The following is a 72,089-nucleotide window of genomic DNA, read 5'->3' on the forward strand; positions in this document are numbered from 1 at the left end:
TAAAAGTGCATGAACACTTTGTGAGGAGAACTACACCATTTGCATGAGTAAAGAAGCAAACAGACCTACAATATCACTAAGCATTTTATGGTGCAATGTATCTTTCTTCCAAAACTTTTTGCTTCTTATCATTCTAATTCCATCATGTATCTACTCATCTTCTACGCCCATCATTTCACTTTCTTAAGAAAACCTATCATTTTAAACAGAATATGCACATCTTTCACCCATAAGGAAATTTATTCATTATACCTATTATTGTTGTTGTTGCTAGAAGAGTCTTGTTGTCGCTGGAAAAATGTTGTTGCTATTAGTGGTTGTTAAGGCTAGATGGAGCCGTAAAAAAATGAAAAGTGAATTTTTTTTACGAGATTAACAAGTGAAAGTGAAAATGTGAATTCATTTTAGGATATGTTAAAAGACATTTTTAAGTCTCTTACAAAAGATACAAATATAGAAATATTAAATTAAGTTTGTTAAAAAAGTAAGAGATGTAAAAATAACACATTTTTAAGTCTATTAGAAAAGTAGTAAATGTAAAAATACTAATTTAAGTATGTTAGAAAAGTAAGCGATGTAAAAATACTAATTTAAGTTTATTAGAAAAGTAACATATGTAAAAATATCATTTTTATTTATAAAACTGTCACCACGTATCTTTGAAGTCTGTTTTTTCTAAACACTTGATAAGTCTATTTTGCACTAATTGCTTTTTCTTCCCCAATCATTTATTATTGTTGCATATATAACAAAAGATATGGAAATAACAAACTATCATCGCATCCACTAAAATACTGTCAGCTTATAATAAAATACTCTCTCATCAAAACACTCCACTCTTCACATCTTATAATCAACAAAATATTTTGATAATCTACAGGGTCTTGTTGGCATACTTGGGTTAGGCTTCTCATTGTGCTTGATAATAATAGGCTTAATACCTCTTTTGGTCCCTCTTTAGGGGGACAATGTTCAAGTCCGTCCTACCTTTTTTAAAAAGTTCAATGTGGTCCCAACTTGTGAAAAAAGTGTACAATTAAATCCTTTCTGGTCACGGCGTTAAATATTTAACGATCCAGCTGACAGCGTGGAGTGATCTGTGCAACGTGGTTGTTTAGGTTCATAACGTGGTTGCATAAGGGGTAAACATGTGATCTCCAGTAAATGGACCAAAATCTATTACTTTCAAAAAGGATGTCTTTGAAAAAGTTAATTAACTTGAACAATGGTTTAACTCAACCTCTTGATTTTCCTCTTCATTTTGTTCTTCGGTTGATTCTTGATTTTGTGGAGGGGGCAGAAGAGAAGGAGGTTGATTTTGTTGATCTGGTGGGCTCTCAGTAACAACTGACCAGGGCAGAATGACCAATTCTACCTGTATCAGAGAATGTATGATAAACAATTTACTGGGTATAAATGCATACATAAAGAGAGCATGAGTATGATCAAGTTAGGATATAAAAATCAGTTTTCGTAAAACTTCTCTCTCACACACAAAGCATTAAAGCTAAATTCTAAAGCTAGGATAAAACACTAACCCTCAACATCTCCTTCCAAAATAATGAAAAACTACTGAAATTATGTTAGAGAATATTGAATAACTTTCCTTAATCCTTTTCATGGGGAATTGCAGATCATATTGTTAGATTACACCATTTTTTGAAATCAGACAATTTGGGGAACAATCAATCTGTTTTCAGACAATTTAGATTACACCATGCTTAACCCCAAATCGCGATTTCTGCATCCCAAACCCTAACTCAGAATTTTTTAATCAAAACATATCGAAAACCTCAACTTCTTAAAATTATCAAATGTAAACCCTAACCTGATTTGCGGAATTCAATTTGCTCTGCATATTTCAGCTTCAAGATCACCCAATTTAGAAGATAGCTCCTCCAAAATGCTTAACCCCAAATCGCGACTTCTGCAACCCAAACCCTAACTCAGAATTTTTTAATCACTGCCACGTCAACTTTAATGAAAATCACATGTTTACCCCTTATGCAGCCACGTTATGAACCTAAACAGCCATGTTGCATAGATCACTCCACGTTGTCTACTGGATCGTTAACGCCGTGATAAAAAACGATTTAATTGTACACTTTTTTCACAAGTTGGAACCACATTGAACTTTTTAAAAAAGATAAGACGGACTTGAACATTGTCCCCTAAAAAGGGACCAAAAGAAGTATTAAGCCATGATAATATTGTGGTCTTCCTATGGGCTTGAATTGCTATAAGTTGATTTCGAGAAAAGACTTCAATGATGGGTTGGAGAACTAATGCAGATTGAAAATGAAACCGAAGGGACAGCTGTCTGTAAAATCCTGTAATATAACATTAGTTGTTTTACAAATTTTGGCTCTGTACGAACGATTATGAAGGTTACTAATTACTTATTATTAGTGTAATATAAATCCTGGATAATTCAGACCAAATTTTATTTATAGACGAATTAATTAGAACACTGTTAATCTTCTTTATAAAACTTTTGTATTGTTGATAAAAAAAATACACCAAATAGTACTTTATAATACAATGATACTAGACACCATCTTTAATGAGGTAGTCTTCAAATATTTTAAATAAAACAAAAAACTCCACTGAAAATAACTACGTAAATTTTTCCACGAGAGAATAATCATCAAAAGAGTTTAATACATATATCATAGTAATATAATTTTGAAAGAAATAAACTTCTTTGCAGCAAAATATGTTGTATTTTTCTTGTAAGAAAGCTAAATTTTGAGTCACGTAATGCATGATTTGGAACCATTACATTTATCGCCAACTGTATAAAAGAAAAGTCTTTACATGATTTTCATCAATTCTCTTTTCCTCGCCACCCATATAAAAGAAACACAGTATTATTGAGTCATGGGTAGTTGCTTGAATTGAAGACAATAATTAATAAAAGTGGTTGATACAAGTATTCGATACCACATTTTCTTCATAAACAATTCACTATATATACAAAAATTGCAAGCCACTTTGTTTCTCAATTCTCCAAATACCAAGATGGAATTTCACATTCTTCCTATCATTATTACTTTTCTCATGGTGAGCTCCAACTCCTCCTCCATTCACTTTTCTTTATCAAATAGTTTAAATAGAGTCTTATTTAAATTATCTTTAACTTTTCACTTCTAAACTATATGAAAATGATACCAAAACAATTCCAAACATCAAGTAGTTAAAATTTGAGTTAAATGGTAATGTACTTATTATATGTAATTGGTATCACATCAATATAAAATTTAGTTGTATAACGATTTGTAAACTGAATAATAATATGAATTTATTTTAAATTGTGGTGGCGTAATTTATTTTTCTTAATTTTGAATTATTTCAGTGTAGTGGTGATTAAAGTGCATTTTTCTTGCTGACACTGAACTAATTAAGAGGATAAACCATTTTTATTTCATGTAAAGCTTCCGTTACTTTATTTACTTTTACTAATTTAAAAATGTCTCAACTTGAAGTTTTCTTTAGAATTAGGTTTAAAAATGCGTTGGATTCAACCTAAATTTATTTTATACGTAAATCTCTATTTGCATGTGAAAATGGTTGTCAACTAATAAGATTGTGTTAAGGAATGCAGCTTACTGTGGCAACTAATGCTGCATTATCTCCAGAATTTTACTGGAAGTCCATGCTTCCCACCACATCAATGCCCAAAGCCATCACTGATTTGCTACATCCTGGTCAGTACAATTCCTACAAAACAACACAAAAAATGAAGAATAGTTCACAATTATTTTAGTTAATTCAATTTTTTTTCAGGCTATGCTTTTCAACAGTCTCTTTGTTTTAAGATTAAGGAACACTCTTTCTTCCTCCACTCCATTGTTTCTTCATGCACTGTTAGAAAAATAAAAATTGCCCGTGGTTCGCACTTTTAGATTGTGCAATTTTTATATCATGTTTTGGATTTTCCAATTCAAAATATATTTTCTTATCTAAAATTGCATTTTGGATTTCTAATATGAAAATGCATTACAGGTTTCTAAAACGAATCTGAAAACGAATTCTAAATTTATTGATTATATAATTGGAAATACATTTTTAAATCTGAAAATGTATTCTGAATTTTTGTAATTCGAAAATATATTTTAGACTGCACAATGACGCATTTTTAAATTATACAATTCAAAAACATATTTTAGAATATACAATTCATAATGTTTGGGATTACACAATTTATAATGTATTTTCAATTTAAATTTTTTTTAACTTAAAGATAATTTGAATTTTCTCCTGCAGAGATGAATATGTAAAATGAAAGCATACTCAAAGAGCTTAAAAAAAAAATACTTCAGTAACACTTACCTAGTAGGGCAACAGCTAGTCTTGGTTGTGTAATATATGATTATGCAAATACGTCAATAAGGGAAATATGAGTTTTAACTATTTTTTATAAATACCTTTAAGAGGAAAACATAGTAAAACTTAAATGATTTTTTTATAATATAAATTAGTCTACATAAATTATTATGTAAAAAACTAAATCAATTTTTTTTAAAAAAAAAATTGTTAACTTGTATTTTAACATATAAAATAACAGCTTGAAGTTTACGTAATAAACATGTCCAACCATTGTTTAAGAAATCCAACGTTATCGCTGAGGCGGACTTTATAATCAGAAGAAATCCGTGTGAAATTTTATTAAAAATATGTGAGACTTATGTCTTACAAGAATTAATTTTTATTAAAAGAATTATTAAATGGTGTGAAAGAATTTTTTTTTCAAAAACAAAGTTGCACGTCTTAAATTATAGTCGGTGGCTTTTTTCATATCAATACTTGACAGTTACTTTTTTTTTTCTTTATTCCTATTTTCACAAGTTTTCATACAATTCCCAGCGAATTATAATTGTAAGAATCTATAAGAACGATACATACATAATTACATATTAAAAATAAATAAAAACTTTTGGAGTGCATTAATTTAAAACGTAGAAAAATGTTATTCTTTGATGAGGGTTAATTAGGTGAGTTGTCTTTTTCTCATTCAGATTATTACAGTTTTCTTAAGTTAAACCTGAAAAGTATGCAGATTGGAAGGAAGAGAAAGAGAGCGCGGTAGATGTAGGGAATGGTGGTGTAAATGTTGGTGTAGAAAAGGGAAACCAAGGACAAGGAGGTGGCACTGATGTTAATGTTGGTGGAGGAAACGGTGGAGTGATTGTACACACTGAACCAAAGGGAAAGCCGGTGCATGTTGAAGTGGGACCACACTCTCCATTTGATTACAATTATGCAGCCAGCGAAACCCAATTACATGATGACCCCAATGTGGTACTCTTCTTCTTGGAAAAGAACTTGCATCATGGAACCAAATTGGACTTGCACTTCTCTCAAACATCTAATTTAGAGGCCACATTCTTGCCTCGTCCTGTGGCTGATTCCATACCCTTTTCTTCAATCAAGGTCAATGACATATTGCACAGGTTCTCCATCAAGGCAGGATCAGATGAGGCTCAAGTGGTGAAAAACACCATCAGTGAGTGTGAAGGGCCTATCACCATAGGAGAGGAAAAGCGTTGCGTGACTTCCCTTGAGTCCATGGTTGATTTCGCCACTTCCAAGCTTGGGAATAATATTGATGCTATCTCCACAAGAGTGGGAAAAGAGAGCGAATGGCAACAATACAAAATAGCACCAGGAGTTAAGAAGTTGGCTGAGAAGTGTGTTGTGTGCCACAAGGAGAAATACCCATATGCAGTGTTTTATTGTCACAAATCAGATAGCACTAATGCCTACTCTGTCCCATTGGAGGGTGCTGACGGAAGCAGGGCCAAAGCAGTTGCAGTGTGTCACACTGACACGTCAAATTGGAATCCCAAGCATTTGGCCTTCCAACTGCTCAAAGTTCAACCAGGAACTGTGCCTGTCTGTCACTTCCTCCCTCAGGATCATGTTGTCTTTATTCCTAAGTAAAAAAGGTCCTATTTATGATGTTGAATAATTAAGCAGTCTTAATTGCGTAAAATGAACTATAAAACTGAATAATCGCGGTATTATTAGTATTGTTAGCCCACGTTGTCGCAACTTTGCTTTTACAGATTCACGAATGCAATATGTAATAGTGATGTACTACATTTGTGATATAAATGAAGCTTTTTTCATTCATGTAAAAATCTGTCTTATGCATTTCGGTGCAGGTGTTGTGAATTGCACGTCAATATGTTTACACAAATTTTAGAGATAATGTGTATTGGACTGTCCACCTTGTGTATTCTTTTATTTAAAATTAAAAAAAGAATTAAGATTTGTAAAATAGTTTAGCTTTACATTTGCATGGGGAAGAGATGATTACGGCTCAAACTCAGCCCCAGCTCTAGATACTTAAATAAATAGAAAATCCCTAAAATTTGGATTCCTATCCTTAAAATTATTTGGAGAATGACAGCCTTGTCATTACTTGTATTCATGGAAGCACAGACACCTCAAAATATTACACTCACGTTTCACCCTATCTTTTCTTCTCACCATATTACCTGTTTACTACCTTCTAGTTAATTCTCTTCGAGTGTGGATGGATATTAGTCTCCACGAAACATTACCGTTTTGCCTTTTACTCAGAGGACTCCAGATTACACCGTAGGCCTCGTCGTCAAAATTGTTTCCTAGGGCAATCGAATTCCTCGAAATACCAAATCTTCGACAAGTGTGTCATCCTTGATATTTATCAGACGTAAATGGCTCCAAAGATCCCCATGTTCTTCCAACCTTAAGTTTAACACGCAAAGGAACTGCAGAAGCATAAATGTAAACAGTAAATGTCATCATATACCCAGTGCTTCAATTCAAAAGAATTTAGTTTATGTAAAACAAACCAAGAAGTGAAACTGCATTCTCCATGCTTGTCTGCAATAATAGGGCTGCTTCTTTTATCACAGAAGGATCAACTTCCAACACTAATTCATCGTGTACCTATTAACAATCAATAAAAGAAGTGAAACACATAAACAAACAAAAGAGATGACGAATTATATAAATTTTACCTGTAACAGAATCCGACAACGATCTTTAAGCATCTGAAACTTGGTTGTAACAGAAGAACTGGAATCCAGACTATCAAATCCAATGGCAATTTCAGAGTAAATTCTTATCATTGCAATCTTAATTATGTCAGCCGCAGATCCCTGAGAGGGGTGGAGGAAAAGGAAATCACGCAAGCAAGAATACTGTGAGTTGTTCTGAAGCAATCGTCCTCACCAGGAAGAAAAGGAAATTACACTCACCTGACAAATGGAGTTTACAGCTTGCCTTTGAGCTTTTGATTTTTCTATTCTGCTGCCAAATTTTATTTTTGACAAAAACCGTTTTCTTCCCTTTAGAGTCTCCACATATCTGGATCACGCATATAGAAATGTAATCCACAATTCCCAAACGTAAGTCAAGTTTAACAATAAGTTTTAAATCATAATGTTGTAATAAATCACCTCTCTCATTGACAAGAGTTCAACATAGTGAAAAATAGGTTTGAGATTTATCTCTCGTGTAAAAGATATACATGGGTACTCCATCTATAATAAATGAAATATGGACTAAGTTCAAAATACAAAATAAAGAATAATAACAAAATAGTTAAAGATAAAAGATAGAAATAAAATATCTAAGATATCTAATAATCTAATGATAGGATATAAGGTAAGATAATAGAAGGAAGAGGAAATGAGAGGGCAGTTAGGAGGGAAGAGGCGTTTGACAGTTAGTTAGTTAGTGGGAAGGGGAAGAGAAACTTTATAAATAGGGTGTGTGTTCTGAGTGGGTTGTCTAAGTTAGGTTTCAAACCCATGAACCTAACAAATTGGTCCGACCTGCCGGATAGACGTCAAGAAGGGATCAAGAAGTGATCAAGAAAGGGTTGAAGCATGGAAGGAAGAGACAATTCCTTAGAGAGAAGGGCAACAGAAAATAGGCAGGACAAAGCTAAAAATGAGCATGGCAGAATGGAGAAGAAATATGTAAGAAATACGGCAGGAAACCAGAGAACTTGGAGGAAGGGTGTGGATCCCGGAAAAAGGATTGGAAGACAGTCCAGGGTCTGGAGATGAAGATCAACATTTTGTTAACGAGAATCAGAGAAGGGGAAGGGAGAGCTCGGAGGAGGAAAGGGATGAAGACCGAGGAGACGACCAACCTAATTGGGTAAAAAGGGTAGAACTACCCACTTTCGAAGGGTTTGATCCGTTGGGGTGGATCTCTAAGGCAGAGAAGTTCTTCGAGTGGCAAGGTGTGACAGAGGAGGAAAAGGTGCGCCTAGCCGACATCAATATGGTGGGGAGCGTTGGCTACTGGTTCAGAGCCTGGAAGGAGAAAGCCAAGAATCGTTCTTGGGAAGGTCTAAAGGAGGCAGTGGTGGTGCGATTTGGAAAACGGAACAGGGGTACCATCTTTGAAAGGGTGGCGGCCAGTAAGCAATCGGGGACTGCAGAAGAATACGACCAAGACTCAAATGGGAGAGGACTGCCGGATCCGAATAAGAGAGGACTACCGAAATCGAACGGTAGAGGACTTCCCGAGCCGAACGGGAGAGGACAGCCGGAACCGAACGTTAGAAAACTGTCGGAACCGAACGGTAGAGGATTGCTGGATCCGAACGTGAGAGGACAGCCGGAACCTAAGAGGAGAGGACTGGTCGAACCGGACGTGAGAGGACGGCCGAAACCGAACGTGAGAGAACGGTCGGAACCGAACGTGAGAGAACTGCCAGAACCGAACGGGCAAGGACTGATGGATGCGAACATGAGAGGACTATTGGAACCAAACGGTAGAGGACTGCTGGATCCGAACTTGAGAGGATGGCCGGAACCTAACAGGAGAGGACTTCCCGAGCCGAACGGGAGAGGACGGCCGAAACCGAACGTGAGAAAACTACCGGAACCGAACAGGCAAGTACGGCCGAATCCAAACAAGAGAGGACTACCGGATATCCTTAGGAAAGAAGTGTTGGATTGTGGGGAGAGAAGCGTGAGGGAAGGAAGAATGAAGGCTTTGGAAGGAAGGGCAGATGGAAGAACCAATACCCTAGAGAGAACAATGGTTTCTGTGAGGAGGTGGGCCAACAAACAGAACAGGGGGCTTGCAGTTTTTGATACACCGACAGAAGGGAGAGAGCGGCATGAAGCATTGAAAGACATCGAAGACCGTTTTCTTAAGGCTTACGATTCTGGAAAAGAGGTGACCAGAATGTGAGAAGCTAATAAAATCCAGGAAGAATGAAAGTCATTGGAGGAGGAATTGCCACCACCCAAGCCTTCAGACCTGAATTGTAGGGCAGTAGCCCATGGGGTCGCTTCCTATGATGAAGATGAGCCATGGGAACAAGCATTATTGTACCAACCTTGAGGACAAGGTTGTTTTGCAATAGGGTGTAATGATAGGATATAAGGTAAGAGGATAGAAGGAAGAGGAAATGAGAGGGCAGTGAGGAGGGAAGAGGCGTTTGACAGTTAGTTAATTAGTGGGAAGGGGAAGAGAAACTTTATAAATAGGGTGTCTGTTCTGTACAGGGGTATGATTGATTTTTGTATTCTTTGTGTAAAGACAAGACTTGGGCCTGTGGAGGGAGGTTAGGCTCTCGATTACTGATCGTACCATACATTTGTTGATGTGAATATGTATATTCATTCTTTTACAATTGATTTCGTTGCTGAGAGTATGTGAGTGGGTTGTCTACGTTAGGTTTCAAACCCAGGAACCTAACATCTAACAAGCACATTTTCAACAAAATACACAGCTTAAAATAGTTGAAATACCAATAAAAATATCAATTTGAATCAAGAAAATATTTTAAATCCTACAAAAAAATATCCCCATATAAATAAAGACAACACTGGCACTAAATAATCAAAACGACTAGAGTATCTTAGTTACTGTATCACTGTAAAAGTAGAACAAGGTCTCCTTACCCTTTACTACGACAAGAAGCAACAGCTTCACGAAGCCAGGAAGCAACACCAGGAAAAGAGCTTTTGAAATTAGCAATCTTTTCAGCAGCTTCATCAGCAGTGCAATCCAGTTGTTCTGCAAGGCTATTGACACCCATACCATAAAGAATACCATACAACATCCTTTTGGTATGCTCTCGCTCCTGAGAATCCACAGAGACCTCTGAACGCCCAGTCCATCTTGCTGCCATCATTGTAAAGACATCACCATCAGGTTTACTGAGAAGCTCAACAAGAGAAGAGTCTTTAGAGAAGTGTGCCATCAATCTCAATTCTATCTGAGAATAATCCGCTGTTAACAGTAACCAGTTCTCCTGCAAGGAAACAATAAATGAGGAGGACCACAGGTATACCAAATATTTAACACACAAGATAAATTTATAATGAAAATTAAAGAGAAAATAGAGGGAGTAACGGATTATAAAATGAAGGAAACGTGATGGGAATGTAGAATATCTGTTTTAGAAAACAGTTCTGTATTAGAAATTCCAGAATGACAGTAACGCATACAAACTGCAAGGTGGCCGTTATGTGTAGAAAATAACTACTAGTAGTTTTATGCAATATATACGGATAGTAATTTCAGTAATTAGGAGTGGGGAGATACTTGCAGTTTTGGGACTGTGAATACTGTCTCTGCGATAGCGTAATATTGTCAGGGAGGAAAAGAAAAGGAAGGGTTGCCTTCCTATGGTTCAAAATCTTTAAGGGAAATTTTCTTCACCTTCTTAGAAAGGTAGGATGGATAGAAAAAAGGGAAATTTTCTTCACCTTCTTAGAAAGGTAGGATGGATAGAAAAGAGGGAAATTTCCTTCACCTTCTTAGAGAGGTAGGATGAAAATAAAACGAGATAACTGCCAAAGACAATCGGCAGTATTCTACTTACACTATAAGACTTATTATTGATGTAATTGTAGGATACAAAGAAGAGGCAAAGCACTTACCTATAATCCCCTAAAGCGGGGTACACAGGAAAAATAATAAAAATAAAAATAACATTACATTTCAACAGAAACGTTTTTAAGGCTTAATACCTCTTTTGGTCCCTAAAAAGAGGGGAAATGTTCAAAGTGGTCCTACCTTTTTAAAAAAGTTCGAAACGGTCCCAAGTTGTGAAAAAACGGGTCAAGTTAATCTTTTTTGCTTACGGCGTCAAAAATGTAACGGTGCAGGTGTCCCCTGGACAAAACATAATGAGTTGTCCAGTTGTTGTCATTGTGTGGCATTGTGAGGTTAACTGACGTGTAAAATTTAAATTTTAAGAAAAAATATTTTGACAGAGGGTTAAAAGGAAAGGGGTTGCTTGCTCTGCGTTGAAGAAGATGCAAATGTTGATGGCGCGATGAAGACTGGCGATGAAGGGTTTGCTAGCAGGTTCGAAGAGTTTGATGCGCTGGCAAATCTTGGTTGGGTGATTTTCGCGAGAGGGTTGGGCATTTTTTTATTCGTGATGAACTCGCAATTTGGGTTCCTAATTTGGGGTGAAGGAGGAGATTTGTGGTGAAGGAGATCGCGATTTGCTCGTAGATTTGGGATTACAGATTTCACTGTGGTTGAATCGCAAGGAAGGAGATGAAAATTGGCCATGGTGGCTGGCCATGATTGCTCGCGGTTGTTGATGGAGTTCATGTGATTGTTTCTGAGTTTTCTCGAAAGTCTGGCGAGAAGATGGTGGTGGTTTTTTGGTTTCGTTGCAGTGGCACATGGAGGAGGAAAATGTGATCTGGTTATTAGGAAAAAGCTGGTAGCCTTAGCGGTGGTCTGAGGTGTTGACGACGACGATTTGTGGCTATAATGTTTCTGGAGGTGGAAGACGAAGCTCATGTGACAAGCAACTTTCTTTTTTTAAAATTCAAAATTGACACGTCATATTACCTTTGTGCCACGTATGAGAAAAAATGGACAGCTATTTAAGTTTTGGCCAAGGAGGTAGCTGCACCGTTAGATTTTTGACGCCCTAAGCAAAAAGAATTAACTTGACCCGTTTATTCTCCCTCTCTCGAGAGACCAAAAGATGTATTAAGCCCGTTTTTAATTATTCCCGTATCATATTTTCATATATTGTGGAATGCTTTTCAGTTATTGACTTGTTTTTTTCACCGCACACATGACCTGTGATGTTGTATAAACTTAGTCACTTGATAATACTAAGCAGCAAAAAGCTAACGAGAGAATAAGGATGAAACAAAGAGAACATTGCATGAGTTGCATAATAGAAAAAGATAAGCTTTGGAATTAGAGGAAAAAGCTTAGCTTTAAATTTTAAAGAGAAACCACTGAAACAAACGTCTTTTTCCCAATAGGAGAGGCTTGCATGAATGAATCACATTGTAAAAAGACCCCTCATCAAGGTCCTTAATATTTTTCTTGACTTTTCTTATTCTTCCTATGCCAATGTAGAATGCAAAATTACTAATGAAGATGTAGAAGTGATGCAGTATGTAAGAATTCAAAATTAAAAAGAGCAAGTTAATAATAGAAAATAATGAATGGTATATTCAAAATCGATTCTTAGTTACCTCGAACAAAGAAAGCCATAGAAGAACATCAGTTACTATCAAAAGTACAATTTGTTTCCTAAAGCTACTAGACCAAAACAAAGAATTATCAATTATCGTATCAAAGAGATCCTGGGTATGAGGAGCAATTTTAATCAGGCTAGTGTCTTCTAAAACCAGGGCCAGAGATCCAGCAACAGAGAGTGTTTTTGCTTTGCTTTAAATGTGACTTCAATCTCAGAAGGTATCAAGCAATAAACAACCATAAAATTCTATTTAAAGATATACACCAATACTTATTTCTTAGTCTGAGATTGGAAATACTGTTCTACAGAAAGAAACACAGAAGTACAAACGAAACAAATAGGTAAAATTAAAAGCCAATCACCTGAGTGGGAACAAAGAAATCACGAGCATTAATACTACAATGACTCTCGTCAGCATCACCTTCATTTTCCTCCTCTTTTATTTTGAAATGTACCGTATGCTCAACACACTGCAGCATCAACAAGACAGTATACAACATTAAATTGGTTGAACAAATTTTCAAAAGCTTAAGCTATCAGGTGCAGACAAACAAATAATTTTTATTCAATTTATAGCATCCCTCCTCATTCTAGAGCTCTTTGGGATTTAAGCATGGCTTCGGAATTTAAGTGTGGACAATGCACAAAGCAACATGCATCAAAGTCTCTTGCTCATATAGAGGTCTTCATAACATGCAATGACTCATGATCCAATAATCCCAAATTCCTAAGCTATTAGGTGAAGAACACATAAATCTTTGTATGTTGCATTTCTAACATAATATATAGCAGTTAACTGAAGAAAATGGCAGGACACATGTTAAGGAAAGAACCCAAACCTGAAGATTAGGTTCCTCCATTGAAAGCCGACCAGTTGCTGTAGATGTCTGGCACCAATGACCATGTATTGTATACTTTTGTGTGCTTATAGATAGCCTAGCCAGAGAACAAATTGATCCTAGCGTAGAATTCAACAGCTTTGCCATTGTTCGATGTTCTTTAATGACTGGAACAATGGGATGTTCATGCCTGAAAAAAATGAAATTTCCTAGAACACAGTTTGTTCATAAAGAATATGTGAAATTCTACGGATGCCATTGTTCGATGTTTGTTTAATGGCTGGAACAATGTTCATGCCTGAAAAAAAACAAAAAACTAAAATTTCCTAGAACACTTTTTGCTTATAAAGAATATGAGAATTTCTAAGGAAGAGAGAAATATTGCACTGAAACACGTTTCTGAAGCAGCATGAGGGCTTTATTTATAATGAGAAAAATGAATCAATTCACCAAATACAGAATATTTGTTATCTTCTAATGACAAAGACATGATGTAGGAAGAATTCAACAAATTTGCTACCTAATTGTGACATACAAGATGCATTTGAAACTTTCTTCAAATTTAAGCTCCTTGAGTGTTTTAGCCATATGTTTACTTCTATACATGACCTTGCCACAACATTTTGTCTCTTGATTTTCCATGAATTGATACTAAATTAACTCCAAAAAGAACATAACACCCAGAAGAGGATCATCTATCACTTGAAGACTCAGCCCGGTCAACAATAGAATACCTAAAAATTTGAGTATCTCCCTAATCTTCATAAATGAGGCCTTTCAAGGAGCCTTCTCAATATACTTTTGGACTTATGTTAGATATTTATATTGTGTCTTATGTTATTTTACACAATTATTTGTATTTGGGCTTTAGACCATATTTTCTTCATTATAAATACATTACCCTTGTGTATTTTCTATACAAGGGAGATTAACCTTATACCTAGTTTTCACTATATTCAACACGATATGAGCTTAGGTTCTTCATCCTTTTTTTTTGTCACCGCAACAATTGAACCCACATTGTCGTTGCCAGAGTTATAGTTCAGACTGGCAACCACACCATTCTACTTGTCTCAGCTAGGCAACCACTGCACCATTGAGATCACCACAATCGGAGTCTTTACGCAATCTCACTCGTCGTTCAACATTTCGCTCAGGAGCCACATTCCGCCTCACATGGCAATGCGTGACAAGCCCTCTCTGGCTAATATCATTTTCGCTAGACTCACTGTCTCTCCCTCTTTTTGGTTCTGGCCTTGTTGATTTCATCGGACCTCTTTGTTTTCTTTTAGGGTTTTTCTTTCTCTCTCTTTCTCCATGGCTTCTACTATCTCTTCTGATACCACAAGCCAATCTACTCTTTTCAATGAGTTTCACAAATGGTAGGAGGATTGTTAGAAGTTTAGTTCCACTGCTTCTGTTGCACAAATAGGTATATCTTGTGTTGGCCTAACTCAACCAACCTCCTTCTCTTGGACCTTGGGTTCTTGACACAAGTGCCACAATTCACATTACTAGTAACAAATCTGTGTTGTCTTCTTTATCCTTTCCGGATAATTTACCTTTGGTTACAATGGTCGATGGGTCTAGGGTCATATCTCATTGTGTTGGAAATGTAAATATTTTTTCATCTTTATCTATTGACGGAGCTTGTAACAATCTTCACCCTTGTCACGCCCTTTGCCCGACTTGCTAGGGTGATTGCGCTCACCACATTGAGATACCAAAGCAAAGAAATTATCAACAGAAGCTAGTATATCATCAATCGGTTTACCTAGCACACACAAAAGGATAGGACAAATAGAAGTAAAATTGGGGAGAACAAGGGACCCCAAAACTGATCACGAACATGAGACTAGTCATCAAAAAGTCCATGTAAAGCCAATAACATGAAAATCTTTGATAGTTGCTCTAGTTCTTGAGGAGTAGGAGCAGGAGGTAGTAACTCATTAAAGTCATGAAGAAGAGAATGAATTTTACCAAGATATTCAGTCATTGGGCGATGATGTCTAGGAGCAACAACCTCAAGAAGATTGCAACAAACAAAAAGATGTTGAGTGTCATTGGTGTATAACAATTTTGCTTGTTCCCAATCTTTAACATGTTCCATAAGTAGAAATAGTTGTTTTAAAGATGAGTGAATAATGGACTTGAGAACTTGCATAATTGAACATTTTCTCAACCAACAGGATGCATCACTCTTAGCAATATATGTCACACTAAAAGTAAGATGACCAACATACTTCTACTCCTAAGCGAAAGTTTAATGTTTGACGATCAAGTCTCATAATTAGTGTCTAACATGTCAATCTAACATGCCAATAGGTAGATGCTATTAACATAATTAGTATAGATTGAAAACTCAGACACTATTAAAAAATCAAACTAATGGAAATAGAATTAGGAGACTAGACCATAAATGAAGAGGAGAGAGAAAAATCCTAAAAACTAAAGTGCTCCAATCAAAGATCGAGGAGGAGGAGACGATCTAGGTGCAAATGATCATTGCTAGACACGAGGTAGAACACACCACCACGCATGAGTGGCAAGGCACGTAAGGGTACGTGGCAATTCTGATGAGGGTGATCTCAACAACGTGGTGGTCGCTTGGTCCAGACGATCTAATTGGTGGGATCATTGACCTATACAATGGCTCTAACGGCAGAAGCATCGACAACGACAACAACGGCTATGGAACGACGAAAAAAAATGTATATGGGATTATAAAGAAACCCTAGCCCTAGATACCATGTGAAAGTAATTAAAATGAGTTATATGGTTAATTCCCCTTCGGTAAAAAATACACACAGAATAATATATTTATAATGAAAAATAATACATTAAAATATGGGCTAGCCCAAATACACATAATATTGTAAATGACATAAGATATTGTGACAAACAATTTTTAACAACATCTAACATCTAGTATCAAGAAGAGAAAGGTAGCTAAGCGGTGAGAGTTGAAAGAGGTTCCTATAACCTAGTCTGCGATATGAAAAAGAACTAGGTCGGTCGGTTACAAGGAATTATCCTGTCATGAGGGAATTGCGTAGAGGTTTCTCCCAATATTGGCCCAACAAAACAAAGGGTAAGGCTAGTATACTCAAAATATGTTCTTGTGGCTTATAACAGGTGCAGGGTCCTCATACTCAATTCATTGCTCTAAATCTTCTGAAAGTGAGTTGTTGATGCACGGAGAAAATGCATGTTGTGAATGATGGCATGTATCCATGTTGATAAGTATTAAAATCTACTAATAATACTTTTTAATCTAAAAAAATCAAGAGAAACATTTATGAAAAAAAAAATATTTAAATAACTATATTAATAAAAAAATTATAATGTTTACATATATGCATACACTTTTACACAGTTTCAGATTTTTATATTCTCTAAATCTCATATCTTTTAGTTAATTTTATTAGTTAGTTTTACACACTTTCCGTTTTTTATATTTTCTAAATTTAAATCTTTAGTTAATTTTATATTAACTTAATGCAAACAAGCAAAATAGAGTTTCATATTTAAAAGATTAAACCTAAGACGAATGGCTAGGATTGTGGCCTAGAAAATATACAGTACACAATATATGTAACATAATATGAAATATGAATAAATAAAATAATAAAAGATATACAGGCATGTTCTTTTTAATCTAAAAATATCTAAAAATGTAAATATCGCTATGCCCATGTCCTGTATTTTTACTGTTTAGCATATCCTTGTGTCTTGTCGTGTCCCTGTCCGTGTTTTTGTTTCATAGGTTACAACAATCAGAAACTCAATACCAAAGGACCCTCAACACCTCCCAAAGGAAAGCTATATAGATTTTGTTAGGTTCCTGAGTAAGAGACCTAACTTTTCTCGCAACTCCCACTCACTCAAAGGCAAACAAACAAGAAAGAACAAAGGAATAATATGAATTTCACTGTGATTGTATGTGTTTACTGTAACGTATAACGAAATACAATAACGGGAGCCTAATCCCCCTCAACAAGGTCCAAGACCTGTTTACACAAAAGTATATGGCTAGCTGCTTTCTAACAATGAATAGAACTCTATTTATATAAGATCTCTCATCCCGCCTTTCCTAACCGCTCTCTCATTTTCCCATCTTTCTTAACTGCTCTCTTATTTCCTCTCCCTTCTATCCTCTTACCTTAGATCCTATCATTACACCCTGCTGCAAAACAACCTTGTCCTCAAGGTTGGAACAATGAAGTTTGAGTCCAGAGCATTGTGATATCGTCTTATCATAGGAAGGGACCATTTTCGTGTCTGCATTATTTCCTTCAAGGCGAGGAGCTTCTTATTCTTCCCTGTAAAATAAATTCTTCTACCGTTCGGTTCTCTTCCCACTATCTTTATACCGTTCGGCTCTCTTCCCCCTATCTTTATGCCGTTCGTCTCTCTTCCCACTGCCTTTATACCGTTCGGCTCTCTTTCCCCTCTCTTTATGTCGTTCAACTCTCTTTCCCCTATCTTTATACCGTTCGGCTCCTCCCCCTTGCCTTCAACCGTTCGGCTCGCGTTAACAACCCTTGGCAGAGTTGCTGCAAGATCTTCAATTGTGGACAACTCTGTTTGCTTCAAGTCTAATTCTGTCTCAGCTCCTTCAGTCTCCTCCTCTTCATCCTCCGCCAACCTAACCATCCGTAGACTCCTTTCTGGGCAATAGATGCCTGGACTGAACGAGTCTCTCTCCGTTTCAGGAATTTTGAGTAAGGCAGTTTCCGAGTGTTCGGTACTAACCCCACACTCTTGGCGGCTCCCGATCGGCCTGTGAAATTTGCTTTGGACTGCTCGGCAACTCCCGATCGGCCTGGATTATAACGATTGGCCTCGGACAGTGTCACCTCTCCACTCGTTCGTCCCCCAGACGGCTGGTCTTTTATGGCCTCGGACCGCTCGCCCAATGATTGGGAGACTGTTTTGACTGTAAGACCGTTCGGCCTTTGACTGTAACTGTAAGACTGTTCGGTTCTGGCCGTCATCTCACGTTCGGATTCGGCGGTTCTCTCCCATTTGGGTCCAGCATTCCTCTCCTGTTTGGATTCGGCCGTCCTCTCCTTTTCGCCTCCTTGGAATTCTTCAACATCCCTTGCGATCCGCATCGCCACCATCAAGTCCTGCGGGTCATGCAGTCGGACTTGATTTTGTATGTCCTCTTGCAATCCCGCCAGAAAATATCCTAACAGCTGCTCGTCCGGCACCCTCTTCGTTCGTCCTGCAAATGTCTTGAAGTATTGTACATACTCTTCCACCGTCCCCGTCTGTTTCGATACCGCCAAACGCTCAACAATGGTTCTAAACCTTATCACCAGGGCTTCCTTCAAACCATCCCATGAATGATTCTTGGCTTTCTCCTTCCAGGCTCTAAACCAGTACCAGTGCTCCCCTTCATCCTGATGTCGGCTAGGCACACCTTTTCCTCCTCCGATACCGCTTGTAACTCAAAAAAATTCTCTACGCGATTGATCCAGTGCAGCGGATCAATCCCCTCAAAGACGGTTAGCTCCACCCGTTTCCACCAGCTGTTTTGCCTCTCGGTAGGTTCGCCTTCCCTTCCTCCTTCTTCGTCTTCCCACCTCACCCTCCGATGATCGTTGACAAACGCTTGGCTCCCTTCCAATAGCCTTTCCTGGTTGCGAGTCTGTCCTCCCAAGATTCGCATGACTTCTTGCAAGTCTTTCCTAATTGCCGCTGAATCTTAGCGCAACGCCGTTGTCTCGACCTTCCTTCCATCCACCGCTTCTATCTGACCCTCCATTACATTCAATCTTCCGTCGATTCTGCTCTCCATTTTTCCCCAATCTGGATCCGGCAGGTCAGACCAATTTGTTAGGTTCCTGAGTAAGAGACCTAACTTTTCTCGCAACTCCCACTCACTCAAAGGCAAACAAACAAGAAAGAAAAAAGGAATAATATGAATTTCACTGTGATTGTATGCATTTACTGTAACGTATAACGAAATACAATAACGGGAGCCTAATCCCCCTCAACAAGGTTCAAGACATGTTTACACAAAAGTATATGGCTAGCTACTTTCTAACAATGAATAGAACTCTATTTATATAAGATCTCCCATCCCGCATTTCCTAACCGCTCTCTCATTTTCCCGCCTTTGTTAACTGCTCTCTTATTTCCTCTCCCTTCTATTCTCTTACCTTAGATCCTATCAAATTTTCTCATAAAGGCTCTCCTCCAAAACAACTAATTGAATAACCACTTTTTACTCTTAGCTATCTTTCTATAATACATATTTCTCTCACTCTAATTATTTCCCTGCCTAAGAGGTACTTATGATTTGAAAACCTAGGAGTGGAACATTGCTAGATTTAAGAGTGGACTTTGATTTGAAAACCTAGGAGTGGCACATTGCTAGATTTTTGTATTTATAATCTAAAGTCACTACAAATAGAACAACAACACATAGGAAACGGAAAGTTCTCAATACCTCAATGCATCCAAACAGTGTTTGCCAGTACTCGGATGTTTTTTTCCCTTATTTTGCACATTAGGTATGGGCAGCTTCAAGTGTTCATACAGGACTTTTGCTATATCTGCTGGCATATTTAATGAAAATGTTATGCCAGCCAGCTTATAAGCTTCCTTCTCAAGATGCTTTAGTCTGTTAACCAACAATTTACGAGCCTGGATGCATCTCTCCAAATCAACACCAATTCCCCAAAGCTCCATGTCAGCAAGAACATTCACCTAAAATATTCAGCCATTAACATGTTAGGATCACACTTCAGCCTAGGTATAAAAGCAAAGGATCCCTTATCAACTTAATCACTCTCTCCCGTGAGTACACAGGGGTTGAGTTAGTTCAATGTATTCTGATTCTCATATACCGGTTAAAATTAATTGTGCATATAAATTATCAAGTACAATAGCACAGCAATAACAATCTTCCTCCATCTGTCTTGAATCCTTTTACCTAAACTGATCAGTTTCTTATCCATCTTATTTCTTACTTTCAGCACATATTTAAGCTAGAATTGAAAGTACAATATACACATTTATATGTAAAGTGAGAGAGAGATCAAATGACTTCTTCATAAGGCCTACAATATTAATCCAAACTTGTTTTGTCCTCTAAAATGTCCAAAACGTAACATTCAACACAATTTACCAATAAAAGTCCTCACATCAATCATTTTTTATTGAAATTTCCATGCAATACCGAATTTACAGAATACCAGTACACAGCATTAAAAACACATTCTAAATTGAATCTCCAAGTGGCAAGTGTCAAAGCTTAGAAACTTACCAAATACGTTTTACGCCATGTCATAAAGTATAGAGTTGATAACATACTAAAATATTTACAATCTTCAGCATAAAGATACCAATATCCAATATAAACAAAATGTGTAAAGAACATACTTCAAAAGCTCAAGCTATTAAGTGAATTATGCACTATTTTATATCTAATCTGCTCCCACATGCTAAAGCCTATTGGTTTAAATTATAGATGTTAGATATATTGTGTTTTATGTTAATTAGGGCAACGTAGACTTTTGATATTGTTTTGTATTGAGACCAAGAATTGATTATATTTGTAACAAGCTTGGTACATACGATTTATATGCACCAGCTTGAAGGGGAGTATTAGATATATTGTGTTTTATGTTAATTAGGGAAACATAGACTTTTGATATTGGTAGATATTGTTTTTTAACAATATCTTCTATTTATCATATTTATGTTTGGTTTTCATATATACTTGTATCATTCTTCATTATAAATATATTTACCCTAAGTATGTTTGTTAGAATCTTTTTATCTTTATTATTTCTATTAAAGTCTTTCCTTTTATTAATTATATTTCTTCCTTATTTAGGAGATTATAATTATCAAGTATGATTAGGATATCCCTGAAATATAGGGATTCTTTCTTTAGGAGCTATTATTATACTTCCTAAAATAGCTTTCTAGCATTGTATATATGGATTTGTAATCTCAACATAATAAGATATTCGTTTTACCCTAAATTATGAGAATGTTTTAGACACAAGGGAGATTAATCCTATGTCTAATTTTATTATATTCAATAATAGAAAATGCAAAGCCTCAGCTATATTGAGCTGAAACCCAACTTTTGTTAGGTGGCGAGGTACCATGAATCAAACCCTAGGCCACTTCATCATAAAGACCAATACAAACATCATCAAGGACCTCACACATAAAATTTAACAAGGTGTAGACACATCAACAAATCAATATCTAAAGCTTTCAAACTTTTTAAACAATTTTCATGTGTTAGAAATCATAAAAACTCGTAGAAATGAACTTTTGACTTAATCATACAAACTGGTTTGTAGAATGAAGTTTATCTCTACTTTTATACTATAATTTGGTTATGAGAGATCTCTAACACACTCCCTCCCATTGAAGACCGAAGATCTCAAGTATGGCTCTAGATATTAGTGGTTGGTCAAATTATAGATGATGAGTGACATGATAGGCCCCACAAACCATGCTAGGACATACTCTTATTTACAACTTAGAAAGTGAGATTTATGTCTAACTCAATTTTACAAAACTGACTTTTAAAGAGAGGTTTATACCCCATAATTTTGTCACATCTCTAGTCCATGTGAAATCTTCAATAAAAACAAAAATCCAACAACCATGTGTTAAGTGAAAGATTAATTAAGGTGTATCCATCACATTGATCAGAGCACTCTACATAAATCAAGAAATTGTTCAATATTAGATTACCATTTTATTTTTATAGGTATATGGCTTATATACTATAACCCAAAAATATGCATTTAAAACAAAATCTGGTGTAAATTACTATTCCTATAAATTCTTACCAATGGGATTTCTATTCCTATAAGCACTTCAGCAAGATTTTCAGAAACAAGTAATTTCCAAAGAACAGAACATAATGCCCGTGTTTGAGCAACCCGATGACAGCAACCATCATGAGCAGCCCTTCTCATCTGATTCCTCCATCTACCACTGTGATTGGCAACTGCAGCTTCCTCAGAGGATAACCTCTTCTTCACCTCCTATATTATCAACCACAATTGTTGACTCTAGTAAGATACTGTCATATCATCAAAAATTGATTCCAAACAAGTGAACATGTCTGTATATTCATGGATGCAGTACAAGCATTTACATTACCTTATCAAGGTCTGGAGTATAGCTACTCTCTTCATCAGGCCAAAGAATCCAAGCCACGATACATAGATCAATTGCATCCTGAACATGAATAGGGGGAAATAACACATATGAATTGTCTATAACTTCAAGGTTCACACTTGTTCCGGGTATGTCCAAACCTCTGAATCTCTGAACAGGAAATGCAGGACTTTTCAGCACCTGAATCTGAATCTTTGAATTCCAGGTGAACTTTCTGACATTTCTTTTCCCTATTATTTTACTAATTCTGCTCCACCTATGTCTAGCAATCTCTAAATCTTTGTTACACTTAGAAGATGAAACTTTCTGTTTATCACTGCATGTACTCATGGATAAACAGTCATCTTTTGCTTTGTCAGAAAACAGAATATCTCTTGGAAGATTAACGTAATACACAGGAGAGTTTTCCCAACAAACAGCTATGCCACATATCTCAAAGGGGGCAGCAGAGTGCAATTCCAAACACTTGATGTAATGGATATCAAAGTAGAACTCTGGCACAGTGTCCCATATATCCAAAAATGAATCAAGCCCACCTGGACAACTAACTGCATTAATGGGACCTTTCTTACTTGAACAACCAGAATTACCACTAGCCAAATTTTCATTCTTAAGCTGTTCCTCTGTACAATGAGCATGGCAGCCATCATGTACACAAGATTTATCCTTTGGTTCCAGAAATGGAGCAGAGAAGTTGGACATATCTAGATTTTTAGCAAGGTCAAAAGTCCCGTTGTGCTCATCCATTGTAGGTCCAGCAACAGGAAAGGTGGACAAGCCACATAGCATCCTGTTGCTTGATTTTCCTTCCACAGAAGCCAGAGCACCACTAACAGATAATTTAATTAGTTCTTCTCTTTCTTTATCTGAAGTAAATTTATTAGAATTAACCATGTGATTTGCATCAACAAAATTATGACTAGTGTCAGTCGTGTCACTTCCGGAGGTACTACCAGCTTCTTGGCGGATAGAATCATGAGTAGCAGTAGATAACATGCGAGGAGCAAACTGTGGTACACTGAACCCAAGAGACTTAAAGGCTGAGAAAGCAGCATTACTAGCCTCCTCAGCTTTATCAAGAACAATCTTGCGTGCACCATTCTTTATCTTTTTTGCTAACCCAAATTGAAACCTCCTTTGGGCAGAACCTTTCAAAGAAACAAAACCAACTCAAACTACATGGAAAATATAAGGCTGCTTACTCATACAATCCCGAGTTATTAAGCTAATTTAATGAATTTAAAAGTACAGTACATTGGTAACGAGCTTTTCTCTATGAAAAATGTTAATCTAGTTACCATAGTTCCATATTTATATTTTATGATATATAGTTTCTAGGAATAATCAATATTATCTCAACCTAGACCAAAATATTAAACTCAACATAACAGAATTCAGACAACTTAATCCATAGATCACCTTCTGTGGCCCACGAAGAACTTTCAAAAAGTGCTTTTACTATCTCTGGAATGGATGCTTCAGCAATTGCAAGAGGTGTACGTAAACCTGCTTTATAGAGTGATCTGGCTCGGGAACCCTGCAAATTGAATGAAAGAAACAGAACATAAGATCACTAGTACAAGCCAATAACAATAGAACATATACCAAGGAGCATGGCAAGCAATCATAGAACTTGAGTGTGCTTAGCACTTACTTTCACGTAGGGAATGGTGGTAAGTTCTACAATCTCTGCTCTAACTCCAAAAGATACACGATTTTGAAACTTAGCAACTAAGCCTTCAAGATCTTGCCAACCAAGTCTCTCACAAAACACAGCAACCATAGATGCAAACCTACCCGCATTCTCTTGCAAGGATTGGACCATTCCCCTGGCAACTTTGAATGCTTCACAAACTTCACCCACAGGAGTTTCCTTCATAAAATCACATTTACACAAGAAATAAAATAAGTTCTAGTGAAATTGCAGGGATAATCAACAGTCTCTTTGCTTTCCTCAATTTTTATCTAACGAACACCTCAAGTAACTAACTCAGTAGTATTCTATCTTAACTAATTTCACTTTCTTTATATCCTATCAGACATGGTTATCAAAATCTTCTGATTCAAACCTTAAGATTTGAAACATTTTGGATATCTACCGATTCATATGATTTTACTTTTTCATGATGCATGAATGCACCTATGTTTCATATGATTTTACTTTTTCACAAATGTTATGAAAACAGGAATATATCACTTTTAACAAATATAACAATACGAGAATAAATATTTTATCCATTTTTCCAATGGATGTGAGCTTTTTCAAGACTTTTAACACGTCAAAGATGAAAACTATTGTTGAAGAGTTGCCTTAAATTTGGTCAGCCCTCCTAAAGCACCCTAGTTTCAGCCTCCTAGGGTTTGCTTCTATTACAAAATCAAGAGTACACTTAAAAAATATAGAATTATTTTATTGATATCAATCACACCAATTACATTCTCATCATCTATATTTGTAATATCCAAAACCTTTAAAAAACGTAAATATAAATATGTTGAAATAAATGGGAAGATTTTGAAGACATTTTTTCATAATTACTATGGAGATATTGAGAATATTTTTCTCCTAATAATCTACTATTTACAAGAAGTAGCAATTTAGGTACACATAAACTAGTAATAAGACTAGAATAGAATATATGTAAGTAGGGTACAAACCTTATCTTACAAACTAATTATTTAAGTTAAGTTCAAACCAAATACTCATATGGTATCAAAGTATATCCTAGATCTCTTGTTGGGTCACCTACATATGTCACGGTCCAACTTAGAAGTAATGGGCGTTAGGGAGAGTGTTGGAAGGGTTGGAAGGGAGAGTGTTGAAAGGGTCATCTTACGTGCAATCACCCTTGGAGGTAATTGCAATATCATGGGTGGTGGTTAAGATTCACATTGACTAGTGATATGACTTAAAAAGGCAGGGTGCGTACTTAATAGGAACCAAGAATTGAAAAGAAAAAGAATGATTTTTAATGAATAGGATGAAAACAACAATGAATGGCAAAGAAACCTCTCCTCTAAAGGTTTCCCCTTCCCAAAGGATTTCTCCTTTCTCAAAGGGCCATTGCTCAATTTACAATGACAAATTTGAATCTGTTAGATCCCCTCACAAGAATAAGCAAAACACGAGAAAAATTGGAAATGCAGTTTCCAACTACTGTACTATTTCTACGAAACTTGCAAACACCCACATACAAAGGAGAGAATAACTCCTGTTCCACAAGGCTTACCTTGTTCAAACTACCTTTTTTCCTAACCACCAAACCTTCTCCACAACAGAATAAACAGGCTTTCCTAGAAAGCCTTAGCCTAGCCCACTACCCCAACAGCTGTCAAAATGACAAACAATTAACCAACAACTAAATTTTTACATTTCTTTCTATAGTAGACTTTTCATGTCCTCTCCTTATTCTCCTTCCAATCATTATCTCCCCCAGCTGCAACAACCTTATCCTCAAGGAAATTTTTTAACCTGCTTCACGTCAGGCAAACTGTCATTTACAATATTCAAATTCATCATCATTTCCACAAACACTTTTCCTTGCTCACTGGCCCGTCTTTCCAAAGCACTAAATCTGTTTTCCAAGATTCTTCCTTCTCCAGATTCGGCAGGTTGGACCAAAAAAGTTAGGACCCATCACAAGAATAAGCAAAACACAAGAGAAATTGGACATGCCGTTTCCCACTAATGTATTATTTCTTACAAAACTCTCAAACACCCACATACAAAGTAGAGAATACCACATCTTCCACAAGGCTTACCTTGTTCAAACTATCTCTTTTCCCAACTTCCAAACCCTCTCTCCACAACAGAATAAAAAGGCTTTCTAGAAAGCCTTATCCCACTGACAACAGTCCAAATAGCAAACAACTAGCCAACAACTAACTTAATTTGTACATTTCTTTCAATAGTAGACTGTCCATGTCCACTCCTTATAACTAACTTAACAATTTATATTTTAAATACCTTAATAAACTTCCCATCTATGTATATCCTAACAAAACCTCACCTTGCAATCTAGTTTTGCATTACTAAATTAAAGAAGTTTCCTTCATTGTTGATAGATTAGAGGGTCTTAGCAAATGTAGTAGTATATGAGACAAGTTCTGGTAGTGCAATGTACATGTTCTGTTAAATATGCAAAAGTGGGTCGTTCAACCCAATGCCACAAGCCAATGTGTGAAAAGTGGGTTAGGTTAGGGTGGCCAACCCAAATTCCTTGTGGGCTACACATTTGTTGGCGCATCACAGCCTATCCCACTTTATATGCAAATTGAAAAGCAGCCATGGCAGATTTCATGGCCATTGAAGAAAATATGTTGGGATTGAAGAGACAGATAATTAGAAACTTGGTACATTTATATTATGTTGTGTTATTATTTTTAAGTCTTGAACTTGAAATTTGTGGTGTTCTGATTTATTTTAATGTATTTAAATTTGCAGACGTAAAATGTCTTTCATTAATTTTTTCATTACCATTATATTTTTTGCATTCTTTTGAATTATCTATATGTACATATGTATTTTTTTTGTCAATGATACTTCTGCCATAACCCATTATCAATATACCTTCATAAAGGATCTTTACAGACTCAAATACTTTCCATTATCTAATGTTGATGACATTGATCTAAATATAGATCAAATTTAAAAGAAAAATAATAATATTTGACCAATGTTGCAATGGTGTAGGCAGACCCATTAGGATTAGTCAATTTAGCCCAATTTTTTCCAAGCCTCATTTTTTAATGCCACACCTGCCAAGAACATTGAATCAAGCAAATTTTGACAGCTCTAGTCATTATTGTGATTGGAGATTGTACTTGGAGCAGAATGTTAAGATATTCAAAGGAAAACCATGTTAGAATTTCCTCTGCCATAAAATAGTTAAACATGCAAAGGGATTAGAAAGCTCTTTGAGCTTCCACTTTTTTCATTAAGTTGTGTTTGGTAGCAATCCTCTCATCATAAGATATTCATCCTCCTTTCATTTATCTTCTTTATTCACTAGTAATATTATTTCTGGAAAATAGTTAAGGATAGAAATATTTGAGTCCACAAAACAGAGAAAAGCACCTGAACTAGAAGTGACAAAATGAGTGCAACATAGAATCTTCTACAAATACGAAGTGTTTGATCATCATAGTTGGTTGTTGAATTGGAAATCCCAGGTCGGTTTCTTTGTTGACAGTGCAATGATCTTGTATTATGTTTTGACTTGTTAGAAGCGCGTAGTGGTGCACCATGCGCCATATGCATCAAGAATGGTTCCGTCACACCTACTCGATTGCCAACTGACTGCAAGCATATAAATATTAGTAAGACTTACGTACACAGCCTGAGATAGGTGATGGTAAACATTTTATGAACTCCAAGCAAGTCTAATAACATTTATTGCCAATAAAAAAAGAGAAAGGGACTTCTTAATGAAAACCAACCTGGTCAAGAGGAGACAATCTCACAAAATGCTCATAGAACAATTCCCAATCTGGCTCCACATCAACATTGATTGGTGTCACTAAGTAAACTAAATGCAAGTCAGATGCAAGGACAAATCCTTCCCTTGCCCTTGAGAGATCAGCTAACACAATCTGAGAAATCAAGAAAGCATAGGTTAATGCCAATAACAGCACGACTATACTATCTCAAATTACCTACCCATATTTTAAAGTTACCAATGGACAATTATAGAGAAAAACTAAACACCATCCTTTTAGGATAATTGTATAAAAGGAATTACACATAGGTATATATTGGTTCTAACCTAGTTTCACAAGCCTACCGTCATCTTCACAAAAACTAAAATCAGACACAAAAATAAACGAGAATGCAAATATCATCCTAAAAATGAGAAAAATGAATCGATGATAATTGCACAGGAACACATGTGTCTATAAGTTTTAAGTTTTAACCTGGTATTTACAAGGAAATGATTACATAATAAAAAATGAATAAAAAATCTTTAGCAGAAATTCTTTGGATTAAAGTTTTTCTAAAAGAACTTTCTATTTCTTCCACTACTCCTATGACAATCAAAGCATTGTTGCCATAGCACAAAATCCAGTTTTTCAAGCTACAATGAAACATATGGAGATTGATGTCTTTTGTGTTCGTGATCAAGTGTTATCAAAACAACTTAAGTTTATCATATTCCTAGCTTAGATTAGTGGGGGCTGATGTTCTAAACAAGCCAAAAAACTTCTTGGACACAACTCAATGTAAAGGATTTTGTTTGTAAAAATCTCTCACCTTAGAGTTTGAGGGGGGTATTAGAGATATTGATGTGAAAACCTCCTACAGTAATTTATTTTTTTCCTGGAGAAGTGAGAGTTAAAGCAGTAAAAAGGGACAGATTGGAGAAATAAAGCTCTCAAACAATTGAAGTGGCAAATGCAGTGGGCAAGTCAAGAATAGAATAAAGGATTTGATAAATAAGAAAAGGACAGATTGTGAGTTTGCAGTAGGAGATTTTGTATTTTTCAACCCAATGAACAGCTAACTGTGGGGTCACATACTAATCCTCAGTTGGCTACATGTGGGACCAGTAGTATACAGGCTGCAATTGTCTAAAGCAACCAAGATACATCTTGTTTTTCATGTATCTTCACTTAAGAAAGATGTGGACAATTATAACGTGCAGGATGAACTTTATTTACTATAATTACTAAATATTTCCCGCCCATCCTAACAGCTGCGGCAGTTAGGATGCTTCCTTGCTGCTTCCAACCGTTCGGCCTGGTCGCTCCCCTCGTCTACTGTTCGGCCTGGTCGCTCCCCCATGTTTACCGTTCGGCCAACTCGCTTCCCGCCTTCTACCGTTCAGCATGGTCGCTCCCCCTTGTCTACCGTTCGGTCCCCTTCTCTCTCTCTCTCCTATACCTCCTTCTCTCATATACTTTCCAGCCCCTAACATTTTCCCTATTTATTCGTCTTCTACAATTTGGGTCTCTAACACATCATGTACAAGCAATTAACATGTCATGTATCCAATCATCACACTCACATGTCTAATATATTCTAACAAAACAAACAAGAAAAGCTTCACAATAATAAACCCAAAATGGATCAATGGGAAAAAGAGCAATGGCACTAAATAAAATTAGAGGAACACTTACAAGTGATTCTTCTGGACAAAGAGAACTTCCGAAAGATGCTCGTCCAAGAGGTGTGGTATTATACAGTTTAGTATCTTCATTCCATTCAAGAAATTTTCTTTGGCACAACCATCTAAGGGATTCTTGTGCAGATTTTACTACATCTTGAAAGGATTTTGTAGAATTCAAAAGAGTACATCTAACATAACGGTTAATATCGCTAGCAGTTTGAACAATTCCTCCAGCCACTACTTCTAAGATTGCATGTGTCATTCCATTCATGTCTTCTGACAAACAAGAATGTAAAGGAGGACAGCTTTCATTAAGAAGTGTTGTAACTTTTTTCACTTCTTCTGGTTTACAGATAAGTATCTGTACAAGTAACAAACTGAATCAACTCATAATTAATTAATTAGAACACACCCAAATAAAGTATGACATCAAATAAAAAGGAAAGTTAGGTAAAGAGAAAAAAGAAACATATGTTGAGTACAACAAAGAGAAAATTCAAAACAAAAAATGACAAAAAGAAAGTGTAGCATTGACATCAGCTTAACATCCCGAAAATACCACATTGACATTACAATGTAATAATTGAAAGCATAATAAAAAAAAAGCCATACACTTTCTCCTTTTGTATCAATTCCAGTTCGACCAGCACGACCAGCCATCTGTTTGTACCTCGTCCCATCTAGAAAATCACAACCAATTCTAGGTTGGCGGAAAATCACTCTCCTAGCTGGCAGATTTACCCCAGCTGCTAAGGTTGACGTGGCAGTTAAAACACGTATAAGACCCTTCCGATAACAGGTTTCAACAATCTCTCTCTCTTCAACCTATGAAACAGCAAAAAATAACAGGTTATATAAACATAACATTTTCATCATCTATATAAACTAGAATCAAAATGAAGGTATGCAATTATAAAAGTAGTCGAATTTAAGTTTAACTCAATCTCACATAAATGACTCATAATATAAGGTTTGCACCCACTTCTATATTATAATTTGACCTTAGTTTTAGTTGACGTGAAAATTTCAAACAATAATAAAGTGACAGTGGAAGCCATGAAGACAAAAAAAAAGAATGGAAGGTTACCGTAAGGCCAGCATGATGAAATGCAACACCAGAAGGAAGAGTTTCCTCCAATATGGGGTCCAACCCACCTGGACACTTTCTCAAGGCATTAATAGCAGAACCAATATCAGCAAACTCACAACCATTAACATCACCAGTAAATCTTTTAAGGAACTTTGCAATGTGCCTTGCAGTTGATTCACAACCCTTCCGGCTAGAGCAAAATATTAACACTGATTGTCCCTCTTGAACAACCTGAAAAGAATATTTAATTGTTCATAACTATACAGTTTTCAGTATTACAAGGTATAGACATTGCAGCTAAGACTCTCAGACCACTTACCTCATTACATAGTTCAACAACATGATCTGGATCTTTACCTCCAAGGTCAGCAACTTTTGAGATTGTTCTAGAAAGTTCCATATTTTTGCTGTAAATGGAGTTTCCAACTTTTACATATTCTTCCAGTGGAACTGGCCGGAACTCTGTCTGGTATAGTGCTGCCTTGATGAAAATTTGAGACAAATGTATAAGATAACATCAGAAAAACTAGGATTTATACAAATTACATGATCAAATATGCAGCAATCAATAGTCATCAATTTGAATATAAAAGTCTAAGTTAATAAAAATAAAATTAACCGATCTTCCATTCCCAAGCGTCCAATATTTTGTTCATCCCTGATGAACTTTGCATTTCCTGTTTTAGGGTGTGATCCTGTACCCGATTTTATGAGAGATGAATTGGACCAAATTTTAGAATGCCATTGGTGGTTTCAGGAAATCAAAGATATCACCACCAATAAGAGAAGGGAAACCAGGCATGCTCTCAGGCCTTAGTAATGACATGGTTTAAGACATGATTTGACTAGCTTGATGTCATTTTAGCTCTCTTGGTGCATTTTGGGAGTGTTAACAGTAATTCCTTTGAATTTTAGCCTCTATATCTTATGAGGAATTAAATAAAGATATTACCTGCTTCGGTTGAACTTTGGTTCCATGGCCAATACCACCAAAACAAGTTCAACGGTTGAACTTTACTAGAGTAGGTTTGTCTTTTGCAGTTTGTGTTGTGAATCATTTTATGGAAAATCCTCATATTGACCATTGAATGTTGTCATTCAGATCTAAGGTGTCTTTAAAAGGCTCCAAGACAATGTATACTTCATGAAGAAAAAGGGAACACCCAAATCTCTAGATGTTGTGAAGTTGATTGGGTAGGTTCTCCTATGAACAAATGCTTTACTAAAAGATATTGTATTTTCATTAGAGGAAATATTATCTCATGGAAAAGCAAGAAACAAAATGTAATTCTTCGATCAACAACTGAAACTGAGTATAGGACAATAGTATCTCTCGCTTGTGAGCTTATATGAGTAAAACAGTTCCACCAAGAATTATAGTTTTGTGAGACTCAACAAACTAAGATATGATATAGCCAAGTTGCCATCCACATTGTTTCTAACCGGTTGAGTTTTTCTGTCTAAGTCACATCACCTATGAGTCATAACCCTTGCACTTCAAACAGCGGTAACTTTTTCCCTCAACTTTTGAGTTTCTGATTTAAATTGTAAAGGGATAGTCTCACAATTTATAATGCACTTTTAGCTTCAAAAGTATTGTCGGGTTTGAAATTGAAACCCTTCTTTCTTCACTCATTCGCTCAAAAAAAAACTACACTTGTTTGGATATGCTGTCTGACCTAATGACCAACTGTCTGCTAGCCAGCATCTGTTTCCAGCCAACCCTAATGATTCCAGTCCCTGACTCGCTGCTAGTAGGTCTCCATTCTTCCTTAGGTCTCTGTTCACTCATCAGAGCTCAGTCTCTGCAACTGTCTTTAGTGCATGTGTTTTCTGTTCTTTTCACTTCCTTCACACTTTACACATCTATTCTCTCTTGTTTCTATGTTCTGTTCTTTCTTCGTCCTTCACTTATCACAGGTCTGTTTCTCTTCCATCCATGATTCAGTCACATATTCCTAATTTTTATTTGCAGTTTTCCTTTTCTTTCTATGAATTTGACCATTATCTTTCATTTAGACTTCATTACCGTAATCTTATTTCTCCTAGATTGATGGTAATTGTTGTAGGGTATGACTTATTTATTATGATTTCTTTAGTTTTGGCCTCTTTAGTTTGTATTTTCTATTATTCATTTACTTTATATCATAATAAGGGTTAAATATGTTCTTAGTCCCTAAACTTAGATGTAAAATTGGAATTCGTCCACATTCAAAACTTTGATACATTTTGGTCCTTAAACTTAAAACATGAATGAATATAGTCATTTTAATCCAATGACATTAACTTTTTGGGACTTATTAAATGTCATTCCAAACTAGCATTTGACTCAGAACACGTCAAACGTTATAAACAACTCAAACACCAACCTGAAACGTGTGTAACACGTTAAAAAAAGTTTAATGCAATTGGATTAAAAGAACTATATTCATTCAGTTTTAAAGTTTGAGGTTTGGAGACCAAAATATATCAAAATTTGAAACAAGGACAAATTATAATTTCACGTCCAAGTTTAGAGACTAAAAAGATATTTAACCTTTATAATAATATTCGAAAGAATGGTCATCCAGCTATTTGCTATCCAACTAGTGTTACCAGACCGGACTACTATCCAGGATTGATCATTATGTAACTTATGAGTTTATCACTTTCCTATATCTTCTTAAATTTTATCTATAATCATAATCCTAAATAAATGTCTAAAGTCATCCCACTATAGTGTTTCCCAGTGTTCGACTAACCAGTGGGTGGTTGATTTAGGAGCTACATGCTTCATTTCTCTCAAATAAGGTCTCATGCTCAAGTATGGTGTATATGACAAAATACAGAAGAGCATGCTAGCCTCTGAGGGTGTTCCCAACACAAACAAAATTGCCCCCCTAGGGAGCTAGACCAAAAACAACTGGTTTTTTACTAAATATTACATATGGATTATTCAATTATATTTGCAAAATCTGATTTTCCTCCATTTCCAGTCTGTGTTCTATTTGAAGTTTTTCTTTCTTTCAAACAGATGAAGTTCAGAGTACTAAACATACAATATATTGATAACAAAACAAAATTAAGTCAAATTTGGTTTTCAGGGGATAAATACCAATTTATGTAAAGTTATACTGATCAAGTTTCAACTGATTTCAGTAATTATACCACCAAAAATGACAACAAAACAGGACAGTTGGGCAAGAGAAAGAGGATGCCCAATAACAGCTGCGTACATAAGAGAGGATGCTTGTAATTATGCTTACTTGAAGCCAGTCAGCAACTGCTGCAACATTTGGCATTGTTGCACTCATTCCCACAATTTGCAGACCCTGTGCAGGATCAGCTTTGTCACTGCTTCCACCTGAACTTTCTCCATCACTTGACTTTGGAATACCTTCCCCTGCTGCATAACGAAGCTTTGTCAACATAAGTTCTAGAAGATAACCTCTTCTGGGATCACCAACCTGTTAACAGATGAAGACAATAATAAACCATGAGAACCATCCAGGTATATCATTTTCTGTTTAGCTTTCATGATAGTCCAGTAGAAAAATACATGTGAAAGCAGCTCATGAGAAATAACTAAAGAGTAATAATTGATGATACCATGTGAAGTTCATCAATCACTATAATTCCCATTTCTGACAGACGACCCTCTTCCAATAATTTATTAATTAGTGAGTTTGCCTTCTCTATTGTGCAGACAGCTACAGAAGTATCTTTAGGAAGTGTTCCACCACCTTGGTTTCCATAATAACTACGAACATGTTTACCAAGTGGCTCTAGGAGACGTTCGAGGTGTTCTGCCTATATGAATCCAAATGACAATCCAAAACACTCAAAATTTAGAAATATTTTAAAGCCGAATCCCATAAAATAAAACCCACAACACCATAGCAGAAAATGTAATTTCTAAATTTTAACATATTAGCAAGCCAGAAGAGAACCTTTTCTGCACAAATTGATACATATGGAAGAACAAGTAGCGCCATTTTTCCAGTTGTTATCACCCTCCGCAACATTAAAATCTCAGCAACAAAACTTTTACCAGCACTGTGGCAACAAGAAAAACACATCTCCTCCTCAAATAAAAGACAGAGAGGAAGCACAAGAACAGAGGTAAAAACATACAAAGTAAAATAACAAAGGAAAATTGAAAAAAAAAAAAAAACAGAGGCAGGAGAATCACATGAACTGAAAACAAAACAGACAACAAGTAGCAGAGTTATAAGGAAATAGCAATAAAGATTTCAGCAATCAATATTAAGAAGAAAAACTATAAAATCATGTATTGATGCAATAAAATGAGAGGTACAGTACAACAAAATAAATACGAAATAAAATAAAATAATGAAGATGTACAGCAATATGTTAATGCTTATTACAAAAATTGAGACTCCAGCAGTCTCTGTAAATGAAACCTAATTGGGGAAAGTGAAACCTATCACGCAAAGGCCCACCTTGTTCGAACAGACAGCCCTAAAACCACCACTCACCCCCCAAATTTACATCCCACCCTACATAACTCTTTTAACTTTAAATAAATGAATAGGACAAGAGTATAATAAAAGGTTTAAATCAATTGCTATTACGTGAGAGAATACCTTGTAGAAGCACAATATACAAGATTTCTTCTCTGTACGACACCATCCACTTGAAGGCAATCAACCTAAAAAGTGAAAATAAAAACAAAATAACCTGCTCAAACTTAATTATGTATGTTATAAATAGAGAAGATTAGGAGAAATCTTCCTTGTGTTCTTTTCATACACATAGGGTAGTTGATTTATAATGTAAGATATGGACCAAGGCCCTTAATACAGAATGGGCTGAGCCCAATTAACATAAACACACATCTTAACATCTAAAATGTATAAGATTTTGAAAAGAAAAAAAAACAAGCATTTTAAATAACCTTCTCAGCTATCACTAGTATTATACTGGGTGTAAAACTCCTTTTATAGGACAGTCAGTTAGTGAGTATATAACTTCTTTTATTATACAGTTAGTTAGTTAGTTACAGCCCATCATAATATTTTGCTTTCTGTTAGTAGTTTGTCGCAGCTGCCACTGTAGAGTTTTCATAAGTTATAACTGATCCGTTCAGTTAGATGTGCTTGTATAGCATATATAAAACTACTCATAACAAAAGCTCATAACTTTTGCAGATCTCAAAATACTAAATAGAAAGCTTGTTTTCTCTTATGTTTGCTTTCAATACTCTGGCTAAGGAGCAATTAGAAGAATTCTAGAGCAAAAAGGATGTAATCAAATTCAGGACCAACTCAACACAGCCACAACTTTTGAAAAGAAGAAATTAAGATAAAGACTAGCAGGAAAAGAAAAACTAGCGGCAAAGATAAGCATTCAATTATATAGATACAACATAGTAAATCAATATAACAAGTTGATGACTTAAGAAACAATCTTCATAGTACCTGCCAATTGTAAAGGTTTGATATTCCTTTCTTCCTATATATGTTGCATATTTCAGCAGGAAGCCAGCTATTTAGGTCAAAATGATCATTAAACGATACACTAGTTGAAGGAGTATTTGCTTCATCAGTTTCTTGTGCATTAATTGGTGTCCTAACCTCATTGTGGGGTGGATTAGATGTCATACTAACATTACCATGACAATTTCTGTTTCGTAATTTATTTACTAAAGTCTTCTCTTGTACTTCATTCTTCTTTTCATAAGTATGACTTGTGGTACGACCTGATTCATACTGTTTACAAGCCATGTAAGCAACATTGCCCTGATCACCATGACCATTTTGCATGGTATTTTCTTCTAAACTGTTGTCCTCAAACGAAAAATCAAAATGTTTCACGGGAAGGCTGGATGCTTCTTTCACAGAATCTTTTGTGTGCATCCCCACTAACCTGAAAGGTGTGCCTGTTTCCATATTCCAGATTCTGCTTTTACTTTGATCTAATATTTTCCTTGGCTTGCCATCATAATTTTGTAAATTGCATGAGTTCTTCATCTCAGGTCCATCTTCCACCACATTACTTTCCCCCATAGCCTTAGAAGGATCATTATCCATGGGAACACACAAACTGTCAGCAAGTAAAATTGCCTCATTCCAAAATGCCTCTCCAGGTGAAAATGATGAGCTTCCGTGTACTGACTTTGGAGTCTCCTTAACCCTAGCTTTAACAATCAAAGACCCCGGTGTATAGCATTCAGCCATATTCCTAGACATTTTAGGTGTATTACTACACTTTCTAAAGCCTGTCTCAAAGGCAGCAGTGTCACCACAACCAGAAACCTGTCAGATAAGATAAATTTAAATACCAATCTAGCTACAAAAAAATCCAAACAGCTAAGGGTTAGAGCTTAACCTTCGAACAAGAGATAGGAACATATCCCATAGTATTATTACCGACAACACCAGACTTGACGTCTTCGTCAATCTTGACATTTAATGATACATTTTCAACACCAAAACCTGGCTCTCTGGCAGTGCACTTACTCTTCTGTGGTAAACAACTATGTCCCTCTGCCACAGTACCATGACTCTTGTGTTCATCCACTTTCATCTCTGAAGGGAAATCCACACTGGGCTGCAATTCACTGCAAATAGCATGATTCAAATGCTAACATTCAAACACACGGACAAGTAAAACAATACAAAAAGAGAAAGAAAAATCCTCATTGAACATTGCATTGATACGTACAATTTTGTGGAGATAAGTAAACAAATACTATTATTTAAGCATCTCATTAACCCCTGTCATTTCTTTCAATCAGCTTCTTCCTATCACATCACATCATCTTAACAATCACACCTACACCTCTCTCTCTCTCTCTCTCTCTCTCTCTCTCTCTCTCTCTCTCTCTCTCTCTCTCTCTCTCTCTCTCTCTCTCTCTCTCTCTCTCTCTCTCTCTCTCTCTCTCTCTTCCCTTTCTTTACCCCTACGGGTGTCCACTACATTAGATGTGCACACCAATCTTTATTCATTTTTCAAACGGATAGAGTAAACTACCTGCAATACAGAGACAAAAAGCCAGCTGCAAACTGTTCGAGCTCCAATTTCGCGGCACTCTGTCCGAATTCACTCGGCCCACTAGTTTCAGAATCACCAAACCCTTGAGCTGATAAAACAGTATGCTTATTATGTCCATTGGCAAGAGAAGTACCGATCTCTGATGCCAAATTTCTCTTAACTGTGGTTTTTGGGGCGGTGGCACTGTTACCGTCACCATCTCCATCCTGCGACGCAATCAAGTAACCGTCCAAAGTGCCTTTGGAACTCGGAGACGCGTCAGCCCCTTGCCTGGCACCTTTCTCGCATCTTCCCACTTTACGAACCAGCGCCTCAGCTTTCCTTTTCTTTGACACGTAAAACTGCACGCACAAATCCACAAGTGAGAAAAACAAAAAAAGAATCAGAATTCGTATACCACAATTAAGCAGCGAGATTAAGAAACTGTTAAATTTGTTTTTTGCTGTTTTAATTTTGCGAAGCGATGCGAATTTGGAGGGGCGTGAGATGATTGTGGGAGAGAACAGTGTAGTTTAGGGTAGGAAAAAGGGAAATGGAGAAGGACCTGATCGAGGCGCGTGCGATGCGTAGGAGAAGCCATGGAATAAAATGGAATGGCGCGAGGAACGAGAAGTGTGGGTTCCTCTATGGTGCTAACGTGAATCACGCATACGATACGACGTCGCAGATATTTTGAATGGTTAGCGTCGAGCGAGCGCAGAGTAGAAAAGACGGAACGAACCGGCAAATCGGTTTGTGTGCTCTTTGGCGTGGCGCCGACTGAAAGCTACAAATTCAAATTGAAATTGAAACTGAAACTTAGGCGGAATGTTTCGTTGCAGGAAAATGTTATATGGAATTGAGAAATATCCTTTTATAACAAATTTTTAAATATTGTCAAATAAACATATTTTTATAGAAATTTATTCAAAATTACAGGTTTTTTTACTGTCGGATTCTTTTCATATAATTTTTAAATAAATTTTAACTAATTATAAAAACATATGAAAAAGGACATGCTAAAATGTTTATGTTATTATCTGTTTTTTAACTTAAAAAATAAAGTATTAAATTAGATGGGTGTATTAAAATAATGAGACTGAGTATTTTATTATAAAACAAGTTTATAATATAAATAGAATTTTCTAAGTTCGTCTCATTATCTAAAATATTGTTTATCTCTCTAAAACTCGTTATCTTCGTTTCCTCTTACTTCTCTACAATTTCTTATTCCTAAATCATTTGTTCGACGATGAGGAGGTGTCTAGGTGATCTTTACGACAAGGACTACATTTCCAACCTATCAATTTTTTTTATTAGAGCAAGTAAGTTTTGTTCCCTCTTTCGTAGTATTTCTTTATTCTTATCATGCAAATGGGTTTCTATTACATGTATCAATTTGGTTCTTTCTTCAATTCTTGACTCAATTTAGGTTCTAAAGTTACTCTCTAATCATCAATCGGTGATTTGTAGGTGTTTTTAGAAGTTTCTTGCGGTGTAAGCCACGGTCGAGGTATTTTCTTGACCTGTGCAAGTTTGATAGAGGTAAGGGAAGTTAAAAAATTGTTTTTAATTGAAGTGTGTGATGTAAGTTTGATGATATGTGATTAATAAACTGTTTGGATGAATAATGTTGTTTTGTGTTAGTAATAATTGAAGTATTTAGGTGAAATTAATTATTTGTATGATGATGAATGTTGTATAACCTGTTGGATTTGTTGTATGTATGTTGGTGATGTTGGATTTGATGTTGATGAAGTGAAATTGTGTTGATTGAATTATTAGAGGAAAAAGGGTTAGCCTTGGTTGTAAGTTGTTGTCTAAATGGAGGTTTAAAGTAGTGAAATGGTGAGAAGTGGTTGGTGAATTGGTTTGATGAAATTGGGGTTGTTTATGAACTGGTTTGAGTCATGTTCAACACTTTAAATGGTAGAGAATTCAGTTAGGAGTAAGTGGTAGTGATTATGTAGAGTTAAACTTGGTTTAGAACTCAAATTGAGGAAGTAAACTAGTGAAAACTTGAGTTAGAGGTTCTGTGCTTAAATAGTCAGTTTGTAGAGTTTTGGTAAGTCATTTGGGACTTGTTAGAGTCCCTAAGTTACTTGAAATTATGCCACAAATGGTAGAATTCAATTTGAGTCTCTAAGTTGAGTTTTTATAAGCTTTTGGTTTAGATTTTGTAGCTACATGTTTAAAAGCAGTTTAGAATGGGTTAGACACACTTGGTTAAGTATAATTAGGTGTTTAACATGATCTAGGAGGATTAGAAGTTTGGAAATATGCATCCAATTGGTCATTTTGGGTGCATGTTCATAATTCTGCAGTTTTGTGCTACAAAATTATGTAGACTCGTTGAGCGAGTGGAGTCACTCAGCGAGTGGCTGAGAAGTTGGCCATATTGTCTAAACATTCGCCTAGCGAGCTGTTTCACAAAGCAAGTACTTGGAAGGTTTAGACCACTGCTTGGGGAATTCGCTTAGTGAGTTGTATCGATAAGCGAATGCTTAGAGGGTTTGAATCACTGTTTGAGGGATTCACCTAGTGAGTGGTGTCATTGAGCGAGAGGTTGAGGTCTAGGAGCGCTGTGAGTTTTATTCGCTCAACGAGTTGGGTCATTGAGCGAGTGGTTTGGAGTCTGGAGGTACTGCCTGTGTATTCGCATAGCGAGCTAGGTTGCTATGCGAGAGAACTCTGGGGTCGCTTAGCGAGAGGGTTCGTTGAGCGACTGGTCCAGGTTTTAGTTTACTCCTTCCTTCTTTGTCCTTGATTGATTTGAGTGATGTTTTGATTCATTGTGTATTATGTATGAATGTGTATTGAGTTATATGAGCATCAAAGTTATGAGTTGTGATTCAAAGTGAAAGAGAGTATGGTTTCAAAGTGGTGAAAGTAAGTTCCAAAGTGAATCCTCTTGTGAGGTTCAAGTATGTTTAGAATGAACGCAAAAGCTCGGTCTTGGGGGTTATCCTGAAACTCCAATGGTCTTTCATTCTCACGTAGAGATGATTGATCCATGTCGTGAGGAGTAGTAGGAGGTCTTAGTCTTAGGGGCTTCTAGTATGCTCCAAGGCTCGGAACAGACTAAGCTTGTGAGTGTGGTATAGTGAAACCCATTAGCAATGCCTTTGCAAAGCAGTAGAAGTCACCATAAGTGCACAACCCATCATAGCTCGACAATCATTCTAAGTTCAAACGGTCAATTCATTGTAGTGTCTTGCATAAAGTGTGTTGTGTTGGTGAATGACTATGTGTGATTGTATGTAATTTAGTTGACGAATATAATGATTGTTCTTTTATTTAAACTAGTTTACCTTGTTGTTTGTGCTTGTGTTTTGTATGTTGCAGTGTTTTCTTCTTTGCAATAATCATTCTGTGGATGTGAGCAGAGGGAGATGAGGTTTCCCTAGAGTCGTCAATGAATGGAGGAGATGCTACTGTTTAGTTAGTTTTATATTAGTTTTATCTATAATTTTGTTAGCCACTTATAAAGTTTAAAATTTTATGGTTATATCAAATGATTGTTTTGTCATATCATATCTATGATAACTCTTTATATAGTATTATATTATATTATTGAGATGTTATAGTTTTTATTATTAGTGGCCACATATGTAAATATTTTGTAAAAATATATGAATGATTGAAATAGTTTATATATATATATATTCAAATAATTTTATATTTTTAAATATATTACGTCAGTCTGATTTTATATTTTTAAATATATTATGCGAGTCTGATTTATATAAATATTTCTCAAAAAATATTTTCTATATCTTATAAAATCAACCCTTCATTATAAAAACTAAAATAATTTATCTTAATGGTTAATAAATTAACATCACGTGTATAAGCATAATAAAACATGAATATATAATATTAATTCTTGATTTCTCACATATTATTGAAATTATTTGATAAGTATTCTTAATTAGTTTTTATGTTTTGAAATATTGTTTTAATTAGTGCTACTATGAGCTCATTGCCGACCGAACAGTAAAGGTGCAGGAGACCCTCTACGTTACTTTGGGCTCATACACTGCCGATCGGTTAGGATGTCATACGACTCTAAGGAACCGAGCGGTCAACGTGCAGGAAAAAACCTCTCAGTCGTTCGATCCCGACAACCGTTGAGCAGAGTTAATGCACAAATAAATGTGATAACGGCTACTTTTAAACAATTAAGGTTTGCATTAATGACTATTAAGAGGTAAATTAATTTGTCAGATTCCTTTAAACTCTATAAATATGAGTTTAGGATTCGAGGTAAACTCACGTTTTACTCACTACTAAATTATAAAAGGCCTACAAAGAAAATTCATGACTTGAGCGTTGAAGTGTCTTCTGCAGGTCGCCCCCCATTCGGTGTTCGGTTGGCTGGAGATAGGAGAAGGAGGACGCTCAGCAGTGACAAAATGACGCTCGACAGTGACAGGAGGACGTTCGGCAATGATAGGAGGACGTTCGGCGGAGATCCTCGTCCCATTCTAGCAGAAATATTTTGGCACCCACCGTGGGGCCGAGGATTTTCGAAGACACCCTAGCAAGACCATAGGGATGGCTCAAGACCCAATGGTGTTTATGTAGGAGATGTAGAGGAGGATGGAAGCCATGTAGGCTGAAATTGAAACTCTAAGGGCCGAGCAGGATGCAGCACATAGGGACCGTGACGCGGGGCGGAGGGCCCCACCAGTCAAAGGTCAACTGCACCCACTCGGATGCCCATAGTGGAATTCCCAGACTCTGATCAGGAAGGCACTGATCAGGGGGAAAATAGTTCCCGGAGGAGTCCTGCCCGTCCGGTTCATGCCACTCGGGCCAGTGTACTTCATCCCTTTGCAACTGTAGTCATGGAAGAGCAAATCCCGGAAAGGGCACTCCTAGTTCTGGAAAGGTATGATGGATCGGGGGACCCGGAGGAGCACTTGAGGTCATTTGCTCACGCCATGGCAATCTATTCACCCAATGAAAGGGTTTGGTGCAGGGTTTTTTCCTTGTCGGTTAAAGAAGAAGCTTTGGAATGGTTTCACTCTCTTCGTCCCAGAACCATTAATAATTTTTGCGACTTTGAGACGCTTGTTTGAACGGCAGTTCGGTTCCAGTAAGACACAAGCCCTTACCTACATGGAGCTTACTAAAATCAAACAGGGAAAAGATGAAGACCTAAGGGACTTCATGGACCAGTTCAACCGAACCGCACGATAGGTGAAGGGTGTTGGCAAGAAGTTCATCATCAGCACCCTGTCAACAGCCTTAAGGTTGTGCTCCTTTGTGGATAGCCTATTTGCTCGGCCACCTTTAACCATGGGAGAATTGCAGGAGAGGGTCGTTGAGTTCATTCGAATCAGGGAGATGCGGGCAATCTAAAAAAGGTAGCATGAAGAGAATGATTCACCCTAGGCAGGCCGGGAGCGAAAAGAGGGCAAGTGAGCGTGCACGCAAGAATAGAGATAAGCTTTCTACTTGCTTTTTTCCAGTTTAAAAAAATGTGATGTAGTTTACAAATCTGATATTAGTATCAAATGATTTCCATCGAAATTTTGAGCAAGTCATAACCATTCGACCTAAGGAAAAAGTTCTAAAAAGAACTCAAATCAACCGTCCGACTCAAAGAAAGGGTTCTAAAAAGAACTAAGTTCTAAAGAGAACTCTTATCAACCGCTCACATTGGCATCTTCAATCTAGAGAACTTCCAAGTGAACTTCTAGTGTCGACCGAACGGTGAGGAACGTTCTTCGTGAACTCTCACCTTGATCTTAGGGAACGCTCCAAGTGAACTCCTAAGATCTAAACCGAACGGTGAGGAACGCTTTTCGTGAACTCTCACCTTGATATTAGGGAATGCTCCAAGTGAACTCCTAAGATCTAAATCGAATTGTGAGGAACAGTCTTCGTGAACTCTCACCTTGATCTTAAGGAACGCTCCAAGTAAACTCCTAAGATCTAAACCGAACGGTGAGGAACAATCTTCGTGGACTCTCACCTTGATCTTAAGGAACGCTCCAAGTGAACTCCTAAGATCTAAACCGAACGGTGATGAACGTTCTTCGTGAATTTTCACCTTGATCTTAGGGAACGCTCCAAGTGAACTCCTAAGATCTAAACCGCTCAGTGAGGAACGCTCTTCGTGAACTCTCACCTTAATCTTAGGGAACGCTCCAAGTGAACTCCTAAGGTCTAAACCGAACAGTGAGGAACGCTCTTCGTGAACTCACCTTGATCTTAGGGAACGCTCCAAGTGAACTCCTAAGATCTAAACCGAACGGTGAGGAACGCTCTTCGTGAACTCTCACCTTGATCTTAGGGAATGCTCCAAGTGAACTCCTAAGATCTAAACTGAACGGTAAGGAACACTTTTTGTGAACTCTCACCTTGATCTTAGGGAACGCTCCAAGTGAACTCCTAAGATCTAAACCGAACGTTGAGGAACGCTCTTCGTGAACTCTCACCTTGATCTTAGGGAACGCTCCAAGTGAACTCCTAAGATCTAAACCGAACGGTGAGGAACACTTTTTGTGAACTATCACCTTGATCCTAGGGAACGCTCCAAGTGAACTCCTAAGATCTAAACCGAACTGTGAGGAACGCTCTTCGAGAACTCTCACCTTGATCTTAGGAAACGCTCCAAGTGAACTCCTAAGATCTAAACCGAACGGTGAGGAACACTTTTTGTGAACTATCACCTTGATCCTAGGGAACGCTCCAAGTGAACTCCTAAGATCTAAACCGAACCGTGAGGAACGCTCTTCGAGAACTCTCACCTTGATCTTAGGAAACGCTCCAAGTGAACTCCTAAGATCTAAACCGAACGGTGAGGAACGCTCTTCGAGAACTTTCACCTTGATCTTAGGGAAAACTCCAAGTGAACTCTTAGTGTAAAAACCGCTCGGTCGATAAGGAACGCATGCTATTATATGAATCATCATGACCTTGAAAACTTGGGTAAAATCTTTTGCCGATTGGTATAACTTGACAAACCCAACACAATATCAAAGATTTGGCTAGGGCTTGGGGGGCTTATGTTACTATGGGCTCATTACCGACCGAACGGTAAAGGTGCAAGAGAGCATCTACGTTACTTTGGGATCATACACTACCGATCGGTTAGGATGACATACGACCTTAAGGAACCGAGCGGTCAACGTGCAGGAAAAAGCCTCTCAGTCGTTCGATCCCGACAACCGTTGTGCAAAGTTAATGCACAAATAAATGTGATAACGACTACTGTTAAACAGTTAAGGTTTGCATTAATGACCATTAAGAGGTAAATTAATTGGTCAGATTCCTTTAAACTCTATAAATAAGGGTTTAGGATTCGAGGTAAACCCACGTTTTACTCACTACTAAATTATAAAAGGCCTACAGAGAAAATTTATGACTTGAGCGTCGAAGTGTCTTCTGCAGGTCGCCCCCCATTCGGTGTTCGGTTGGCTGGACATAGGAGAAGGAGGACGCTCAATAGTGACAGGAGGACGCTCGATAGTGACAAGAGGACGTTCGACGGAGATCCTCGTCTCATTCCAGCTGAAACAATTAGGATTTTAATAATTGGGTTTATTTGAGTATGAGATAAAAAAACATCTTAAAAATAGTTTTTTAATTGTATAAATATTTTCATTAGATATTTTGAGGTGTGTTAGTACAATTGTAACTATGTTGAGTTCATGCAACGTGAAAATAGATTGATTAAAGATAAATCCAATGATAACAATTAATCAAAAAAAAAAAAATCAAGTCAAGTATTACATGAAGAAGAAAAGAAAGCATGACAAAAGTAAAAACGTTTGGTTGAACCCAACTAAACTTGACTAAGCCAAGAAAAGGGAACGAGTAAAAGAATTTGGACCTTGCCATTTTCTCTACCTTTTTCAACAAAAAGATCTTTAATAATTTTAAAATATTTATAATAAAAGATAATTTCGGACAAATATGTCTTTAGATATTTATATTAATATTTTTAAGTGATTATCTTATTTAATTAGATCATAAAATATGAAAAGATAATAATTTTTTGAAAGTTGGCAAGATCTTCTTATATATTTTTAAATTTGCATAACTATCAAATATACCTTCAAGATATTGGATTTATTTAAAAGATAATGAGATATTAAAATGGAGACTTTTAATGACAAAAAAATTAGAAACAAATCCTTGTCCAATTTTTATATAAAGAGATTTAGGAAAACACACAAGGGGATTAAGGAATCCTTTTCGAGGACCCAATTTTGTCCCTTCCATCATCTTTCATGTCCTCCCTTCTATTATCTTCTATTTTTACCTTATTTTTTTGTTCCATAAATTGTTAAGTCTTTGAGTTGATTATGTTGTAATTTTTTAATTGGATTCTGAAGTTACATAAATAAATTTTATCCATATCTTTTATCTCTTAACTAAGTAAAAGAGCAATAACAGAATATTAAATCTACATAATATAACAAACATAAGTCTAATGTTTTTAATTTTAATTGAGAAGTTACTTTTATTAAAGTTACAAACTTTCACATAAGTTTTTGCAAATAATTGAAAAGTTACTTTCATTAAAGGTGGAAAATTTAATTAGAATTAATCAAGAAGTTGTTTTGTTAATTAGTTTTTTAGTAAATATAAGAGATAAAAGAATATGCATGATTAAGTATACTAATATTTAATTGAAGAGTTATTTTAGTTAAATTTGTGATGATTTTGATTGAGAAGTTACTTTGGTTAAAAGTGAGAACTATAACAAATTAATTGAGAAGTTGAATTGATTAATTTGAAATCTTAGACAACAAATCAATAACAATTATTTTTAGAAAATCAATGATAAAAAGGAATCAACGTATTTTCTTTACTATTTGTTTTTAGGTTAAATCACTTTCGTAATCCCTATTTATGTTGGGTTTTCTCAAATAGGTCCATTTTTTATTTTTTTTCCTCAATTGGGTCCCTAAAAGTGAAAAATTGAAGGAATTGGCTCCTTGCCGTTAAATTGATTAATAGGGTTAACTTTCTCATGAGCTGTTAGTTTGACGTGAAATAATTTAATGAGTAGAGCCTCTTAAGGTGGAAAATGTTTGATTAAAAATTAAAAAAAGGGTCATCCTCCGTTACGATAAAGCATCACCCAGAAATCTTCTTCCTTGTGCATCACCCAGAAATCTTCTTCCCTTTGCATCAAGCCTATGAAAGGATTCATACTTTATGTTTGGTAGCCTAAGAACAAGACCTCTCGGTGCAAATTTATTTAAATGTGGCATATAAATATGAGCAAGTCTTTTGTGCCACAACTAGGGCTCATCTTCTTTGGACAACAAGCATATCACAGATTTAAAAGAAGTCTTTCTAAAATCAAGCATGTAAATGTTGTTACATCTGTTGCGAATCAACACAAGTTCATTTGAAGAAGCATGATAAATCAAACAATGACTAGGCTCAAATGTAACTTTCAATCCTTTATCACACAATTACCTAATACTAAGCAAATTATGTTTCAACCCATCAAAAAGTAGAACATTTTCAATAATATATGAGGAAGGTGTTTGTATTTTACCAATATCAACAATTTTACTCTTGTTGTTGTCCTCATATGTAACATGACCACTTGCTTTATAGGATAGGCTGATGAACCTTGTAGGATCTCTCGTCATATGTCTGGATCATCCGCTGTCCAGATACCACATGACTTCTTTTTCATCTTTTTCCTCATCACCCTATTGGACGCCAAAATGGTCAGCCCAAAATCCCAAAAGACATTTTTTTTTTCGCCACTTAGACGTCTGAAATCGCCACCCCGACGTCTAAATAGCCCTTAGACGTCGGTCCCCCTAAAATCGGACGCCAAATGGCCTGCAAAGGTAGGTAAAAAGAGACTGTTCCATTGGCCTTATACGTCGGCTAGTCAGCCCCGACATCTAAATACTCCCTTAGACGTCGGGGCCCCTCAAGTCGGACACCAAAAAGCTCCGGCAAAATTAATTTTTAAATGATTTAAACGTCGGCTTGGGAGGGACCCCGACGTATAAATGGATATAGACGTCGGCCACGAAGGGGGACCGACGTCTAAAACATTTTATTACCATAGCGCGAACTCGCGGACAGTTACACGCACTGTTCATCATCTTCCTCCTCGCGTTTTCTCTCTGCGGTTTGCATTTTCCAGGTGCATTTTCTCTCTTTTGGACCGTTTAAACTTAGTTTTGCTCCGATTAAATTACTCTTTGATGAATTATCTTCCATTTGAATCGATTAAAATGCGTTTTCGTTGCGTTTTGGTGTTGTTTCGCGCGTGTTCTTGGGCGGCGATTTTGACCATTTTTGGCCTGCAAATTCTTGCGTGCACTCCTCCATTTCCCTCCACTGCATTTTTAATCTGCTATGAATGTTAGCTTTGTTGTTGAAAACTTTTTGTGTATGCATGTTATTGGCTTTTGCGTATGCATGTTATTGGTTTTTGCATGTTATTGCCTTTTGCATTTTATTCGCTTTTGGGTATGCATGTTATTGCCTTTTGAATATGCATGTGATAAACTTTGTTGTGTTATTATGATTGGCATGTTAGATTATAAGTATGAAATCATTGAGTGAAACTTAGTTCCCGTTTTAAATTTAACACAAACGATTAATTTTTTAATCGTTTGTATTAAATTTTAAATTGTCCGATTGGACAGTTTGGGAAAATTATTTTTCATAATTTGCTATAACATGTACATTGGAGTTTATGGATAAGATTGATAAAATTTTGGTTCAATGTTGTTCTCCGGATGCATATTTGATTGTGGTCATCCCTGACCACTCTCATTTCGTGTATTTCGGAGACCAATGCGAAATGCTGCCAAAATCTTATCCAATTTATCATGTTACACTTCTTTGCACGTGTCTTAGCAAATTATGAAAAATAATTTTCCTGAATGGGTAAGGCCTAACCTTGTGAGAATTCAAAAATTGAAAGTGATGAAGTATTCTACGAACATAGTATGGATCGAAGTTGGATGAATGAACGTTGCATCAGTGAAGAATATGAAAAAGGTGTTTCGGAGTTCTTGAAATATGTTGAACAAAATGCAAAGTGTGTGAAAGAGACATATTTTTGTCCTTGTGTTCGTTGTCTTAATCAAATACTCCAAGACTTAGGCAATATACGTGACCATCTATTCATGTTCGGCATAATAAGAACTTATACCATTTTTACTTGGCACGGATAAGTACTAGACCAGCTACCATGTTAGGAGGAACGAATTATGTGAAAGAATGGTTGAGTGATCATTTAGAGGACATGATACGTGATGTTAGTGAAGATAATTTTGGAAGAGCTAATTCATATGTTTCTCTTATAAATGATTCAGAGCAACCGCTGTACCCAAGATGCTCGAACTTTACACGTCTGTCTATAACTTTGAAGTTGTTTAGCTTAAAAGCAAGGAATGGATGCTTCCAGAAAATAATACTCTACCTATTCGTAATTATGAGGCAAAGAAAATTTTATGTCCAATGGGTCTCGAATATCAAAAGATACATACATGCGTGTCCTAATGATTGTGTTTTGTACATAAAGGAGTTTTCTTCGGTAAAGTATTGTCCAACATGTGGTTTATCATGGTTTAAAAAGAAAAATGACAGAGACATTAGTGATGAAGGTAATGATGGTGCACCTACTAAGGTGATGTGGTATTTGCCTATAATACCTAGATTGAAACAAATGTTCTATGTTAAAGAAGATGCAAAGAACCTTAAATGACACGTTGCCGGAAGAAAGTGCGATAATCTTCTTCGACACCCAGCTGATTCACCACAATGGAAGAAGATTGATGTAACATTTCCAGAATTTGGTGCAGATCCAAGAAACTTAAGACTTCCACTTGCAACTGTTGGTATGAATCCTTATGGAAACTTAAGTAGCAAACATAGTTCATGGCTAGTTATGTTGATGATATATAATCTTCTATATTAGAGGAAGCAACTAAGAAGATAAGACAAGAGTGGACAACTTATCTTCTCCAATGATGGACCTAGGAAGATTTCTTATGTTGTTGAACATTTACATTTAGTTTAACTTTAACTTTTGATAGTTTAGGTTTTGGATTGTTTTTTAGTACTTTGTTTACTTGAAACGTTCAAGATATATTATATTTTGCTGGGACAATTTTGTGCTTTTCAGGTGTTGTTTTATTGTAAAAATTAAATAATTTAAAAAAAAAACGCCAGTAGACGTTTGTTAGTGCATTGTCCGACGTCTATTGTAGTCTCTCAGTGCACATACGGACGTCTAATGGATTACAGAGTCAAGATACGTTCCAGATGATTAAACGTCGGTTGTCCCATGGTCAGACGTATATATAGACGTCCGACCTATACATTCCAACGTCTATATAGGCGTCTGACTTGTACAGTCTGACGTCTATATAGACGTCTGACCACCATGGGGTCTGACGTCTCCCAATAAGACGTCGGACAGTGATCTGACGCCAACCCCAAATAACAGACGTTAAAACCCTTTTCTGGACTAGTGTTGGTTTCTTTGCAAGTCTCAGGATGTTGGTGACTCTTTCATCCTTTTGAGTTGATTTCCATGATGTTTTTGTCTTAATAATCTCATAAGAATCGTTAATCACAGAACTCCATATATCTTTGCCTATTGCATTCAAGAAACCATCATCAATTTCACTCTTGCTCATAATTAGAGACATATTGGCCATAAGGAACAATTTAATCAATTATATGTAAAACCTAACCGATTAAAATTCGAGTAAAATTCGAATTTCCAGGTGTGGTGCCAATTGTAGAAAAAGTTAGGCCAATTATCTCAACCAAGAGAGGGTGAATTGGTTTTCCCTTTAAAAAAATTGTTCTTTAAAAAGCTTTTCAAAATCTTTGAAGTTTTCTTGGAATGCAATCAAACAAGAATATGAACAATGTAAAAGAGAACGGACAGAAAGATCAACACATTAATTTATACTGGTTCGACCAAGCCTACATCCAGTCTTCTTCAACAACCTGAGTTGAGGGAACCACTATATTGATAGATTTTTACAAGCAAGAAATACAAAGAACTACCCTCTCAAATGTACTCTCCTTTCCCAACTCAATATCACCTATAGCACAAGACGTGAACACCTCAAAGTCTTACCCCAAAAAGTTATCCCCACTCTTTGTCACCTTAGAGCAATCGAAACTCTAAGAACTAGAACTCACAAGGTCCTCTTCTTGGCTTACAACAACAGGGAAACACAATCAACCAGATTGTAGATGAACACTGATCACAGTAGAATACACCTTATGTGAAGATTTGATCAGCAATGTGAAAGCACTTCAATATTGTAAGATATTTTATAGATTTCCTTCCAATTAAGCAATCTTGATTCTCCAAGAAGATTAGGACCCTCCTGCAATTAAATCTCAACAACCAAGTTAGTTATGAAAGTTTAAGATCATCAAATCATTGAAAGACAGAAAGCAATGCATCTATTTATAGATATTTCAACTCGAATGCAATTTAATCGATTAAGCATTTAATGTAGGTTTAATCCTTTTCGACATCCCTATTTATGTACGAATGTCTCAATTGGGTCCTCGTTTTCTAAAGTGTATCAAAATGGTCCCTAATTTTGAAAATTGATATCAATTGAGTCCTTTCCGTTAAGTTGGCTAGACGGCGTTAAAAAAATTGATGAGTGGATGCTGAGATGATGAACGAATGCTCGTCCACCAGCGAACGATCGCTCGTCCACCAGCGAACGAACGCTCGTCCACTAGCGAACGAACGCTCGTCGACCACCGAACGAACGGTCGTCCAGTGTGGAACGAACGGTCGTCCAGCAGTAAGAGGTCGACGAGCGTTCGTTCTCTGGTGGACGAGCGTTCGTTCGCTGGTGGACGAGCGTTCGTTCGCTGGTGGATGAGCGTTCGTTCGTCATCTCAGCATCCACTCATAAATTTTTTTAACGCCGTCCAGCCAACTTAACGGAAAGGACTCAATTGATATCAATTTTCAAAATTAGGGACCATTTTGATACACTTTAAAAAACGAGGACCCAATTGAGACATTCGTACATAAATAGGGATGTCGAAAAGGATTAAACCTTTAATGTAATCTGTTAAGCTTTTCGTTCTGCTTTAAAATATGCATGCAATCAATTATATTAAACATACAAGCCATAATATTCAAAATATGTCTATTATTGACAATTATGGCTTTTAAAAAAAATGGTTTTCACTTAAAACGTATTTTAACCGATTAGGAAAATAATGTAATCGGTTAAGTTCCATACTTAAGCAAATTTGAAAACATTTTCCATTCAAAACACTTTAATGCATTCAGCAAACATATAATGGCATAACAATGTGTTTTAATCGATTATACAATTAATGGTAATTGATTATAACATAGTTATTTTGCCTCTGATGAGCATATACTGATATTTGACAAAATTTAACCGATTATGCAAACAATGTAATCGATTATTTCATGAGGATATGCAATGTGCAATGTGTTTCAACCAATGATTCATTTTCAATCAATGAATACATATACCAAACATTTCAAACACAAACATAGGTATAATCAAACAATTATTTTGCCATTTTATTGTGCAAGAAACTATAAAACATTTCTTTTGTTATCATAAAAAAACTCATATGTGAGATATGAGTTCATAGCTCTTCCTATTAACCATTTTTTCTTGAAAATACTTAAGCATGACTAGGAGATATGTCATCATTATATTTTCAGCTGAGCCTCCTCACCAGTAATAAGTTCGTCTAAGTAAAACCGTACATTTGCACTTGTGAAAAACATTAAATTTTCCCTGATTCAAAAACTTTGCTGACTAACATCACACCTAATAATTAACTCAAAGAGGATAGAACCATAAATTTCCAAAGGCTTTACCACATCCACTACCCATTTAAATTAGTTAAGCAGAATTGTTGCACGAAATTTACTATTGAATAACATGATCTGTCATTTATATAATTTCGTTATTTATACATAACAATGCTACTTGAAAACTTTTTGATGTGAACAAGGGACATGGAGAAAACATTTAAATATTAATGTTAAATTAATTGTAGATAAACGAAGTAAATTAAACAATAGGAATGTATTTTGATGTAAAGTATTCAAAACATCTATATTGCATTATTGTTTAATGAATTCGTTATGGGAAATTTCTTTGTGAACTCTATGTTTCCTTCCCGTACCTTCATAGTTGTATGGAAATGACTATTTTCTCCTTAATAAATATTTTTAACACAGTCCAAATTAAATTATTTTTTTTAGATTTTACATTCCAAAATACATTTTAAAAAATTATACATTCAGAATTACGAAATTCGAAACATTTTCAAAACAAAAAATGTTTCAAATTACACCCTTCGAAATATATATAAAAATGAATAAATAATGTCTCGAATTGTGTGATTCGGAATTTATTTTCAAATTACATCAGCCAAAATATATTATTTATTCAAATATATTACTGTTGGTTTTCTTCCATTCATGTATTATTGATATTAATTTTTGTAATTGAGAAAATAAAGTAAATTGTTGTATGCCGCAATTGTGTGGAGAGTTTGAATTTTGTGAGCATGAATAATGTGTTGTAGGAAATACAAAACATGCTCAGTGAGGTAGGTGGGCCATTGTGATTTGTGATGAATTTACAGGGGTTGTCATTTGCCTTTGTAAGAGGATTTGCTTAAAGATCTCAACGAGGTAGTCAGCTTAGAAATGGGGTTGTTTTTGGACTTAGCATTGGAACTAGTATGAGTGGTGTCGTTTTGGGTGGTGGATGGGTCTTAGCGACAGCCATTGTCAGTGCTGTCTTCACTGGTGCACGAGAATATTTTGAATAGATTCGAGTTCCAGAATTATTGATGGAATGACACCACCTCCGCTCTATGTATCATGAGTCTGCTCAATGAGGGAATACGCTCAAAATTTTAGAAAGTGACGCCAAAAGGAACCGTCATGGAAGTCACTCGAAGAATAGACTTTTACATATGGAAAAATGTAATCCTTAATCTAAATGAACCGAAATGTAATTTTAGATTATAATTCAATGTAAATTTACATTATAGATTATACCATTTATAATAAAATTTACGTCTGGTTCTCTTTCAAATTTGTATTATGTATTATAGAATAAAATATGTAATTTGTATTTTAGAGTGTTTTTAAAATTTGTATTACAGATTATGTAATTGATAATGTAAATTTGCATTACAGTCAGAATACCTATAAATTGTATAATCTAAAACTATAATTTCAACATGAATATAATTGATATTATAAAAAGTATAGGATTCAAGAAGAAAATATGGGATGCAGGAAAAAATTCCCTTACTTATTTTTATTTGATCCTACACTACATAAATTCAAAATCTTCAAAAATTCGTTCAATATCAAATTTGCTAAAATGAATATTTATCTTAAGTTATATTATTTTTAGTAGAAAGTGATTTTTTTATTACCATGTCATTTTCACTAATAAAAAACAATTATTTTCAACAATGTTGTTCGACTTATAGTGTATATTAAAAATTCTCTTATATCGAAAATTAAGATAAGTCATTCAAACGTTCCCGTGCTTTTATAGAATTAACGAGTATAAATAATAGTTACATATTTAATGAAATTTCCTGTGCTTTAAAAGAATAATCTTTTGACCAATAAACTTGACTTGAAAATAAATAAACGACTTCACGTAATTTCGACGAATAAAAAACAACTAAATAATTTAAAAGTAGTCCTATAAAAAAAACGTTAGCATATTGAATCAGTAAAAACACCAGTACAGATACCTGCTCAACCAATACTAATAAAATAAAGGTTTAATTGCTTCCTTAGTCCTCAGTTTGGTTGAATTGTGTCAAATTCATCCTCATTTTTAAAAAAGTTTCATTTTCGTCCTCACGTGGTGTAAAAGTGTCAATTGAATCTAAACATAGGAAAAATTTGTGTCAATGTAATCATCTCCGTTAAATACAGACTAACTGTGTTAAGTGGTTGATTATTTGGCACTAGAGAATTAAAACGTGGCAAATGAGTTAAAACGTGGCAAATGAGTGACAGTAGTGGTAATGACGTGTGAATGAACTTTTGCACAAAAGCTCCAAACTTTTGCACCTCTCCAAGTACCCACTTACGCTTTCAGCGTTTCCGTCTAGCGTGGCGGTTCTGAAGCACTCAAGAGCGGAAGCATACCGGTTGAGGCAGAGCAAGATCTTACCTTTGCACAAAAGGGTCTTCGAATGCGTGACATCGAGTTCCAAAGCGTGGTCACAGTCCCGAAGGGCGCAGTGGAAGTCCTTCAACTTGGACCTCGCTTCTGCGCGATTGCACAAAGCTATGCAGAGGGATCTGCGAAGCTTTTGGTTTGGGAGAGAATGGGAGAGCGTTTGGGTGCAAAGGGTGATGAAATGGGAATAGGCTTCGATCGAGGCATTCCATTCTTCTCTGATGAAAAGCTCCGTGGCTTTGGATCTGAGTTGTTGCAACTGCTCATCTTCTTCTGCTGCCATTTCCAACTCCGGCTTTTTGGTCTATCAACAGCAACCCTTTGGCATCTCTTTTCAAATGGAGTTCCCTGTTTCAAAATTTTCCCCACTGTAACGGTCGTTTAATTTCACTTATTCTTTTTCTCTTTTTCTTTTCACTCTTTAGCATTTGACGTTGAAAAATGCAAACCAACCCCTCATGATTCTTTTCCCACTTAGAGCATCCACGTAAACCTCTCTTTTGCCACGTTTTAATTCTCTAGTGCCAAATAATCAGCCACTTAACACCGTTAGTGTGTATTTAACGGAGATGACTACATTGACACAAATTTTTTCTATGTTTGGATTCAATTGACACTTTTACACCACGTGAGGACGACAATGAAACTTTTTTAAAAATGAGGATGAATTTGACACAATTCAACCAAACTGGGGACAAAGAAAGCAATTAAACCTAAAATAAAACTGTAGCTTTGTAGTTCCAAAAGACCAAACACTAGTAAAAAATGGGATTTTTAACTCGTACATTATGACTCGGTTTTTGTTGAACCGAAGCATATGAAACGCGGTGGTAGGCTCGTAATTTTAAAAAGCATTATATGCCTCGGTTGATTAATAACCGGTGTCTAAAAAGAATACTGGTTCGGTTCCCAGAGTGAACCGAGGCATAATCTTCACGTAACACAGATATGGCATCGGTTGACATAGAGCCCGAGGCATATTGGGCTGGACTTAAATCGTGAAAAAGCTGGGTAGCCAAATCATTTCCCCAAAACACCTCTCCTCTTCTGCTGCAATCTTCTCCTGCGCGACGACCTCCTCTTCTCCTCCCCTTCTCATGCGATGTGCAACGACGGTGGACGCAGCGAGGCAGCACCAACGGTGGACGCAGCGGCAGCACCAACGGTGGACGCAGCGGCAGCGAGGACGCAGCGGCAGCGAGGACGCAGCGGCGAGGACGCGGCGGCGAGGACGCGGAGGGTAGATCTGGGCGGGTGGAGGTCAGATTTGGGAGGGTGGAGGTTAGAACTGAGCGGGTAGAGGTCAGATCTGGGCACATGGAGGGGCGGAGGGCAGATCTGTGACGAGCGGAGAACCACCCGAGGGGACGGCGGAGGGGGAGCAGAGGAAGTCAGTGACGGTGGCGAGGAGGGTGGGAACGATGGAGGATATGATGGCAAGCTTCGTGGGGACGGCGGAGGGGGAGCAGAGGAAGTCAGTGATGGTGGATGCTGGCAAGCTTCGTGGGGGAGATGGTGGTGGCCGGAGATGCTTCTGTTGGGGGAAGAACAGAGAAACCCATGTGCGAAGAGGAAGAAATTCGATCTAAAACGCTTCAGCTTAAGTCCATGTTCATCGCTGCTTCTGAGTTTCTGCTTCTGAGTTTCTGCTCATTGCTATTATCACTGGGTTGTAATTTTGACATTGATTGTTTATATGTATGAGCTCATTTGCTGCTTCTTTGTACAGATTTTTGATATTGATTGTTGTAGATATTGATTGTTGGAATACTGTGTCTTGATTGATTCCTGTTAGCGTTTTCTTGTTTGTTTTAGATTATTGAGCATTGGGAAATCTTGAGTTTACTTAGCACGATGAATGAACCGTCTGAATCCAAAAAAAACACACACGCAATTGCCTCGGTTATCTAAGAACCGAGGCATATTCCTATTTCGTTTTATCTCGGTCGATAACCGAAGCATAAAACTTAACCTTTTTACCTCGTCCGCATATGCCTCGGTTGTAGAACCGATGCCTATGAACATATAGAACCGGTGTCTTTACTCTTTATTGTACTAGTGAAAACACTACAGAAGATCTAATTTGTAAAATCTTGTATTGATTTTTCCAATTTATCTTCCAAAGAAAAATTCTTTCTTTTTTTCCTTCTCATTTCCACACCTCCCCTACAATAACCAATAGCAAAAGTCCTACGAAAACAGAAGGTAACAAAACAACACATTTATTTGTAATTAATTAATAAATATTTTTATTTGATCCATATCAATCATATTTCTAACCACTTCATATATGCAATTAAGAGTGCACAAGTTTAAACCTCGAATTATGTACCTCTGTTTTTCCGTTTCTTTTCCTATCGGTCAATCCTCTTGGGTTCCACAGAGCTTCTACAGCTCTCACTTCAGATGTTCGTCATCCTTCAAAACAGAAAAAGGGAAGAAAGTACAGAATTACCAAAGAGGAAAAGAACAAAAAACCAAAGCAATTGGAACTCCGGAATTATGTAATCTTCGCTAGATGTTTAATTTTTACTGCAATTAGAAACTACAGCTGACCAATGAAAATAATTTTAGACAAAGTTTCGCCACCGCCTATGTACAAAAAAGAACATACGAAAACGAAAAAAACACGAACATCGAAGCACCTGGTCCTTCACCTGTTACAGTAGTGGATTTAGTCACTTGTCTCAAAATATTGTTCTTTACTCCTAATAAAAGTAAACAACATATACGACAAAGATAATCAATAGAGCAAATAAATGAAAAACACTGCTACTCTATACTAATGGAAGCAGCATATTTGCCAGTCAGTCTCCTAAGCCTCCGAGATAGGAAAGCCACTGAAGCTTCATCCATGGCAGTCAAGTTCTCAGCAACTTCTGAACATAATCTCCTACATCCGATCAATTGGTTCAGTGCGATCTTGCACGGCAAGCCCTTCTGAGACATCAGCAAGTGATTTGAGATTGCATTTTATTAAGGCCTCCACGAAGTAGCAGGTCTCATCTTTCGTGTTGCCCTCAGGTATATCCACCACAAAAGATTCAATTACCAGTGTACCTGGCCTTCCATCAATGATTTCTGGGTGTAGAGACATGATAGAGGAGTAGTTCTGAAAAATACCAGATACAACTTAGGATAAAAGTTTATTCTTTGTCGGCTGAGAAGGATAAGATAATTTAATCATTTAGCCCAATTTCTCAGTAAGGCCAACCAAACAAAATTAATATAATGACTCATGCTGGACACAGTGCTATTTGCATCTCTCATACAGAAACATCACTTATTACAGACAGCAAATCATTCATAACCGTTAAGTTCCACATCATTTGCTCATCCTGACTTGTTTTTTTAACTCTAGTTCTTCAAGGAGGAATTTAACTGGTTGATAATGAAGCTTCTACCATAAATTATACACGCAGGATAGAAACCAGAACCAGCATAAGGAATTTCCGGAGAATTTCATTACCTCCAAACTGAAATAACAATTCCAAATTTCACAAATAGCTGTTTTCTGTTATCTAAATTGTTCAACAGAACTTGAAACATTTAAAATTAAATCAGGCTGCGCAATCCTCCAGCTCTGAAAAAAATAATAATCCCTGATACCCTATAACTACAGCAAAAAACAGCTAACCTTTCATTTTGATTTGGAAAGAAAAACTACTATAAAAAAAGAGAGTCTAGTATAAAAGACAACATGCATCAAAATAATTGAGTGAAGTTATCTTCACAAAGAAAGACAAATTTATAAGCAAACATGATTCGCAAGGCCCTAAATAAATGCCAGCATTTGCGATGTTAGTTAGACCTGAAAGTGTCTAACATATTATTGGAAGAATGTGTATATACACCAACTCATTCAATCAGTTAATAGAACTCAGCGCAATGTGTGGATCAAATCATCTAACAGAGGCTTCGCTGACAGCACCAAAATCACACTTAACAAATTAAAGATTTTTGGAGTGCCAGGAAAAGTAAAACGAAAACAACATTTTTCATACCTTCTAATTGTAAGATGATGAACTCAACTCACACTGAAATTGGCAGACGAGGTTGAACATAAAATATGGCTATGCAGAGAAGAAGAGAGCTCACTTCAAGGTATACAAATGAGTTTTTGGAAGAATGAAAACAGACTTAACAAAAGTAAATTCAAAATAACAAAAATAAAAATAAAAAGAAGAAATTCAGCAACGTTGTAAGGATGTATTCATACCCTCAGTCTATGATCACCACCAATAATCCTGATGCTGAGAATATGCTCATTGTCATCGAGGAGTTCCAATCTTTCTGTACTAGTAGTGGCTGGAAGCCCTGATTTAACATCGACTTCTCTCAGACTCCCAATCTCAAGGTCTCCCCTTACAACACATCTACTCACAAATGGCTTGTACTTTTGTGGTTGATCAAACCTCCTCACCAAGGACCATACCTAGAGAAAGACAATCTATGCACAATCAATAAACAATTTCAAGCAGATATGGTAGGTGCTGGCAGAGCATAAACATTAGCAATCTCAAACAAAAAGTGTTTCCACATTATACAAGACTAAAAAAATACTGTCAGGAACCACATGATACTCTAGATTCCAAAACAGAAGCAGTGAGGACCAGAAAATGGAACAAAATTACATTCACTTTGAATTTGTTAATCTTCACTTGGAAAAGTAACTATTGAACTATACCATTGTAATACACTTCTGCAAAAACAAAACTGTGTTAGATTATGCATTATATATAAACATAAATGTGTCCTGATTGAACCTACCAAACCAACAATAGCGTTTATGTTTATTTGTCAAAACCGTGCTGCTCATTATGTATATTTTAGGAAGTTTTTTATTTTCCTTATTATATTTTTAATCTTTATTAGAGATATATCTTGCTATTAAAACTAAGATTATGTATTTAAAAACAATCCCATAACTAAAGGGGTTTGTTTCCTCAGAATTAGTTCTCTATATTTCCTAAAATAAACAACAGGGTCATGTATTTATAGGTCCAATGACCTCATTATTGTAATATAGAAGAAATATATTATTCTTTTTAAAATTCTGAGCTGGTATCAGAACTCCTCATCTTTGGAAGTTTCTGACTCTGTCCATCAATTCTAAAACGCAACCTTCATTGTTGCGCCTCTTTGATACCTGCACTTAAACCTCCTGGACCTACAAAAGCTGCACTTGAATGTGCACCTCAACCTACACCCAAGCCTGCAGCTAATGCTGGTGGAAAATTTGAGAAAAATCTGATTTAGTTAAGGAGAGAAAAGGCCAAGAACCCAACCTACAACCACTACACAACGTAACAATTTCTAATCCTATAAGCTTTTATAATTCAAATGAGTTTTCAGAACCACAGATGGACCAAAACCTAGACCTTTCCATTGTCCTTAGAAAGAGAACCAGAACATGCAGCCAGGAAACCCAACAACCACTTTACCCTCTATCAAATTTGTTGTCCTTTGAAAAATTCTCCCCCACTCAACCTTTCTCACAAACCTAAACTCAATAACCACACCTTCCTTTGTATCTAAAGCATTATTTGACAAGAAAGGAAAACAAGCCATGGATGTGGAAATGGAGGCATTAAACGAGAACAAGACCAAGATCAAGGAACTTGCCACCTTACCAACACAAAAAAACCAGTAAGGTATAAGTGTGTATATACAGTGAATGTCATACTGCTGGGCCTATTGAACATTATAAGGCAATGTTAGTGGCCAAAGGATTCACTCAAACCTATGAAATGGATTACTTGGAGACATTTGCCGCAGTTGCTAAGATGAATACAGTTAGAGTAATATTGTCATTAGTAGCAAATCATGATTGGGATATGCAATAGTTAATGTGAAGAATGAATTCCTACATAGAGATCTTGATGAAGAAACATACATGGAGTTGCCATAGGCTATGAAGGACAAGTTGCTACTGGAACTGTTTGCAAGTTAAGAAAGACTTTGTACGGGCTTATAAAGAATAATAAAAAAGTAACAATAGATAAGTAACTGATGATAAAATAAATATAAAATATCTAAGATATCTAACCCTCCCTCACAAGTTGGTGCATATAAATTGTATCTACTAAACTTGTTACAAATATAATCAATTTTCGGTCCATGTAAAGAGTTAGTAAATTATATGCTAACTGATCACTAAAGTTAACGAACTCAATTTTGATATCTCTAGATACAATATTTTCTTGAATGAAATGACAATCAATTTCAATATACTTGAGAATTAAATTGTAAAATAATTCTAGAGGGCTTGATTGATCCCTCTCATAATCTTCTATATATAAAAATAAATTGACACAATATAATCATGATAAATAAAGTAACATAGACACAATATAATCATAATAAATAGGGTAACCTAGACACAATATAATCATGATAAATAGGGTAACCTAGACACAATATAATCATGATAAATAGGGTAACCCTAAACACAATATAATCATGATAAATAGGGTAACCCTAGACACAATATAATCATGATAAATAGAGTAAATATTCTAACACAATATAATCATGATAAATAGAGCATACAAATTGTATGTGCCAAGCTTGGAATAAATAAACTCAATCCAACCAAATCAACTTGTCTAAAATGTCGAGATAATAGACGTGGTAACTTTGGCTCCGAGCAAAATGCACATATGCTTTAGACCATCGAGAGAATGTCTATAAACCAAATTGGACTCACAAACTAGCGTAACCAAAAAGACTCCTCATAAGCTTATGAAGAATAATATTGGACAACCACAAAACTTCATCTAACACCATGAACCTTCAAGTAGGGTGACTTTGACAAAGTTGATTTCCATCAAAAGTGAATGCTGAGTGGTAGACAACGGCAAACTGCAAAGACTAGATTGCCATTAAATAAGGATGGGGCATGCATGGCTAAAAGTGACAAAAATGCAGGCACTGCTATCTCTGACTAGTTGGGGCCTGCAGTGGCTAAAAGCAAGGACTATCATCTCTGAGTAGTTGGGGCCTATAACTAGTGTCTGACTAGTGGCTGGAAACATACTCCACCTTACTGCAGGGACTAAATTGTTATTACTGACTGATGGGGCCTGCAGAGACTAAATTGCCATCACTAACTGATAGAGCTTGCAGAGACTAAATTGCTATCAAGTAAGGATGGGGCCTACAGTGGACAAAAACATACTGCAGGGACTAAACTGCCATCATTGATTGATGGGGGTCTGTAGTGACTGAAACATATTCCCCCTCACGGCGAATGCGGGAAACTATGAAGGTGGAATGTCATAATGGTCTCCTTTATTCATCAAAGCACCACTAGGGACCATGGTTGGATTGTGTTGAGAACTGTAAGGATGACAGATTCGAGGAACAAAGATTGAGACTTATGATGACATTAAAGGCCAAAGATAGGTTGGAGGTCCAAAGGTTTTGAGCTGACTCCCAAATGGTGATACTTATCACAAGAACTACGGGCTAAACAAACTAGACTCGGCTCAAGGAGAAAGTGACCAATAACGATTGAAGAAAAAAGTGACGAAGTGGCATCAAGAGCAGTCTGCTGACTTTGAAATCAGGAACCAAGGACGTATATGGACTCAACATGATTCGATGAGTCAAACAATGATGAAATAGAGATATGAAGGACTTAGGGTTCCAAAACAACCAAAGGAGAAAACCCTAGGTCTGAGTTACAACCACCAAAACTAAGAAACAAGGACCAAATTGCACTCAGGAGGCTCCGGCAAGACGAATGGCAGTGTAATTTCGACACCAGAAAGGTGGCGCGTGACAAACACACGCTGGAAGCTGATCGTAGAGAAGTCGTGCATGACGTTGCATGTGGAGGAGAATGAGGCAACGACAACCAGGGATGGGTCGCGCTCCTCGATGCGCACAAAACCCCTAACTTCGCCAGAGAAAACAAGACGGCAGCGGCGACGGAGGTTGAACAGATGTGGCGTACGTGGTGGTGCTTGGATGAGAACTAGCCCTTGACACAGGCAGGGTTGACCATGGCTCAAGGAGGCAATCCAGATCCATTGGTCGCCAGACTAAACTTTGGCGGTGGTCGGTGGCAGGCATTAGCGGACGTCGTCGGAATGACAGGAAACAGAGGTTGACGATGACAAACTTATGTGGGCAGCTCCTCACAGTGGAAAAATAGTGCCAACGGTAAATGGCACCAGACAACGACAAACGACACCAGATAGCGACAAACAGTGCTAGATAGCGACAAACAATGCCGGACGATTGTGGACAACAACTAGGGTTTGGAGATTAGATAGAAACCAGAACAGGACTGCTCATTGAGGTATTTAAGAAAAGATGAAATTTTTAAGGCCGCCGGTGGCAGCGGCCAAGGGCCATCGACGACAAAGGCAGAAAAGATTCAGACAACCTGCTCTAATACCAACTTGAGAATTAAACTATAAAATAATTCTAGAGGGCTTGATTGATCCCTCTCATAATCTTCTATTTATAAAAATAAATTGACACAATATAATCATGATAAATAGGGTAACATAGACACAATATAATCATGATAAATAGGGTAACCTAGACACAATATAATCATGATAAATAGGGTAACCTAGACACAATATAATCATGATAAATAGGGTAACCCAAGACAATATAATCATGATAAATAGGGTAAATATTCTAACAAATATGTTTGGTCCTCTCATGAAATACAAAATTAGAACTAATATGAAGAACAACCTAATTGTCACAAATACCATCAAGATCAACTTTGATAGCAAAAGCCCACTTGCAACCAATAACAAATTTTCCAGACGGTAATGGAATGAGCTCCCAAGTTCTAATATTTTGTAGAGCACTTGACAAATTTTGAAATGGTCACAAAAGAAATAGATGAAAAACATATATAAAAAGGTGAAAATAGTCTATGATAGCATAAAAAAATATAAAGTGGAGAGGGATTATGGGTAGAACGTATACCTTTGTGGAGGACAATTGGGAGATCAGACTAAGTTGTTGTAGCTCGAGGAGACACAGTAGTTGGCACTTATTTAATCACTTGGTGGTTTTTGAAGACGATGTCTATGACTATAAACTTGAAGTGGTGATGGAGAAGAATATGATAGTGGACTAGGTACAACTTGAGGAGCACAAATAAAGGAATATGAATTGTATTAAGAATATTGACTATATTAGACGAAAATATATCAGAAAAAGAAGGACCTTTAAAGTAAAAAGAAGACTCAGTGAAGGTGACATCTGCAGAAACAAAATAGCAGTTAAGAGAAGGAGAAAAACACTTCTGTCCTTTTTGTGATCTAGTAAATCTTAAAACAACACTTTTGTATGATCGAGGGGATAACTTATCAAGACCAAAACTAAAATTATGAACATAACCTGACTTTTAGAAATAAGAGATGAAGAGTTTCATGGGAAAATAAAATAGAACGAGGTATTTTATTGTCTAAAACAGAAGAGGACATGGAATTGATGAGATAACATGAAGTAAGAATAACATCACCCAAAAAAATTGAAGAACCTCACCATAAATTAAAAGAGTGCGTGTTTTTCAATAAGTTGTCTAAAACTGAGGAGGGCATGCGCTTGATGAGATAACATGCACTAAAAATAACATCACCCTTAAAATATTGAGGAACCTCACCATGAATTAAAAAAGTGCGAGTTGTTTCAATAAGTTTCTATTTTTTCACTCAACCACCCCCATTTTGCTGAAGAGTATAAGAACATGAAGTTTGATAGAGAATGTCACGAGAATCCATAAATTGTTTAAAAGAATGTGAAAGATATTCGCAGCCATTGTCACTTTGCAAAGTTCAAATAGAAACACCAAACTGAGTTTTAATTTCATTAAAAAAGATTAAAATATATAAACTAATTAAGAATGATTTTTCATTAAAAACAACCAAGTACACCTTGCATAATCATCCATAAAAGTAACAAAATATTGAAAATCTAAATTACACTTAACACGACTAGGTCCCCAAATGTCAGAGTGAACTAAGACAAAAGGGCATGAAGCACGTTGTGAGACACTGTGAGGAAAGGAACTACAACTATGCTTGCCTAACTAACACGACTCACACACCAAACTAGATAACTTGGATAAGTTGTTGCAATTTAGCAAGACTGAACATGAAAAAGAGAAGGAGATTCCATAACTATGCTAACATGTGTAGAAGGACGAAGATGATAAAGACCATGAGACAAACAAACAAAATCTTTGGTAAAAGAAACAACATAGTTAAGAGTACATATTAGACAACTAATGGATAATAAGTTAAAAGGAGCCCTGGAAACATAAAGAACATCATCAATGGATAAAAAAGGAGAAAGGTTAAAAGTCCCGATACTAAGTGCTAAAACCCTAGATCCATCAACTATTGTAACAAAAGGTACATTATCTAGAAAGGATAAAGAGGAAAACAAATATTTGTTATCAGTAATATGCCTTGTGCTCTTGAGTCAAGAACCCAAGGACCAAGAGAAGAAGATTGAGTTAGACCAACAAAAGATGTACCTGTATGTGCTACATAAATAGTGCTCTTGATCCTCATACCATTTGAGAGTTACTGATAGTAACATATTTATCGATGATATCATATGAAGAAGGATTCATAAGAGGTGATTGGAGGACGTCCATGTAATGCATAACATTTTGTCAATATTGTAGACTAACTTGCCATAGTGGTCATACTTGTGACATCTTTTTCCGAGCTTGCGAGAGGATTGTGATCATCACATTGAGATGCTTATGTAGAGGAATCATCAACAAAAGTAGGTGTATCATTGATGGGTGTATTTGGTAAATGCAAAGGAGTGGACGACGCACATGCCACCACGCATGGCTAGAAAAGATGGTGGCTATAAACTTTGACCAGTGTGTGGAAGTGTGTTTGGACTCCAATGGTGACGGTTGTAGTGGACATGGCAACACAATTTTTTCAAAAGAACCTTATGCTCTAGATACCATATTGAATATATGAAAAACTATATAAGATTAATCTCCCTTGTATAGAGAATATACATAGGGTACTTTATTTTTATAATGAAGAAAATATGAGCTAAGCCCCAAGATACAAACTAAAGACTAATAACAAAGTAACTAAAGATAAGTAACTAAAGATAAAAGATAAATATAAGATATCTAAGATATCTAATAATCTAAGATATTAACAAGTATGAATTACAAACAAAGTCTAGGGGATCACACTCTATTCATCAAACATTCAATTTCAATGGGTGTAAAAATATTGTTGGTGGACATTAATGATATTTGATATGATAGTAATTGGGGATTGCAAAAAGGAGTAGCAAATGTTAAGTCAATGCCTCGCCACAAAATATGAGATTAAGACACTAGGAAGACTTCAATATTTTTTGGGAATTGAAGTGGCTTATTCCAAAAGAGAAATATTCATATCTCAACAAATGTAGTTGATTTGATTAAAGAAACAGGGAAGACAACCTACATACTAGCTAGTACTCCAATTGATCCAAGCATGAATTTGAGAACTATAGAAGAGGATATTGCGATGGACAAAGAATTGTATCAAAGACTTATTGGCAAACTTATTTACTAATCTCACACTAGGCCAAACATTGTTTTTACTGTGAGTCTAGTAAGCCAATTTATGCACCAACCACAGGAGGCTCATTTACAACCTGCTCTTAGAATTGTTCAATATTTAAAAGGGACTCCAGGGAGAAGAATTTTATTTAAATGAAACAAGAGTGTAAGTCTTGAAGCATATACGGATGTAGACTATGGGGGTCAGTTGTGGATAAGAGATCAACTAGTGGATATTTAGTGTGTGATGAATATTACTCTCACACCTATTCTTCGAAGATGTCTGCTGGTTTTTCTTGACATTTTGGTTTAGAGTAAATTATAGGATGAACACCTACATCATATGAAATAGATTTTGGCCTGGTCACTTGATCAATCCTTCTTTGCTAATCAAAAGATGTGTAGTTTTGGTAAAACAAAAATTGAAATAGTACAAAACAGAAAATCTTTCTGAGATGATGAATAAGTCCACACTATAAAAGGCAAAAATATAGCAATAACAAAGAATACATTGAATCATAATATATGTGATATGAGGGAAGAAACCAGAGTTATCCTACTCTAATACGAATAAAAAAGTGGATATCAACACCTTCAAGAATAAGAGTGGCAGCAAATTCACATAGTTCTGAATCCACTTTCAACAAGGGTAGTAATGAGGTGAAGGCAATCAATGAGGGGCATAATAGAGGAAATTTTGAACAGTTAATGCATTTGGAACTGCAAGAGATAATCAAAAAAGAAAATCATGTTTGCAGGTGGCACTATGTTATTCAGACAAACCAGAAATGCCTAAAATTCCTACCAGAGCAGTTCACCAAAAAAGACCAATCTAGATGAGAGCTACAAAATCGATTTGCTATGATTCTAAAATTTGTTATAAACCAAGGAAAGACAACTTAGCGACCAATGCTTTTTCTCAATGTTCTTCTATTCCAGCATTATATCTATGGTAAAAATGGAAGGATAGCATGGTTGGGAGAAAGAAGTTCAAAAGGATCCTAAAGATTTTGTCCCGAACAGCAATCCATCCAAACTAATAAGGTCAAGAAAGGTCGTTTGTACTAAAAAGGCAGATTAGTACTCCTGAGAAATTTTGTGAGAATCCCTACTTAAAAGAATTTCATAACTCATATTGGGGGCACTCAAGGTCTTTCAGAACTTATAAACGAATAGCTAGATTTATTTACCAGATGGGTATGAGGACCAATATTAAAGAGTATGTAGCTTCTTGTGATATATGCCAGAGAAATTAGTCCAATACACAATCTCAAGTAACCTCTCCCTATTCCAAATAAAAGTTGTGTTGACACATCAATTGACTTTATAGGTGGCCTTCCATAACTCAAGGAAAAGATTATATTCTAGTGGTAGTGGATCAACTAACTAAATTGTTCATTCCTTTGCACTGACACCCTTTCTCAAACAAGACTATAGTGGAACTGCTTCTTAAGAAAGTGGTTCATTTGCATGGATTTCCATCCACCATTGTTTCACATCAAGACCAGCTTGGCATGAGTAGCTTTTAGAAAGTACTCTTTAGGCTAAAACCAACTCAGCTTCGCATGAATATGGCTTTTCATCCACAAACTAATGGACAAGTAAGAAGAGCATTAATTGGTCTGAATTAATGAACTGTAACTGCTACCTGCAAGGACAAGGAAAGAGGTCTGGAATAAACATCTCACTAGAATAACAATGTCTTTATTTCATATTCTGACCTCGGATATGCATATATTTGGGTATTTTTACTGGAAGAAGAACTATTTCCCCCCTCAGAAGCTTTCTCAGGGCAGAGCAGTTCTTTTTCTCCAAAACAAATTAAACCAAATATGCATTAGATCACTTCCTACCTATTCTCCTAACACACATTCGTTTCCGAAATCTTAAAAACAGGATCCGATCAAACGGTATTGATAGATAGATCAACCACAGAAACAACACAGAACAAGTTCCAAAATCAGCTAAGCTTTGAAGCATAACCCCCACACTCCGCATCCAAACTACCATTTATCCCTCGAAATAAACAAACAATAAACAATTCCTCGTAAATCAAACTCAAAACAGCAACACCGTTGAAAAAGTTTAGAAAAAAAGCTGACACATGATGCTCAAATATTCCAATAACGGTTACGAATATTCAACCCGATCTCATTGATGTATACAGAAAACGAAAAAAATCTTCGCAAGACACATCCGACCGCCCTACTGAGTGAGACTAACACACAAATATTCAATAAATAGTTAGAAATATTAAAAAACATTAAAAAAAAAAAGACCTGAGGAACCGGTGCTCTTATATGTTTAACAAGCGCAGAGCCACACTGATTCTCACCAGGCTCGTGCCTGTGGTGTCGTCTAATGTGCTCCATCTCCACGTTGCTCAATCCTCCATTCCCAATCTCATTCATTTTGTTCTCCTCTCTCTCTTCAACGCAAAAGCCAAATCTCAAAACGTTCTGTTTCTAGTTTCCAACCGCTACAATCGCCAACGTCACCATGGGACTGCGATGCGGAACCGATAGGCGGCGAAGAATTCCCATCGCCGTCCGACGAGGCTCACCGGTTAGAAAAACGAAGAAAGTGATGGCCGTGAGCGTCAGAGACACCACCGCGGATCATGGATGGGAAACTTCTCCTACCGAACCTCTTTATTGTTGTCCCAAATAACTAAAATACTAAAATATCACTTGCTAAATGATAAATAATTTAAAATGTAAAAACATAAGATTAGATAAATAGTAAATATCGCCGTAGAACTTTGAAAAAATCATACCATTTTCAGTCATTATTTGATTAAGCTTATAATATCTATATTTACATATTTAATATTTCTTTAGTACGAAGAAACGCATTTTCACATATGCGTATTTGAATTGTTATTATATAAAGATAATAGAATTTTTAAAATATATATAATTTTATAAAAATGATATTAAATATTATATATATATATATATATATATATATATATATATATATATATAATATTCCATAAGAATATCATTAAAATAATATAGGTAATTATTTTAAAATAAAAAAAATTGTTTTATATTTATACAAAAATAAAATTATCTAATTAAAAAATAAAAATTGTGAAAAATTGTATTTTGTAACATTTCAAAATCTATAGTTTTAATACTATTAGAAATTATTATATCTTTAGTGGACACTTAACTAAAAGAAAACATAAAATATTATAATTAAAATTATACAAAAATATAATTATAATTAAACTTTATATACAATATATCTTATATTAAGAATATTTATAAGTAAACTAAAGATTCATAAAAAAAACAAGCTATTTTAGTTATCTATGTATAAGTATTCTCATCACTTACCTGCTCATTAAAATATTTTTCTCTACTCACACCAATCAAGTGATCATTATAAAAGAGAAATAATCAATCAAACAAACAAACAAAATCAATAGTAAACTAATTTATAAAAGACTCAAACATGCAATTCAATTAAGTCATAAATATAACAATTTCATTCCCAAAATCCATCAAAACCTCAATATATAGCTAGATATATTGGTGTCAAACTCTTCGGGACCTACACATGTGTGGTGGAACAACTTACCACCTAAACTACCACACAAGGTTAATCCATCAAACACCTATGGTCAAACTAACCCTAGGCTAAAGACTTCCTATTATTCCTCATGACAATGGAATTCTAGGATCATCCCTCATTTCGGAGTTCCTACAATAATACATTACACTAAAACACAACACCATGATTTTCCCTATGAAATTCCTTTTACCACATACTTAAAGTGAATACACATCAACTATTACCATTTACAAGAAGGCATTCATAATTACCAAGAACTATACATAACATTATAATAATCAACTAAAAAACAAACAAGAAATTAAAAGCCATGAAAACAACATAAAAGACTAGAAACAGGGCATCCAACAATAATACAAGGTGCCTAGCAAGCTACACTTCTTGTCTAGTGAGAGAACCTCTCGCCCAGTGAATTAACGGAAAAAGAGGTCCAGACTTATACTGGAAAAGTGGCGTTCAACACCTAATTCCACCGCTTAACGCCCATAAGTTAGGGAGCTCACTAACTTCGTGGCGCTCAATGCCTAAGATGGCGCTTGTAACACCCCGATTTCTGAGATGTCACGGGTTATTAAAAATCGATAAAATTCAAAATTTCTCATAACACGAATATCCAACATAAAAAATGACCGGTGGCATTTCCCTAAATCAAACAACTATTTAGACGTCGGCTATGGGGGGTCCGACGTCTAAATACTCATATACGTCGGCTCCCCGAATGGACGCCAAAACTAAACGAAAAAGTAAAAAAAAATAATTTTTTATTCTATTTGGACGTCGACTATGTCAGAGCGGCTGCAGCAGAATGGTTAGTGTGGGATAACAAACCAAGAGGGTTTTTAATACGAATGTGTGCCTTTTAATTTCTAATCAATTAAACTTACCAAGCAAATAATAAAGACAAATAAAGAGAGTAACGTTGAGAGAAATTTGCATAGATGATTTTATCTTGGTTCGGATCTTACCAATCCTACGTCCGGTCGCTTATCTCAAAACAAGATAAACAGTTTACTACTCACAAAACAATTACAAATTACAATCATAAAGAAACAATTTGTAAAAGTTTAGAAACCACCTCTCTGGATACCACAAGAGATGAACCTGCACCTCCTTTGAGTCTTCACAAAGGATGAACACCTCCGAATACTTCACGAAGGATGAACTTCCTCTTCTGAACACCTCCTCAGACACACCAAGGACGAACCAACTATTTCCTCTGTCACCGTAGCAGCACTTCACCAGCTCCACAGACACGAGTTTCACAAGCCAAACAAGAACACACAAGTCTGAATGATTTCTGAGTACTAGAGCACAAGGGAAGAGTTGTTGTTGATGGAAAATGAGAGCCTATTTATAGACTCAAGCAAATACTCTTCCGTTCTTCGTTTCCAGCCATTTAACGCTTTTAATCGATTAATACAAGTGTTAATCGATTAAAATGAGTACAATGGCTAGTTTTCAAAAGACAGAAAACTCCAACGATCACCTTTAATCGATTATTTTAAGGATTAATCGATTAACTAATCGATTAAAATAGGTATTAATCGATTATTTCCATGCCAGTTGAGTTTTCAGCACCTGCAACGTTTTAATCGATTAATACTTGATTTAATCGATTAAAACCGTGTGTTTTTTTATTCTGAACCGCAAATACAAAGTATGAAAGTACAAGAATCAAAACCTATTACAAATCTAAGTCCTAAACATTAAACTACAATTATTACAAAAGCTTTTAATAGCAAAACAAGTCTTCAAAGGATCTTCTTGAATCTCGATATATCTTGACTTGATTTGGACATCATCAAAACTTCCTCTTCATCATTTTGCTAACAGACTATAGGGGGGCCCGATGTCTAAATACTCATATACGTTGGCTCCTCCGAATGGACGCCAAAACTAAACGAAAAAGTAAAAAAAAAATTAATTTTTTATTCTATTTAGACGTTGGCTAGGGAGGGGGGATGTCTAAATACTCAGTCCAGAATTTAAAAAGTCACTTTTTGACTCCATTGAGACATCTGATCCCGCCACTCTGACGTTTATAGTCATTTAAACGTCGGCCACCC

The 72,089-nt window shown here is 36.1% G+C and overlaps 3 protein-coding genes across 18 annotated transcripts; 1 reads left to right on the forward strand and 2 right to left on the reverse strand.

The window, feature by feature from the left end:
* Window positions 1-3,016: 3,016 nt before the first annotated feature.
* On the forward strand, window positions 3,017-6,148 carry LOC108337986 (BURP domain protein RD22). Of its 2 annotated transcripts, none has more exons than XM_017574589.2 (3): window positions 3,017-3,063; window positions 3,605-3,707; window positions 5,060-6,148. In XM_017574589.2, exons 1-3 carry the CDS (start codon window positions 3,022-3,024, stop codon window positions 5,941-5,943), a joined length of 1,029 nt encoding a protein of 342 aa, XP_017430078.1. In that variant the 5' UTR covers window positions 3,017-3,021; the 3' UTR covers window positions 5,944-6,148. The 2 variants fall into 2 exon arrangements, with proteins under 2 accessions (XP_017430078.1, XP_052737034.1); XM_052881074.1 differs by having other exon boundaries at window positions 3,023-3,063; window positions 3,597-3,707.
* A 72-nt stretch (window positions 6,149-6,220) lies between these two features.
* On the reverse strand, window positions 6,221-38,490 carry LOC108337988 (helicase and polymerase-containing protein TEBICHI). 7 transcript variants are annotated; one of them, XM_052881070.1, is made up of 27 exons: window positions 38,108-38,232; window positions 37,845-38,024; window positions 37,663-37,771; window positions 37,018-37,249; window positions 36,108-36,944; window positions 35,274-35,338; window positions 34,617-34,722; window positions 34,276-34,476; window positions 33,933-34,133; window positions 31,007-31,168; window positions 30,685-30,918; window positions 30,210-30,422; window positions 29,608-29,958; window positions 27,931-28,083; window positions 27,569-27,790; window positions 24,146-24,364; window positions 23,911-24,028; window positions 22,474-23,639; window positions 22,158-22,355; window positions 19,787-20,046; window positions 13,327-13,516; window positions 12,850-12,957; window positions 9,924-10,276; window positions 7,251-7,359; window positions 7,011-7,151; window positions 6,843-6,939; window positions 6,221-6,758 (listed from the first exon to the last, which is right to left on the reverse strand). In XM_052881070.1, the coding sequence occupies exons 4-27, from the start codon at window positions 37,213-37,215 to the stop codon at window positions 6,679-6,681; spliced, it is 5,982 nt and encodes a 1,993-aa protein (XP_052737030.1). In that variant the 5' UTR covers window positions 37,216-37,249; window positions 37,663-37,771; window positions 37,845-38,024; window positions 38,108-38,232; the 3' UTR covers window positions 6,221-6,678. The 7 variants fall into 7 exon arrangements, with proteins under 7 accessions (XP_052737030.1, XP_052737027.1, XP_052737031.1 ...); XM_052881067.1 differs by having other exon boundaries at window positions 37,663-38,024; window positions 38,228-38,490; XM_052881071.1 differs by having other exon boundaries at window positions 37,018-37,239; window positions 37,845-38,211.
* A 15,899-nt stretch (window positions 38,491-54,389) lies between these two features.
* Window positions 54,390-69,115, reverse strand: LOC108338290 (abscisic acid receptor PYL8). Of its 9 annotated transcripts, none has more exons than XR_008250763.1 (6): window positions 68,721-69,115; window positions 59,095-59,310; window positions 57,680-57,987; window positions 57,208-57,293; window positions 56,932-57,041; window positions 54,390-54,475 (listed from the first exon to the last, which is right to left on the reverse strand). XR_008250763.1 is itself a non-coding variant. In XM_017575078.2 (3 exons), the coding sequence occupies exons 1-3, from the start codon at window positions 68,850-68,852 to the stop codon at window positions 57,769-57,771; spliced, it is 567 nt and encodes a 188-aa protein (XP_017430567.1). In that variant the 5' UTR covers window positions 68,853-69,115; the 3' UTR covers window positions 57,376-57,768. The 9 variants fall into 9 exon arrangements, 1 of the variants encoding a protein (XP_017430567.1); XR_008250760.1 differs by having other exon boundaries at window positions 57,521-57,987; XR_008250761.1 differs by having other exon boundaries at window positions 57,511-57,987.
* Window positions 69,116-72,089: the final 2,974 nt, after the last annotated feature.

This window comes from Vigna angularis, chromosome 7 (genome assembly GCF_016808095.1).
Source record: "Vigna angularis cultivar LongXiaoDou No.4 chromosome 7, ASM1680809v1, whole genome shotgun sequence".
Classification (NCBI taxonomy): Eukaryota; Viridiplantae; Streptophyta; class Magnoliopsida; order Fabales; family Fabaceae; genus Vigna; species Vigna angularis.

Excerpts from the sequence above, each read along its gene's own strand:
- LOC108337986 (XM_017574589.2), top strand. The coding sequence starts at position 3,022 with ATGGAATTTCACATTCTTCCTATCATTATTACTTTTCTCATG. Across the intron at positions 3,064-3,604 it reads TCATTATTACTTTTCTCATG|CTTACTGTGGCAACTAATGC; the intron begins GTGAGCTCCAAC and ends TAAGGAATGCAG. Across the intron at positions 3,708-5,059 it reads CACTGATTTGCTACATCCTG|ATTGGAAGGAAGAGAAAGAG; the intron begins GTCAGTACAATT and ends AAAAGTATGCAG.
- LOC108337988 (XM_052881067.1), bottom strand. The coding sequence starts at position 38,263 with ATGGCTTCTCCTACGCATCGCACGCGCCTCGATCAG. Across the intron at positions 23,640-23,910 it reads TTCTTCGTGGGCCACAGAAG|GTTCTGCCCAAAGGAGGTTT; the intron begins GTGATCTATGGA and ends TTTCTTTGAAAG. Across the intron at positions 6,940-7,010 it reads GTTGTCGGATTCTGTTACAG|GTACACGATGAATTAGTGTT; the intron begins GTAAAATTTATA and ends GATTGTTAATAG.
- LOC108338290 (XM_017575078.2), bottom strand. The coding sequence starts at position 68,852 with ATGAATGAGATTGGGAATGGAGGATTGAGCAACGTGGAGATGGAGCAC. Across the intron at positions 59,311-68,720 it reads TAAGAGCACCGGTTCCTCAG|GTATGGTCCTTGGTGAGGAG; the intron begins GTCTTTTTTTTT and ends GTCTTTCTCTAG. Across the intron at positions 57,988-59,094 it reads GTGGTGATCATAGACTGAGG|AACTACTCCTCTATCATGTC; the intron begins GTATGAATACAT and ends GGTATTTTTCAG.